Raw genomic sequence first — 72,089 nt, 5'->3', positions numbered from 1 at the left:
CCTCAGACCGAGCCTCTTCTTGCCCTGACCGAATATTTAAGTTGTCAAGTAGTAGAGATCTTACTTTTGCTAGTAGATGGTCTATCTTCAGCAGATGATAATGGAGCTTTGGCACCTTCCCCACTGACAAAACCTTTTTTGCCTTTTCCACCACGCCTCTTCCCCTTTCCACCAGCATCTGTCATTTTGCCACTCATGTTGATTGCGACAAGATTGTGGACTGAAAATGTGGTAGTAAAAATTGAGAGGTGGTGAAGATTGCAGTGGTGGTCTAGCTTTATTACCAGCAGAATAATAAAGAATAAATATCCCTGACAATGTAACTTAGTTATAATTCGTTGGAGTGTGCAACGCAGGCAGACGTGCTGCAAATGTCTTGGCACTAGTGGGACTATAGCAAAGTCCAATAGCCACGTATAGGATGCCACTAGGTTCACTGAGTGTGTGCTAGTATAATGGCTTAGTTATAATTAGTTGGAGTGTGCAACGCAGGTAGATGCGCTCTGCAAATGTCTTGGCACTAGTAGGACTATAGCAAAGTCCAATAGCCACGTATAGGATGCCACTAGGTACACTGAGTGTGTGCTAGTATAATGGCTTAGTTATAATTAGTTGGAGTGTGCAACGCAGGCAGACGTGCTGCAAATGTCTTGGCACTAGTGGGACTATAGCAAAGTCCAATAGCCACGTATAGGATTCCACTAGGTACACTGAGTGTGTGCTAGTATAATGGCTTAGTTATAATTAGTTGGAGTGTGCAACGCAGGCAGACGTGCTGCAAATGTCTTGGCACTAGTGGGACTATAGCAAAGTCCAATAGCCACGTATAGGATGCCACTAGGTACACTGAGTGTGTGCTAGTGTAATGGCTTAGTTATAATTAGTTGGAGTGTGCAACGCAGGCAGACGTGCTGCAAATGTCTTGGCACTAGTGGGACTATAGCAAAGTCCAATAGCCACGTATAGGATGCCACTAGGTACACTGAGTGTGTGCTAGTATAATGGCTTAGTTATAATTAGTTGGAGTGTGCAACGCAGGCAGACGTGCTGCAAATGTCTTGGCACTAGTGGGACTATAGCAAAGTCCAATAGCCACGTATAGGATGCCACTAGGTACACTGAGTGTGTGCTAGTATAATGGCTTAGTTATAATTAGTTGGAGTGTGCAACGCAGGCAGACGTGCTGCAAATGTCTTGGCACTAGTGGGACTATAGCAAAGTCCAATATCCACGTATAGGATGCCACTAGGTTCACTGAGTGTGTGCTAGTATAATGGCTTAGTTATAATTAGTTGGAGTGTGCAACGCAGGCAGATGCGCTCTGCAAATGTCTTGGCACTAGTAGGACTATAGCAAAGTCCAATAGCCACGTATAGGATGCCACTAAAAAACACTTAGTGTGTGCAAGTATAATGGCTTAGTTATAATTAGTTGGAGTGTGCAACGCAGGCAGATGCGCTCTGCAAATGTCTTGGCACTAGTGGGACTATAGCAAAGTCCAATAGCCACGTATAGGATGCCACTAGGTACACTGAGTGTGTGCTAGTATAATGGCTTAGTTATAATTAGTTGGAGTGTGCAACGCAGGCAGACGTGCTGCAAATGTCTTGGCACTAGTGGGACTATAGCAAAGTCCAATAGCCACGTATAGGATGCCACTAGGTACACTGAGTGTGTGCTAGTATAATGGCTTAGTTATAATTAGTTGGAGTGTGCAACGCAGGCAGACATGCTGCAAATGTCTTGGCACTAGTGGGACTATAGCAAAGTCCAATAGCCACGTATAGGATGCCACTAGGTACACTGAGTGTGTGCTAGTATAATGGCTTAGTTATAATTAGTTGGAGTGTGCAACGCAGGCAGACGTGCTGCAAATGTCTTGGCACTAGTGGGACTATAGCAAAGTCCAATAGCCACGTATAGGATGCCACTAGGTACACTGAGTGTGTGCTAGTATAATGGCTTAGTTATAATTAGTTGGAGTGTGCAACGCAGGCAGACGTGCTGCAAATGTCTTGGCACTAGTGGGACTATAGCAAAGTCCAATAGCCACGTATAGGATGCCACTAGGTACACTGAGTGTGTGCTAGTATAATGGCTTAGTTATAATTAGTTGGAGTGTGCAACGCAGGCAGATGCGCTCTGCAAATGTCTTGGCACTAGTAGGACTATAGCAAAGTCCAATAGCCACGTATAGGATGCCACTAAAAAACACTTAGTGTGTGCAAGTATAATGGCTTAGTTATAATTAGTTGGAGTGTGCAACGCAGGCAGATGCGCTCTGCAAATGTCTTGGCACTAGTGGGACTATAGCAAAGTCCAATAGCCACGTATAGGATGCCACTAGGTACACTGAGTGTGTGCTAGTATAATGGCTTAGTTATAATTAGTTGGAGTGTGCAACGCAGGCAGACGTGCTGCAAATGTCTTGGCACTAGTGGGACTATAGCAAAGTCCAATAGCCACGTATAGGATGCCACTAGGTACACTGAGTGTGTGCTAGTATAATGGCTTAGTTATAATTAGTTGGAGTGTGCAACGCAGGCAGACGTGCTGCAAATGTCTTGGCACTAGTGGGACTATAGCAAAGTCCAATAGCCACGTATAGGATGCCACTAGGTACACTGAGTGTGTGCTAGTATAATGGCTTAGTTATAATTAGTTGGAGTGTACAACGCAGGCAGACGTGCTGCAAATGTCTTGGCACTAGTGGGACTATAGCAAAGTCCAATAGCCACGTATAGGATGCCACTAGGTACACTGAGTGTGTGCTAGTATAATGGCTTAGTTATAATTAGTTGGAGTGTGCAACGCAGGCAGACGTGCTGCAAATGTCTTGGCACTAGTGGGACTATAGCAAAGTCCAATAGCCACGTATAGGATGCCACTAGGTACACTGAGTGTGTGCTAGTATAATGGCTTAGTTATAATTAGTTGGAGTGTGCAACGCAGGCAAACGTGCTGCAAATGTCTTGGCACTAGTGGGACTATAGCAAAGTCCAATAGCCACGTATAGGATGCCACTAGGTACACTGAGTGTGTGCTAGTATAATGGCTTAGTTATAATTAGTTGGAGTGTGCAACGCAGGCAGACGTGCTGCAAATGTCTTGGCACTAGTGGGACTATAGCAAAGTCCAATAGCCACGTATAAGATGCCACCAGGTTCACTGAGTGTGTGCTAGTATAATGGCTTAGTTATAATTAGTTGGAGTGTGCAACGCAGGCAGATGCGCTCTGCAAATGTCTTGGCACTAGTAGGACTATAGCAAAGTCCAATAGCCACGTATAGGATGCCACTAGGTACACTGAGTGTGTGCTAGTATAATGGCTTAGTTATAATTAGTTGGAGTGTGCAACGCAGGCAGACGTGCTGCAAATGTCTTGGCACTAGTGGGACTATAGCAAAGTCCAATAGCCACGTATAGGATGCCACTAGGTACACTGAGTGTGTGCTAGTATAATGGCTTAGTTATAATTAGTTGGAGTGTGCAACGCAGGCAGACGTGCTGCAAATGTCTTGGCACTAGTGGGACTATAGCAAAGTCCAATAGCCACGTATAGGATGCCACTAGGTACACTGAGTGTGTGCTAGTATAATGGCTTAGTTATAATTAGTTGGAGTGTGCAACGCAGGCAAACGTGCTGCAAATGTCTTGGCACTAGTGGGACTATAGCAAAGTCCAATAGCCACGTATAGGATGCCACTAAAAAACACTTAGTGTGTGCAAGTATAATGGCTTAGTTATAATTAGTTGGAGTGTGCAACGCAGGCAGATGCGCTCTGCAAATGTCTTGGCACTAGTGGGACTATAGCAAAGTCCAATAGCCACGTATAGGATGCCACTAGGTACACTGAGTGTTTGCTAGTAAAATTGCTTAGTTTAAAAAACTTGGAGTGTGCAATGCAGGCAGATGTGCTCTGCTAATGTCTTTGCACTAGTGGGACTATAGCAAAGTCCAATAGCCACGTATAGGATGCCACTAGGTACACTGAGTGTGTGCTAGTATAATGGCTTAGTTATAATTCGTTGGAGTGTGCAACGCAGGCAGATGCGCTCTGCAAATGTCTTGGCACTAGTGGGACTATAGCAAAGTCCAATAGCCACGTATAGGATGCCACAAGGTACACTGAGTGTTTGCTAGTAAAATTGCTTAGTTTAAAAAAGTTGTAGTGTGCAATGCAGGCAGACGTGCTCTGCAAATGTCTTTGCACTAGTGGGACTATAGCAAACTCCAATAGCCACGTATAGGATGCCACTAGGTACACTGAGTGTGTGCTAGTATAATGGCTTAGTTATAATTAGTTGGAGTGTGCAACGCAGGCAGACGTGCTGCAAATGTCTTGGCACTAGTGGGACTATAGCAAAGTCCAATAGCCACGTATAGGATGCCACTAGGTACACTGAGTGTGTGCTAGTATAATGGCTTAGTTATAATTAGTTGGAGTGTGCAACGCAGGCAGACGTGCTGCAAATGTCTTGGCACTAGTGGGACTATAGCAAAGTCCAATAGCCACGTATAGGATGCCACTAGGTACACTGAGTGTGTGCTAGTATAATGGCTTAGTTATAATTAGTTGGAGTGTGCAACGCAGGCAGACGTGCTGCAAATGTCTTGGCACTAGTGGGACTATAGCAAAGTCCAATAGCCACGTATAGGATGCCACTAGGTACACTGAGTGTGTGCTAGTATAATGGCTTAGTTATAATTAGTTGGAGTGTGCAACGCAGGCAAACGTGCTGCAAATGTCTTGGCACTAGTGGGACTATAGCAAAGTCCAATAGCCACGTATAGGATGCCACTAGGTACACTGAGTGTGTGCTAGTATAATGGCTTAGTTATAATTAGTTGGAGTGTGCAACGCAGGCAGACATGCTGCAAATGTCTTGGCACTAGTGGGACTATAGCAAAGTCCAATAGCCACGTATAAGATGCCACTAGGTTCACTGAGTGTGTGCTAGTATAATGGCTTAGTTATAATTAGTTGGAGTGTGCAACGCAGGCAGATGCGCTCTGCAAATGTCTTGGCACTAGTAGGACTATAGCAAAGTCCAATAGCCACGTATAGGATGCCACTAGGTACACTGAGTGTGTGCTAGTATAATGGCTTAGTTATAATTAGTTGGAGTGTGCAACGCAGGCAGACGTGCTGCAAATGTCTTGGCACTAGTGGGACTATAGCAAAGTCCAATAGCCACGTATAGGATGCCACTAGGTACACTGAGTGTGTGCTAGTATAATGGCTTAGTTATAATTAGTTGGAGTGTGCAACGCAGGCAGACGTGCTGCAAATGTCTTGGCACTAGTGGGACTATAGCAAAGTCCAATAGCCACGTATAGGATGCCACTAGGTACACTGAGTGTGTGCTAGTATAATGGCTTAGTTATAATTAGTTGGAGTGTGCAACGCAGGCAAACGTGCTGCAAATGTCTTGGCACTAGTGGGACTATAGCAAAGTCCAATAGCCACGTATAGGATGCCACTAAAAAACACTTAGTGTGTGCAAGTATAATGGCTTAGTTATAATTAGTTGGAGTGTGCAACGCAGGCAGATGCGCTCTGCAAATGTCTTGGCACTAGTGGGACTATAGCAAAGTCCAATAGCCACGTATAGGATGCCACTAGGTACACTGAGTGTTTGCTAGTAAAATTGCTTAGTTTAAAAAAGTTGTAGTGTGCAATGCAGGCAGACGTGCTCTGCAAATGTCTTTGCACTAGTGGGACTATAGCAAAGTCCAATAGCCACGTATAGGATGCCACTAGGTACACTGAGTGTTTGCTAGTAAAATTGCTTAGTTTAAAAAACTTGGAGTGTGCAATGCAGGCAGATGTGCTCTGCTAATGTCTTTGCACTAGTGGGACTATAGCAAAGTCCAATAGCCACGTATAGGATGCCACTAGGTACACTGAGTGTGTGCTAGTATAATGGCTTAGTTATAATTCGTTGGAGTGTGCAACGCAGGCAGATGCGCTCTGCAAATGTCTTGGCACTAGTGGGACTATAGCAAAGTCCAATAGCCACGTATAGGATGCCACTAGGTACACTGAGTGTTTGCTAGTAAAATTGCTTAGTTTAAAAAAGTTGTAGTGTGCAATGCAGGCAGACGTGCTCTGCAAATGTCTTTGCACTAGTGGGACTATAGCAAACTCCAATAGCCACGTATAGGATGCCACTAGGTACACTGAATGTTTGCTAGTATAATGGCTTACTTAGAATGAGTTGGAGTGTGCAGAGGACAAGAGGGTACAGTGGCAGGATTGTGGTGCTCTGGGTAGAGGAATGGAAGCCTGCCTTTCTATTCCCTCCTAATGGTGAAATGCAGGGAGGAAATCCCTGACCTGGGCTACACAGACGCTGTTGCTGTTTGCAGGACCTGTCACTTATGGCTCTCTGACCCTGCCGCTTTGAGCCCTTAAAAGGACTGCTAGAATGTGCTCTCCCTAAGCTGTCTAACGCTGTGTATGCAGCGCATACAGCTGTATCGGCTATAGGACTCAGGAGGACGGAGCTGCGACACTGATGTCTGACACCAAAGACGCAGAAGGCAGATAATGGCGTTCGTGAAGAAAATGTCCGGTTTTATAATGCAGGGACATGTGACATGCAGATCCTATCACACATGCCGTTGCTTCTCTGGCTCAAAGTCCACTTAGGTGTGTGTGTGTCTGTGATTGGCTGACATGCTGGCCCGCCCCACAAGACGCGCGCGCTTAGGGAAGGAAGACAAGAAAAAAAATGGCGATCGCCATTATAGAAACAGCAGTGATCTGAAGGCGCTGTTCACGCACACTATACACTGAAATGTGATAATAGTTTGATTCACAGAGTGACTTACACTATTACAGCAGAAACCAAGCTAGGATTTAGCTGTTTTTTGGCTGCTAGAACCGTTCTCGAACGTTTCTAGAACTATCGAGCTTTTGCAAAAGGCTCGAGTTCTAGTTCGATCTAGAACATGCCCCAAAATCACTCAAGCCGCGAACTGGAGAACCACGAACCACGAACCGCGCTCAACTCTAATCATGAGAAAAGAAGATTGTGGCAATACTGAAGCAACATCTCAAGACATCAACTTAAATCTTGGGCGGAAATGGCTCTTTCAAATGGACAATGACCCAAAGCATACTGCCAAACTGCTTACCAATTGGCTTATTAATAACAAAGTCAATGTTTTTTAGTGGCCATCACAAAGCCCTGATCTCACTCTTATCAAAATTTCTTGGCAAAGCTGAAAAGGCCGGTGTGAGCAAGACGACCTACAAACATGGCTCAGTTACACCAGTTCTGTCTGGAGGAATGGAACCAAATTCCTACCAACCATTGTAAGAAGCTTGAGGAAGGATAACCAAAACATTTGACCCAAGTTATACAGTTTAAGGGCAATGGTACCAAATACTAATGAAAAAAAATGTAAACTTTTGACATTGCAGAAAATATTCAAAATACCTTAAAACATTCTACCTTTCTCATTACTCTGGCCTTTGGCAAATATAAATAATGTTGATTCCTAATTGACCTAAATTTGTAAAGGTTTATTCTGATTTCATGTCAGATATTGAGAAAAATATGCATGTGTGTTTTTAGATAGTGTATGTAAACTTCTCATTTCAACTGTAGATGAGCGGACCCATGGAAGTTCACGTCTTTAAATATAAGTTCAGTTTGGGACCCGGACTTTACCCACACTTGACCTGAGACACCGCACCTCATATAAGACCCAAACATATGTGCTGTAAAATGGCTATAATATGGTTGTAGCAAAGTCTGCGGGGCTGCAAAAGTAATCAAAATGGGGAAGATGGCACTGCAAATAAATGTGGATAGGGAATAAATAATATAAAAAGACTTGCAGTCCCTCCTATTTTTGATGACCAGCAAGGGTAAAGCAGCAGCTGCAGGTTGCAATCCTCAGCTGTCAGCTTTACCTTGGCTAATTATCAAAAACAAAGGGGATCCCACACTGATTTTTTTTTTTTTAAACTATTTAAAAAAATAATTAAAAAATGACTTGGGCTCCACCCTATTTTTGATAACTGGCCATGGTAAAACCGACAGCTGGGGGCTGTTATTATCAGGCTGGGAGGACCCATGGTAATTTGGCCCCTCCTACCCTGAAACTAGCAGCCCACAGTGATCCCAAAAGTGGCACATCCATTAGATGTGCCAATTCTGGAGCTTTGACTGGCTCTTCCCAATTGTCTTGGTGCAGTGGCAGTGGGGTAATAATTTTGGGGTTGATGTCACATGTGAATTGACAGCTGGCATCAATGCCAGTGGTTTCTAATGGTACTGACCTAGCAAGTATAGAGTTAAAAAAAACACACCGAAAAAAAGTTTGTTTAAATAAAGATTCTCTCACATGCCTTGCTTAACCAATGTGTTAATAAAATAAGCCCTATGGAGCTGCATTCTGAGAACATTCTCAGAATTCAGCTGCATAGGTCACTGCCAGTAAATGGCAGTCCCGAACTTCTGGCGAGCGATGACATCAGTGACTCAGTAACGTCACCACTCATGAGAAATTCTAGGCTGCTGCATACCAGCAGTAACCTAAGGAGCTGTGTTCTGAGAAACATCCCAGAATGTAGCTCCATAGGAATCAATGGACATTGTGGGACATTACTCTTTGGATTACATTGGAACTTCCAGGATTTTTTACATAGTTACATAGGTTGAAAAAGACCTAGATCCATCTAGGTCAACCTTCCTCCACCAATTATACATTTTGTCATTAAGTCATTTAAAACCAACAATGTTATGTGTACTGTGGAAATCATCCAGCCTTTTTTTAAAAGCTGTTATAGTATCTGCCATTACTACCTCTTGTTTACGGTATTCCACAGTCTGACTGCTCTAACTGTAAAGAACCCTTTCCTATTTAGCTGCTGGAATCACTTTTCTTCCTCTCGCAGTGAGTGCTCCCTGGTCCTTATTCCAAAGACAATACTAAGTCATGTGCCAGTCCTTTATATTGACCGCACATGTATTTATACATATAAATGAGATCTCCTCTGAGACGTCTTATTTCTAAGCTAAACATATCTAACTTTTTCAACCTCTCATCATATGGGAGGCCTTCCATTCCTTGTAGTAGTCTATTTAACCAGGTTGAACTGACTCTAACTTCTGAGTGTCCTTTTTAAAATGTGGAACCCAAAACTGAATCCCATATTCCAGATGTGGCCTTACAAGTGATTTATAGAGGGGTAACAATACGTTGGGATCATGGGATCTAATCTCTCTTTTTATAAACTCTATAATCTTGATTGCTTTAGCAGCTGCTGCTTGACATTCAGTGCTGCTGCTCAGCTTATTTGTAATGAGAATACTCAAGTCCTTCTCCTGTTCTGTAGTCCCGAGCTTACTTCCATTTAATGTAAATGCAGCTATAGGATTACTCCGTCCTAGGTGCATTACTTTACATTTATTAACATTAAATCTCATTTGCCAAGTATCTGCCCATTCTGACATCTTATCCAGATATTTTTGTAATATTGTACTATCAAGGTCAGTTTTTAATATCCTACATAGTTTGGTGTCATCAGCAAAGACTGACACTTTACTATCTATCCCATCCACAAGGTCATTAATTAAAAGATTAAAAATAATCGGTCCTAGCACAGATCACTGTGGCACCCCACTACTGACTGTAGCCCATTTAGAGAATGTTCCATTTATGACTACTCTTTCTTTCCTATCTTTTAGCCAATTACTTACCCAGTTACATATAGTTTCCTCTACTCATTTTTTCTGGTGCTTTAGTATAAGGCTATTATGTGGTACAGTATCAGTTTAGGGCTTTGTACCTGAATGCCTGTTTCCATGCTGACCCATTAGAAATACCAAAAGTGCCTATAATGCGCAAGTGAGAATTAGGACCAGAACATAGAGTAATCATAGCAGGATGACGTGTCTGACAAATTACATTTTCTTTTCATCAAATGGTTAATTGGATGCATATGATAAATTCAGAGGGTATTATATGAGAAAGCAAGAGGATGGAAGTAGAGTAATGCTCTGGACAACAGTGTTCCTAATGACTGAGGCTTTTGAAACAGAATAGTGCACCCCAAGACACCGTAAAATTGTTCACAAACATAGCACAAAAGTGTAGACCCGGCCTTTGAATTACCTATTTGAGCTGGAAGAAATGCTTGAAAACCATGGACGCAACTTAAAAGACTAAAGCCTGGTTTACACGCTTCAATAGATCTTTCAATCCGTCGTCGGGGTCAAGTTGTAAGTGACGCACATCCGGCATCGTTCGTGACTTATTTGCGTGTGAAACCTACGTGCAATCAAGATTGAACGAAAATACGGTGATCGCATACACGTCGTTTATTCCTCATACATTGGACGTTTTGTTGTATGAACCTAGTCAATTGTAACGTGTGACATCCCTCATACGATTTTGGTGTCTGATGCTATGTGCGCAGGTGTGCGCTCTGCACCGCAGCTTAAAAAAGGTCTGCTTCAGAGCGCAGCTGAAAAGCTGCGTTCTGAAGCGCCTCACAATGTCTGTCATTCACTAATCTCTGTCAGTCCGTCACTATCTCTGTCCCTCACTCTCTGTCCATGTCAGTCTATCCCCCTCATATACTCACCGTTCCCCGATCCCCGGCGCTGCACGGCATTCACACTGGTCCGTCGGCTTTTACTGTTTTGAAAAAGCCGGCCGCCCATTAAACAATCTCGTATTCCCTGTTTTCCCCGCCCACCGGCGCCTATGATTGGTTACAGTGAGACACGCCCCCACGCTGAGTGACAGGTGTCACACTGCACCCAATCACAGCAGCCGGTGGGCGTGTCTATACTGTGCAGTGAAATAAATAATTAAATAATTTAAAAAAACGGCTTGCGGTCCCCCCCAATTTTAATACCAGCCAGATAAAGCCATACGGCTGAAGGCTGGTATTCTCAGGATGGGGAGCTCCACGTTATGGGGAGCCCCCCAGCCTAACAATATCAGCCAACAGCCGCCCAGAATTGCCGCATACATTAGATGCGACAGTTCTGGGACTGTACCCGGCTCTTCCCGATTTGCCCTGGTGCGTTGGCAAATCGGGGTAATAAGGAGTTATTGGCAGCCCATAGCTGCCAATAAGTCCTAGATTAATCATGTCAGGCGTCTATGAGACACCCTCCATGATTAATCTGTAAGTTACAGTAAATAAACACACACAATCAGCTCAGCTGATCGCGCTACTCACCTCAGTTGCTGCGTGGAGGTGAGAGGAGCAGCGGTGAGTAGCGCGATCAGCTGAGCTGTCACTGAGGTTACCCGCGGCCACCGCTGCATCCACCGCTGGATCCAGTGACAGCGGGTAACCTCACTGACAGCTCAGCTGATCGCACGGCTGTCTTCATTTGCTGTATGGAGGTGACCGGAGCGGCTGTGTCTGCTGCAGCTCCGGTCACCTCCATGCAGCAGCGCTGGATGCGACGCTGGACCATCCTGGAGTACGCCGGACATGGAGGGCTTTTTGGGGCTGATTAAAGTGGTGAACCAGGGAATGTGTTTGTGTTTTTTATTTCTAATAAATGATTTTTCGGGTGTGTGTGTTTATTTACTGTAACTTACAGATTAATCATGGAGGGTGTCTCATAGACGCCTGACATGATTAATCTAGGACTTATTGGCAGCTATGGGCTGCCAATAACTCCTTATTACCCCGATTTGCCAACGCACCAGGGCAAATCGGGAAGAGCCGGGTACAGTCCCAGAACTGTCGCATCTAATGTATGCGGCAATTCTGGGCGGCTGTTGGCTGATATTATTAGGCTGGGGGGCTCCCCATAACGTGGAGCTCCCCATCCTGAGAATACCAGCCTTCAGCCGTATGGCTTTATCTGGCTGGTTTTAAAATTGGGGGGGTCCGCACGCCGTTTTTTTTAATTATTTAATTATTTATTTCACTACACAGTATAGACACGCCCACCGGCTGCTGTGATTGGGTGCAGTGTGACACCTGTCACTCAGCGTGGGGGCGTGTCTCACTGTAACCAATCATAGGCGCCGGTGGGCGGGGAAAGCAGGGAATATGAGATTGTTTAATGGGCGGCCGGCTTTTTCAAAAGTAAAAGCCGCCGGAGCAGTTTGAATGCCGTGCAGTGCCGGGGATCGGGGATCGGTGAGTATATGAGAGAGGGCTGCTCAATTCAGTTACTCAGGAGATTAGCGGTCACCGGTGAGTCCTTCACAGGTGACCGCTAATCAGGGCGCGACACAGACAGAGCCGCAGCATGACAATGTAGTCGGGTGAGGTTCACCCGAGTTCATTCCGACAGTGCGGCTCTGTCTGTGTCTGCTGTCAACTACCATTCACCGCTGCTACATGGCTGTCTGTGTCTGCTGTCAGCGGCAATGTAGCAGAGCTGAATGGCAGATGACATAGTAAAAACGCATCTCTACATTACACACGCTTGGCAAGTCAGTAAAAAAAAAAAAAAGGTGCCCAATGCATACGTCACAGAACACATGATCTAAAGGATCGCACACAAAATTGATCAATTTAACATAGACTACTAACGCTCGTGTGACAGCAAATGAATGACCTACGTGCAATCTCATAAGATCGCATATGCGACCTGGGCGTGTCACATCGCATACGAGATCGCATACCTAATTGTAAGGTGTAAAGCTGGCTTTAATGCACCACTCCAGCTGTTTTTTTTTCAGTGCTGGTGTGGTGCTTTAAATATAAGTCCACTGCCCCTGTCTTATACTCAACCTAAAATACAAAATTATCCCCGGCACTCCAAGAGAAAGAGAAACAATGTCTGGGTATTTTTGATATTTTTTATTGTGAATAGTCTTATCTCGACGTTTCGGTCACACCTTGACCTTTATCAAGAGAATCAATCAGACTATAGAAAGAGAACATAAAAAACAGAAATTAATACATAAAGCAGGCGATAAATACCAGGAGACACAGCTCCGGTTATCTGTATACATTGTGTACAAAAGGACAAGTAGTATACATTACAATGACAGGGTACAAAGTCACAGACATACAGGGTAATAATACATATATACACCCAAGAAGAAGGAACAACATCCGAAGTAATTGTTTACACAATAGAAGCTTATCAAGTATATATCAGAAGAGACTGACAAACAAACGTACCTATGAAGCAGAGGGATCAATATGTGCAAAATACTCGAGAGGAAGCAGTAAGAGTCACCACTCATATGGAGAGGAGATATCAGGTGCGTATGAGCACTAGGTGAAAGAAAGGGGAAATCATTATATATGCAGTGATTCTTGACATGTGATCCACTAACGAGTGATATGTGAATACCTGTGACTGAATAATAGACAGTCGGGATCAGCCAGTCAAAGTCTATGGGGTAATCATGTAGTGGTATTCCACCGGGGTAGGAAGTCACATGTCGTGGCTGGGTATAGGTAAAAGAGAGTGAACGAAAGTAAAACATGAACAGGGAGGAAAAAAGAAGTAAGGAGGGAGAGGGAAAAAAGGCGGGGGGGAGAGAGGGGGGGGGAAAGGAGGAAGGATAGTGAAGTAAGGCTGAAGGTAAAGATAAGTGTATATGAAGAAAATAAGAAGAAGAAGAAGAAAATTTAAGGTAAGACAAGGTACCTGTCCAAAAATTGGCTACTGTATAAATGCCATGCCAGTCTTTTTAGAGAGTAGAGGACCTAATGGAGGAATTCTAGAATAAACAAATCAGTGAATAGAGAGACGTGTCTCTAAAATTGGTTCTACTCTGTTCACTACCTGTCAAGCAGCATGAAATGGTGTACAGGAGGTAATATGTCTCTGGAAACTTGTGACACCAATATATCAGCATTAAGGCATATAGCCCATACTACCGCAGGTTAATGTTCTATAAAAATAGAAAGATCTCATGAGATAAATGCACAAACTGTGTAACATCCAATGAGGTGAGTAACCTCCATAAAAATGACTAGTAATACTCACAATCTATGAGCGGCCGTGAAAACGGTTATATGGGAGACCTTCTTAAAGGGGTAGTGGAAAAAGAGGATTTATCCTGACTGTGTTGGTATTACACATATGCTGCGGACTAGTGACATAAACAGACAGACGTTAATGCAAAAGTGTACTGATAAATAACTTGACCGTGGACCAAACTGAATAAGTAACATAACAGTACCTCAAAAAGGAACAGCCTACGTGGAAGTAATGTCCTATGTGAAGGCTATTCACAAAGTGATGTCTAGGAAAATGGTCAAAGACCTATGGAGAGCCTAATGAAAAGACATAGATTAACGGTCACCAAATGTAACGAAAGCTCATAATGATACCTGGTGTATAAGATGATACAGACCTATGTCCGGTGGGAATGGTAGCTGGCTACTGCGTTGGTCTGTGCAAAGAAAGCCGTCTTAAATGCAGGTTGTGATGAGGAGATCAGCTACAGGTGGAGCCGACTTCCTGAATGCGGTGTGGAAGGCAAATGGCGTCCAAATGGACCGCATACCGGCGCATGCGCAGATCGGGTGAACTCCGCACATGCGCACTGACACTGTCATGCTGCGCATAGGGACGGTAGTGGTGAAGGTTGGTACTGCAGCACTGAGCTTGTATAGAGGACTATTGGATGTTGTGAATCATGCATAATACAGTGTGAAGTGGCATACAGACCTCCGTGATGTGAGGGAGTGAGTGCCTCACATGTGACCGCTAAAGCAGAAGAGTGAACCGGTGATATGTGGAAATCACGTAGTGAAGAGAGCCTAAGAAAGGGGGGAGAAAAATAAATTAGTAGGCATATGATAAGAAAGAATTAAAACCTGGAAAACACAAGAATGTAAGGGATTCACAAAACAACAGGTACCTTTTAATTACCATGGATCTGAGTCTAAAATCACTCTCGTATGGTGATATCATGTATTGTGTAGCTTAGAGCATGTGGAAAGGTTAGATACACAACCAATCAGAGACCTAAAAAAATCACAGTCATAAAATGCAAAGAGAGGTTTATACGAAAAGGAGTCTACGGAGACCACAATTAGGACCTGAGTGTGTCACAGATGGACCTCATATTCACGGTTCAGTCCTCGGGGTTCCAGAGTACCCAACGTGAAGATCCAATATGCTTCTCTTTCTTTTAGTCTACGGACCCTATCACCACCCCTGCGTAATTGTGGAACATGCTCAATGACCTGAAATCTCAGTTGAGCTACTGTGTGATGGAAAGTGTCAAAATGATGGGGGATGGGTAATAAAAGTTGCTTACATCTGATCGTCGATTTGTGTTTACTGATTCGGTCTCGGATATGTTGGGTAGTTTCCCCAACATACCCGAGACCGCAAGGACACTTGATCAGGTATACACATAGGAAGACTCACAGGTGTGATATCCTCTGATGGCAACATTTCTACCAGTGTGGGGATGTGTGAACTTGTTACCTTTGGTCAGATTATTGCATTGGAGACAATGTAAACATGGGAAGTTACCTGTTTTGGGTGGTCCCAAGAAAGTCTGTCGTGGTGAAATTGATGACCCTATGTCGGCTCGGATCAGACTATCCCTCAGGTTCCTCGCTCGTTTGTGACAAAAAATAGGGAACATCCCGAACTCTTTTATGGAAGGGTAAGCCTTCTGTAGTAATGGCCAATGTCTTGTGATGACCTCCTTGAAAAGTGGCGAAAAAGGGTGGTATGTCTGGACACAATGAATTCGTGGCCTAATGACATCATCATCGCGGGCACGGGTAGAACGATTAAAAGCCACGGAGGAAGGGTAGCCTCGTGAGAGGAATTTCTCACCCATCTCACGAAACCTTGTTGCTTGTGTTTGAGGATCAGAAACGATCCTTTCCACTCTCTTATGCTGTGAAATGGGCAATGATTTTTTAATGTGTGGAGGGTGGCAGCTGGAGTACAGCAACAGGCTATTCTTGTCGGTGGGTTTGACGTACAAATCAGTTGTGATAGTCCCTTCAGGGGATAAAATGACAAGAGTGTCCAGAAAGTTAATCTGGAAGGGATCACTGTGTACCGTGAAAGTGAGTCCCGGACGGGCGGAGGAGATATATTGGTGAAAAGTATCTAGGGATAATGAATCACCGTGCCATATGACAAAAATGTCATCAATATATCTCCTCCATCCGATGGCATGTTGTTTCCACAGCGAGTGACTGTACACAAATATGTCCTCAAAATGCGCCATGTAGATATTCGCGTACGGGGGCGCTACGTTAGAACCCATCGCTGTGCCCCGTTGCTGCATATAAAACTGATCCTCGAAGAGGAAAAAATTATTGCCCAATACCAATTGTAGGAGATCAAGACAGAAAGAGTGTTGTAAAGGGGACAGTGACCCATAAAGTTCCAAGAACCAGTTAACGGCTTGGATGCCATCACTATGTGCTATACTTGTGTAGAGACTGTCTACATCAAAGGTCACAAGAAGGCAATCGGGAGGAAGAGAGGTGAAAGATCTGATGTGAGACAAAAAGTCAGACGTGTCCTTTAGGTATGACGGAATCACAGGAATTAGTGGTGTGAGAATCTTATCCAGGGAGATGGCCAGTGGTGAAAGGATAGACTCAGTGGAGGCTACGATAGGTCGTCCGGGAGGTTGTTGAAGATTTTTATGGATCTTGGGTAGAACATAAAAGACGGGTGTTACGGGGTTAGATTTAATGAGATACTCAGCCAATTTCTTATCGATCGTGCCCTGTGATAAGTGGTAGTCCACAATATCCCTGATCCGTTCGCGTATTTGAGGAGTGGGGTCTCGAGGGACGGGCAAATAAGTAGAGTTATCACGTAGTTCTCTGTAAATCTCAGAGAGGTAATATGTTTTGTCCAAGATGACAATGGATCCCCCTTTATCGGCTGGCTTAATGACTATACTTTTGTTATTTTGAAGTTCCCTGATGGCTTTGTCTTCTTCAGGGGTATTGTTGTGTCTGATCTTGTATAGGCCCCTATCTATATCCTGCAAAATTTTATTCATATCATTGGAAACCAGAGAGATGTAAGTCTCAACGGGATGATATGACCTGGGGGGATGAAAGGTACTCGTGAGACTGAGTTTAAGATCCCGGAGACTAAAAGTGCCAGAACCCGAACTTACGTCCTCAGTGGTCGTGTCTAGAGATGAGCGAACCGGTCGCGGTTCGGCTCGAGGTTGGTTCGCCGAACGGACCTCCCGTTCGAGTTCGGTTCGTCGAACGTTCGACGAACCGAACTCGAACTGCATAGGAAACAATGGCAGGCAATCACAAACACAGAAAAACACCTAGAAAACACCCTCAAAGGTGTCCTAAAGGTGACAAACAACTCAAACACATTGGAAAGTGACAAGGACATATACTCATGCGAAAACAAAACAGCTGGACAAGGAAAAAGAGGAGGACACACAGATATAGGCATGGCACGCCCTTCTAAAATCATGTAAAACACCGCAAGGTGACTCCAAGCGGAGTCTCCCTTTTTTCCAAAAATTGGGCCACACACACACCCACCCCTTCAGTGGTAGCACTTGTGCCCCAGTTGCACACTTCACAGCTAGATTTGCATCAAGCACATTCAAAAATACGCCATAATTAACCGTCCCCAGGATGACACCAGGGTAGGTAGCTAAGTCTTTCCTGATCCCAGCTCTGTGCAGCTTGGATCATTTATAAAAAACACAGCAATCAAGGGTTACTCCAAGCGGAGACTCCCTTTTTTCCAAAAATTGGGCCCCACACACACCCACCCCTTCAGTGGCAGCAGTTGTGCCCTAGTTGTACACTTCACAGCTACATTTGCATCAAGCACATTCAAAAATACGCCATTCTTATCCGTCCCCAGGATGACACCGGGGTAGGTAGCAAAGTCTTTCCTGATCCCAGCTCTGTTCATCTTGGCTTCTTTTAAAAACAATGTAAGCAAGGGTTACTCCAAGCGGAGTCTCCCTTTTTTCCAAAAATTGGGCCCCACACACACCCACCCCTTCAGTGGCAGCAGTTGTGCCCTAGTTGTACACTTCACAGCTAGATTTGCATCAAGCACATTCAAAAATACGTCATTCTTATCCGTCCCCAGGATGACACCGGGGTAGGTAGCAAAGTCTTTCCTGATCCCAGCTCTGTTCATCTTGGCTTCTTTTAAAAACACATCAAGCAAGGGTTACTCCAAGCGGAGTCTCCCTTTTTTCCAAAAATTGGGCCCCTCACACACCCACCCCTTCAGTGGCAGCAGTTGTGCCCTAGTTGTACACTTCACAGCTACATTTGCATCAAGCACATTCAAAAATACGCCATTCTTATCCATCCCCAGGATGACACCGGGGTAGGTAGCAAAGTCTTTGCTGACCCATGACTTGTTCATCTTGGCTTCTTTTAAAAACAATGTAAGCAAGGGTTACTCCAAGCGGAGTCTCCCTTTTTTCCAAAAATTGGGCCCCACACACACCCACCCCTTCAGTGGCAGCAGTTGTGCCCTAGTTGTACACTTCACAGCTACATTTGCATCAAGCACATTCAAAAATACGCCATTCTTATCCGTCCCCAGGATGACACCGGGGTAGGTAGCAAAGTCTTTCCTGATCCCAGCTCTGTTCATCTTGGCTTCTTTTAAAAACACATCAAGCAAGGGTTACTCCAAGCGGAGTCTCCCTTTTTTTCCAAAAATTGGGCCCCACACACCCACCCATTCAGTGGCAGCAGTTGTGCCCCAGTTGTACACTTCACAGCTAGATTTGCATCAAGCACATTCAAAAATACGTCATTCTTATCCGTCCCCAGGATGACACCGGGGTAGGTAGCAAAGTCTTTCCTGATCCCAGCTCTGTTCATCTTGGCTTCTTTTAAAAACACATCAAGCAAGGGTTACTCCAAGCGGAGTCTCCCTTTTTTCCAAAAATTGGGCCCCACACACACCCACCCCTTCAGTGGCAGCAGTTGTGCCCTAGTTGTACACTTCACAGCTACATTTGCATCAAGCACATTCAAAAATACGCCATTCTTATCCATCCCCAGGATGACACCGGGGTAGGTAGCAAAGTCTTTGCTGACCCATGACTTGTTCATCTTGGCTTCTTTTAAAAACAATGTAAGCAAGGGTTACTCCAAGCGGAGTCTCCCTTTTTTCCAAAAATTGGGCCCCACACACACCCACCCCTTCAGTGGCAGCAGTTGTGCCCTAGTTGTACACTTCACAGCTACATTTGCATCAAGCACATTCAAAAATACGCCATTCTTATCCGTCCCCAGGATGACACCGGGGTAGGTAGCAAAGTCTTTCCTGATCCCAGCTCTGTTCATCTTGGCTTCTTTTAAAAACAATGTAAGCAAGGGTTACTCCAAGCGGAGTCTCCCTTTTTTCCAAAAATTGGGCCCCACACACACCCACCCCTTCAGTGGCAGCAGTTGTGCCCTAGTTGTACACTTCACAGCTAGATTTGCATCAAGCACATTCAAAAATACGTCATTCTTATCCGTCCCCAGGATGACACCGGGGTAGGTAGCAAAGTCTTTCCTGATCCCAGCTCTGTTCATCTTGGCTTCTTTTAAAAACACATCAAGCAAGGGTTACTCCAAGCGGAGTCTCCCTTTTTTCCAAAAATTGGGCCCCACACACACCCACCCCTTCAGTGGCAGCAGTTGTGCCCTAGTTGTACACTTCACAGCTACATTTGCATCAAGCACATTCAAAAATACGCCATTCTTATCCGTCCCCAGGATTACACCGGGGTAGGTAGCAAAGTCTTTCCTGATCCCAGCTCTGTTCATCTTGGCTTCTTTAAAAACACAGCAAGCAAGGGTTACTCCAAGCGGAGTCTCCCTTTTTTTCCAAAAATTGGGCCCCACACACCCACCCATTCAGTGGCAGCAGTTGTGCCCCAGTTGTACACTTCACAGCTAGATTTGCATCAAGCACATTCAAAAATACGTCATTCTTATCCGTCCCCAGGATGACACCGGGGTAGGTAGCAAAGTCTTTCCTGATCCCAGCTCTGTTCATCTTGGCTTCTTTTAAAAACACATCAAGCAAGGGTTACTCCAAGCGGAGTCTCCCTTTTTTCCAAAAATTGGGCCCCACACACACCCACCCCTTCAGTGGCAGCAGTTGTGCCCTAGTTGTACACTTCACAGCTACATTTGCATCAAGCACATTCAAAAATACGCCATTCTTATCCATCCCCAGGATGACACCGGGGTAGGTAGCAAAGTCTTTGCTGACCCATGACTTGTTCATCTTGGCTTCTTTTAAAAACAATGTAAGCAAGGGTTACTCCAAGCGGAGTCTCCCTTTTTTCCAAAAATTGGGCCCCACACACACCCACCCCTTCAGTGGCAGCAGTTGTGCCCTAGTTGTACACTTCACAGCTACATTTGCATCAAGCACATTCAAAAATACGCCATTCTTATCCGTCCCCAGGATGACACCGGGGTAGGTAGCAAAGTCTTTCCTGATCCCAGCTCTGTTCATCTTGGCTTCTTTTAAAAACACATCAAGCAAGGGTTACTCCAAGCGGAGTCTCCCTTTTTTCCAAAAATTGGGCCCCACACACACCCACCCCTTCAGTGGCAGCAGTTGTGCCCTAGTTGTACACTTCACAGCTACATTTGCATCAAGCACATTCAAAAATACGCCATTCTTATCCATCCCCAGGATGACACCGGGGTAGGTAGCAAAGTCTTTGCTGACCCATGACTTGTTCATCTTGGCTTCTTTTAAAAACAATGTAAGCAAGGGTTACTCCAAGCGGAGTCTCCCTTTTTTCCAAAAATTGGGCCCCACACACACCCACCCCTTCAGTGGCAGCAGTTGTGCCCTAGTTGTACACTTCACAGCTACATTTGCATCAAGCACATTCAAAAATACGCCATTCTTATCCGTCCCCAGGATGACACCGGGGTAGGTAGCAAAGTCTTTCCTGATCCCAGCTCTGTTCATCTTGGCTTCTTTTAAAAACAATGTAAGCAAGGGTTACTCCAAGCGGAGTCTCCCTTTTTTCCAAAAATTGGGCCCCACACACACCCACCCCTTCAGTGGCAGCAGTTGTGCCCTAGTTGTACACTTCACAGCTAGATTTGCATCAAGCACATTCAAAAATACGTCATTCTTATCCGTCCCCAGGATGACACCGGGGTAGGTAGCAAAGTCTTTCCTGATCCCAGCTCTGTTCATCTTGGCTTCTTTTAAAAACACAGCAAGCAAGGGTTACTCCAAGCGGAGTCTCCCTTTTTTTCCAAAAATTGGGCCCCACACACCCACCCATTCAGTGGCAGCAGTTGTGCCCCAGTTGTACACTTCACAGCTAGATTTGCATCAAGCACATTCAAAAATACGCCATAATTAACCGTCCCCAGGATGACACCAGGGTCGGTAGCAAAGTCTTTCCTGATCCCAGCTCTGTTCATCTTGGCTTCTTTTAAAAACAATGTAAGCAAGGGTTACTCCAAGCGGAGTCTCCCTTTTTTTCCAAAAATTGGGCCCCACACACCCACCCATTCAGTGGCAGCACTTGTGAACTAGTTGCAAACAGGATGTTTTGATTTGCATCAAGCACATTCCAAATCAACAAGCATTTACTCTCCCCAGGATGACACAGGGGTAGTAAATTCCTTCTGGATCCATGACTTGTTCATTTTGATGAACGTCAGTCTGTCCACATTGTCACTGGACAGACGCGTGCGCTTATCTGTCAGCACACACCCAGCAGCACTGAATACACGTTCAGAGACAACGCTGGCAGCTGGACACGACAAAATCTCCAAGGCGTAAGTTGCGAGCTCTGGCCATTTTTCTAGGTTTGAAGCCCAAAAGGAGCAAGGCTCCAGTTGCACAGTCATGGCATCGATGTTCATTTGGAGATACTCCTATATCATCCTCTCCAGCCGTTGACTATGTGTCAGACTTGTTGTCTCTGGTGGCCTTGCAAAAGAGGGTCTAAAAAAATTATGAAAAGATTCCATAAAATTGCTGTTACCGGCACCAGATACGGTCCTACTGGTACGGGTAGACTGTTGAAGATGACGAGACCGTCCCATGTTTGTCAAGTTACAACTGGGAGATTCACTCCCTGCACCTGCACGGTTGTTTGGTGGAAAAGCCGAGCTAAGATCTAGTAACAGCTTCTGCTGATACTCCTGCATACGTGCGTCCCTTTCTATGGCTGGAATTATGTCACAAAATTTGGACTTGTACCGGGGATCTAATAGTGTGGCAATCCAGTAGTCATCATCACTTCTAATTTTGACAATACGACTGTCATGTTGGAGGTAGTGCAACAAAAAGGCACTCATGTGTCTTGCGCAGCCATGCGGACCAAGTCCACGCTGTGTTTGTGGCATAGAGGTGCTACCCGTTCTTTCTTCCTCTGACATCTGACCCCAACCTCTTTCAACTGAAATTTGACCAAGGTCTCCCTCATCCGCTGAGTCTTCCATGTCCATGGACAGTTCGTCCTCCATTTCTTCATGTTCTCCTGCACCTTGCTCAACATTTCGCCTGCTACTATGCGCCCTTGTCGATCCCTGTCCCCCTTTGTCCCATGCCTGCTGCGTTGGTGATGATGAACGTCTGGACCTTGGTGATGTTGTTGTCCCTTGCGCATATGAATCCTCCTGTAGTTCCTCCCCTTCATGTTGTCCCACCCCCTGACTCCGAATAGTGTTTAGCGTGTGCTCCAGCATGTAAATGACTGGAATCGTCATGCTGATAATGGCATTGTCAGCGCTAAACATATTCGTCGCCATGTCGAAACTGTGCAGAAGGGTGCATAGGTCCTTGATCTGAGACCACTCCATCAGGGTGATCTGCCCCACCTCTGCATCTCGTTGGCTCAGGCTATACGTCATGACGTATTGCACCAGGGCTCCGCGGTGCTGCCACAGTCGCTGTAACATGTGGAGAGTTGAATTCCAGCGTGTCGCCACATCGCATTTCAGGCGATGAACCGGCAGGCCGAAAGACTTCTGGAGCGATGCAAGTCGCTCAGCTGCGGCGCTTGAACGGCGGAAGTGAGCAGACAGTTTTCGTGCCCTGTTCAGAAGGCCATCTAGGCCGGGATAGTGTGTTAAAAATTGCTGCACGACAAGGTTCAACACGTGAGCCATACAAGGTACGTGTGTCACCTTGCCCAGGCGAAGGGCCGCACCCAGGTTTGCAGCATTGTCGCACACGGCCTTACCAGGCTGCAGGTTGAGTGGAGACAACCATTTATTAAACTCGGACCGCAGAGCTGACCACAACTCCTCAGCTGTGTGACTTTTATTACCAAGACATGTCAAGCTAAAGACCGCCTGATGCCGTTGCGCTCTGCTGCCAGCATAGTAATGAGGGGTGCGTGATTCCTTCTGCGCAGTGAGAACGCTGGTGGCCTGACCAGGCAGGCTTGGGGCGGAGGTGGAGGACCCAGATGAGGTGGAGGATGCAGAAGCAGTGTCGGAACTTGGACAGACAGAGGATTGACACACAAGTCGTGGGGACGGCAAGACTTGTGCAGCAGACCCTTCACCATCTATCACCATAGTTACCCAGTGCCCAGTCAGCGACATGTAACGTCCCTGTCCATGCTTACTGGTCCAAGTATCGGTGGTGAAATGCACCCGTTCACACACAGAGTTTCTCAAGGAAGCGGTGATGTTGTGTGCGACATGCTGGTGTAGCGCGGGCACACCTTTCTTAGAGAAGTAGTGGCGACTAGGCATCTGGTACTGGGGCACAGCGACAAACATAAGGTCTCTAAAATCCTGTGTGTCCACTAGGCGGAAAGGCAGCATTTCGGTAGCCAACAGCTTACAGAGGGATAGAGTCAACCTCTTAGCTTTGTCATGGGTCGGAGGAAGTGGCCTTTTATTTGACCACATCTGAGGGACAGAGATCTGGCTGCTGTGTGTAGACGGTGTTGAGTAGGGTGTCCCTGGAAAAATGCAGGTTTGTGAGGAAAGTGCAGGCGGAGACATGATGTTGCCTTCATCCAACGTTGGTGCTATCGATGTCTGAGAGAGCTGTACACACTCACTTGTTTCCCCTTCCAAACCAACTGACGACCTTACAAGCAAACTGCCTGTTGCGGTTACAGTGGTGGAAGTTTTGCGTGGAAAAACAGGTGTGACAGCTGTCCCCACAGTCCTAGAAGATGAAGAGCGCGCGGATGCACTGGAAGGGGCCGGCGGTGGATGGTTCGCTCCGCTAGGCCGCATTGCAGCACAGTGAGCTTCCCACCGGGACTTATGATATTTAGTCATGTGACGATTCATGGAAGAAGTTGTCAAACTGCTGAGGTTTTGACCTCTACTAACAGAATCATGACAAATGTTACATATCACATGAGTTGGGCGATCTTTTTCGATGTGAAAAAAGGACCAGGCTAGGCAAGGCTTAGAGGCCATGCGACCTGTTGATCCACCCCGAATAATGCTCATAGGCAGAGTGGTGGCTGAGGATGCAGTTGTAGACGTGCTACCAGTGCTCCGACTCTGTCCAGGAAGGCGCAAGGTAACTTCGTCGTCGGTTGCATCCTCCTCCACCGCCTCTGTTGACCTCCTCGAGTGCCTGACTGGGGGTTGACAGTAGGTGGGATCTAGAACGTCATCATCAATTGTTGTGTTCGCACTCCCCTCCCCCTCAGACCGAGCCTCTTCTTGCCCTGACCGAATATTTAAGTTGTCATCCCAATCGGGTATCTGCGTCTCATCTTCATCAGTATGTTCCTCATTGTCTATAACCACAGGTGTTACAGTTTGTGACAAAGGGTCAACATTATGCTCAGAAACTTGGTCCTCACGGCCTGAATCAGAGTCACAAAGGTTCTGGGCATCACTGCAGACCATTTCCTGTTCTGTACTCACTGTATCTTGGGAGCAGACCTCTGATTCCCAGGCTATAGTGTGACTGAACAGCTCTGCAGACTCAGCCATCTCAGTTCCACCATACTGTGCAGGGCTGATGGAGACTTCAGAGCTGGGAGAAATCAAGTGTGATTGGGATGACAACTCAGAGGACTGGTGTTTTTTGGATGCGGTACTTGAAGTGGCTGAGAGGGCACTTGTTGGACCACTTGAGATCCATTCAAGCATTTTCCTTTTTTGCCCATCATCTACCTTTGTTCCTCTTGTTCGTGTCCGTAAAAAAGGGAGCACATCGGATTGTCCACAATAAGTAGTAGACATCTTACTTTTGCTAGTAGATGGTCTATCTGCAGCAGATGATAATGGAGCTTTGCCACCTTCCCCACTGACAAAACCTTTTTTGCCTTTTCCACCACGCCTCTTCCCCTTTCCACCAGCATCTGTCATTTTGCCACTCATGTTGATTGCGACAAGATTGTGGACTGAAAATGTGGTAGTAAAAATTGAGAGGTGGTGAAGATTGCAGTGGTGGTCTAGCTTTATTAACAGCAGAATAATAAAGAATAAATATCCCTGACAATGTAACTTAGTTATAATTAGTTGGAGTGTGCAACGCAGGCAGACGTGCTGCAAATGTCTTGGCACTAGTGGGACTAAAGCAAAGTCCAATAGCCACGTATAGGATGCCACTAGGTACACTGAGTGTTTGCTAGTATAATGGCTTAGTTATAATTAGTTGGAGTGTGCAACGCAGGCAGATGCGCTCTGCAAATGTCTTGGCACTAGTGGGACTATAGCAAAGTCCAATAGCCACGTATAGGATGCCACTAGGTACACTAAGTGTTTGCTAGTATAATGGCTTAGTTATAATTAGTTGGAGTGTGCAACGCAGGCAGATGCGCTCTGCAAATGTCTTGGCACTAGTGGGACTATAGCAAAGTCCAATAGCCACGTATAGGATGCCACTAGGTACACTGAGTGTGTGCTAGTATAATGGCTTAGTTATAATTAGTTGGAGTGTGCAACGCAGGCAGATGCGCTCTGCAAATGTCTTGGCACTAGTGGGACTATAGCAAAGTCCAATAGCCACGTATAGGATGCCACTAGGTACACTGAGTGTGTGCTAGTATAATGGCTTAGTTATAATTAGTTGGAGTGTGCAACGCAGGCAGATGCGCTCTGCAAATGTCTTGGCACTAGTGGGACTATAGCAAAGTCCAATAGCCACGTATAGGATGCCACTAGGTACACTGAGTGTGTGCTAGTATAATGGCTTAGTTATAATTAGTTGGAGTGTGCAACGCAGGCAGATGCGCTCTGCAAATGTCTTGGCACTAGTGGGACTATAGCAAAGTCCAATAGCCACGTATAGGATGCCACTAGGTACACTGAGTGTTTGCTAGTATAATGGCTTAGTTATAATTAGTTGGAGTGTGCAACGCAGGCAGATGCGCTCTGCAAATGTCTTGGCACTAGTGGGACTATAGCAAAGTCCAATAGCCACGTATAGGATGCCACTAGGTACACTAAGTGTTTGCTAGTATAATGGCTTAGTTATAATTAGTTGGAGTGTGCAACGCAGGCAGATGCGCTCTGCAAATGTCTTGGCACTAGTGGGACTATAGCAAAGTCCAATAGCCACGTATAGGATGCCACTAGGTACACTGAGTGTGTGCTAGTATAATGGCTTAGTTATAATTAGTTGGAGTGTGCAACGCAGGCAGATGCGCTCTGCAAATGTCTTGGCACTAGTGGGACTATAGCAAAGTCCAATAGCCACGTATAGGATGCCACTAGGTACACTAAGTGTTTGCTAGTATAATGGCTTAGTTATAATTAGTTGGAGTGTGCAACGCAGGCAGATGCGCTCTGCAAATGTCTTGGCACTAGTGGGACTATAGCAAAGTCCAATAGCCACGTATAGGATGCCACTAGGTACACTGAGTGTGTGCTAGTATAATGGCTTAGTTATAATTAGTTGGAGTGTGCAACGCAGGCAGATGCGCTCTGCAAATGTCTTGGCACTAGTGGGACTATAGCAAAGTCCAATAGCCACGTATAGGATGCCACTAGGTACACTGAGTGTGTGCTAGTATAATGGCTTAGTTATAATTAGTTGGAGTGTGCAACGCAGGCAGATGCGCTCTGCAAATGTCTTGGCACTAGTGGGACTATAGCAAAGTCCAATAGCCACGTATAGGATGCCACTAGGTACACTGAGTGTGTGCTAGTATAATGGCTTAGTTATAATTAGTTGGAGTGTGCAACGCAGGCAGATGCGCTCTGCAAATGTCTTGGCACTAGTGGGACTATAGCAAAGTCCAATAGCCACGTATAGGATGCCACTAGGTACACTAAGTGTTTGCTAGTATAATGGCTTAGTTATAATTAGTTGGAGTGTGCAACGCAGGCAGATGCGCTCTGCAAATGTCTTGGCACTAGTGGGACTATAGCAAAGTCCAATAGCCACGTATAGGATGCCACTAGGTACACTGAGTGTGTGCTAGTATAATGGCTTAGTTATAATTAGTTGGAGTGTGCAACGCAGGCAGATGCGCTCTGCAAATGTCTTGGCACTAGTGGGACTATAGCAAAGTCCAATAGCCACGTATAGGATGCCACTAGGTACACTGAGTGTGTGCTAGTATAATGGCTTAGTTATAATTAGTTGGAGTGTGCAACGCAGGCAGATGCGCTCTGCAAATGTCTTGGCACTAGTGGGACTATAGCAAAGTCCAATAGCCACGTATAGGATGCCACTAGGTACACTGAGTGTGTGCTAGTATAATGGCTTAGTTATAATTAGTTGGAGTGTGCAACGCAGGCAGATGCGCTCTGCAAATGTCTTGGCACTAGTGGGACTATAGCAAAGTCCAATAGCCACGTATAGGATGCCACTAGGTACACTAAGTGTTTGCTAGTATAATGGCTTAGTTATAATTAGTTGGAGTGTGCAACGCAGGCAGATGCGCTCTGCAAATGTCTTGGCACTAGTGGGACTATAGCAAAGTCCAATAGCCACGTATAGGATGCCACTAGGTACACTGAGTGTGTGCTAGTATAATGGCTTAGTTATAATTAGTTGGAGTGTGCAACGCAGGCAGATGCGCTCTGCAAATGTCTTGGCACTAGTGGGACTATAGCAAAGTCCAATAGCCACGTATAGGATGCCACTAGGTACACTAAGTGTTTGCTAGTATAATGGCTTAGTTATAATTAGTTGGAGTGTGCAACGCAGGCAGATGCGCTCTGCAAATGTCTTGGCACTAGTGGGACTATAGCAAAGTCCAATAGCCACGTATAGGATGCCACTAGGTACACTGAGTGTGTGCTAGTATAATGGCTTAGTTATAATTAGTTGGAGTGTGCAATGCAGGCAGATGCGCTCTGCAAATGTCTTGGCACTAGTGGGACTATAGCAAAGTCCAATAGCCACGTATAGGATGCCACTAGGTACACTGAGTGTGTGCTAGTATAATGGCTTAGTTATAATTAGTTGGAGTGTGCAACGCAGGCAGATGCGCTCTGCAAATGTCTTGGCACTAGTGGGACTATAGCAAAGTCCAATAGCCACGTATAGGATGCCACTAGGTACACTGAGTGTGTGCTAGTATAATGGCTTAGTTATAATTAGTTGGAGTGTGCAACGCAGGCAGATGCGTTCTGCAAATGTCTTGGCACTAGTGGGACTAATGCAAAGTCCAATAGCCACGTATAGGATGCCACTAGGTACACTAAGTGTTTGCTAGTATAATGGCTTAGTTATAATTAGTTGGAGTGTGCAACGCAGGCAGATGCGCTCTGCAAATGTCTTGGCACTAGTGGGACTATAGCAAAGTCCAATAGCCACGTATAGGATGCCACTAGGTACACTGAGTGTTTGCTAGTATAATGGCTTAGTTATAATTAGTTGGAGTGTGCAACGCAGGCAGATGCGCTCTGCAAATGTCTTGGCACTAGTGGGACTATAGCAAAGTCCAATATCCACGTATAGGATGCCACTAGGTACACTGAGTGTTTGCTAGTATAATGGCTTAGTTATAATTAGTTGGAGTGTGCAACGCAGGCAGATGCGCTCTGCAAATGTCTTGGCACTAGTGGGACTATAGCAAAGTCCAATAGCCACGTATAGGATGCCACTAGGTACACTGAGTGTTTGCTAGTATAATGGCTTAGTTATAATTAGTTGGAGTGTGCAACGCAGGCAGATGCGCTCTGCAAATGTCTTTGCACTAGTGGGACTATAGCAAAGTCCAATAGCCACGTATAGGATGCCACTAGGTACACTGAGTGTTTGCTAGTATAATGGCTTAGTTATAATTAGTTGTAGTGTGCAATGCAGGCAGACGTGCTCTGCAAATGTCTTTGCACTAGTGGGACTATAGCAAAGTCCAATAGCCACAGATAGGATGCCACTAGGTACACTGAGTGTTTTCTAGTATAATGGCTTAGTTATGAGTTGGAGTGTGCAGAGGACAAGAGGGTACAGTGGCAGGATTGTGGTGCTCTGGGTAGAGGAATGGAAGCCTGCCTTTCTATTCCCTCCTAATGGTGAAATGCAGGGAGGAAATCCCTGACCTTGGCTGCACAGACGCTGGCGCTGTTTTCAGGACCTGTCACCTTAACTCTGACCCTGCCGGTTTGAGCCCTTAAAAGGACTGCTATAAAGTGCTTCCCCTATGCTGTCTAACGCTGTGTATGCAGCGCATACAGCTGTATCAGCGATAGGACTCAAGACGGAGCTGCGACAGTGATGTCTGACACCAAAGACGCAGAAGGCAGATAATGGCGTCCGTGAAGAAAATGTCCGGTTTTATAATGCAGGGACATGTGACATGCAGATCCTATCACACATGCCGTTGCTTCTCTGGCTCAAAGTCCACTTAGCTGTGTGTGTGTCTGTGATTGGCTGACATGCTGGCCCGCCCCACAAGACGCGCGCGCTTAGGGAAGGAAGACAAGAAAAAAAAAAAAAAAAATGGCGATCGCCATTATAGAAACAGCAGTGATCTGAAGGCGCTGTTCACGCACACTATACACTGAAATGTGATAATAGTTTGATTCACAGAGTGACTTACACTATTACAGCAGAAACCAAGCTATGATTTAGCTGTTTTTTGGCTGCTAGAACCGTTCTCGAACGTTTCTAGAACTATCGAGCTTTTGCAAAAAGCTCGAGTTCTAGTTCGATCTAGAACATGCCCCAAAATCACTCGAGCCTAGAACTGGAGAACCACGAACCACGAACCGCGCTCAACTCTAGTCGTGTCCCCCTCTGAGGAGGCAAAATGGGCTTTAAGACGGAGATTCCTAAAAAAGCGTCTCATCTCCTGGTCCACCCTGAAGGGATTGAACTTAGGAGTGGGACAAAACGAGAGACCCCTTTGCAAAACCTGTGACTCAATGGGTGAAAGGTTATATGACGAAATGTTAAACACCAAGTTATCAACGATATTGTCATTTACAGTGGTCATACCTGTGATCTGGTCTGCATGCGAGGAGGATGACCTGGTCTTCCTCTGGCTCCTCCTCGTTTTTCTCCTGGGGTGTATCCGGCCCCTAAAAAACGGTTGGATGACGTGGGGTAAGAATCACTATCAGAACCAGAGGAGGCCGAGAATCTGTGAAAGCTAGGGCGATAGGGAGGATTAGTGTCCTGTGAGCGCCACCTATAGACACGATTTTTAAGATAATCCTCTTGATCCCTGATGAACTTCGTCCTTTTACGTTCCTGTAGGTTTTTCTGGAAGGTGTCGATATATTCTTTGGTTTTCTGTCTGAGTCTGTCCCACTCGGCACTTGGTAAGGTGTTAGAGAATTGGTCTTCGATGGATTTGATTTTGGGTTCCAATTCGCTAATCTCTTTCTGGAGAAACTCAATGGTCAAAATAATCACGTCTATCGAACACTTGTTTAAAATACTTTCGTACTTGGTACAGTATTCGGGGTTATCCGAAAATAAGGTAGGACGAAGGGGTACTCTGAGGCCTCGCGGGATTCGTTGAACTTTATGGTACTCAGCTAATGTAGCGCAATGTAAGTCCAAAGCTGTGTATCTCTTGAGCTCCTTTTCATAGTCGCGGGTACGAATCTCTTCAGTGGGAACTGATAAAAAAGTGCGTGGTGTGGTGACCCTTGACAGGATATTTGTCACCTCTTCATTAGCATATGAAAAAGTGTTGAAAGACATTGAGGTCAAGAAAAGTCACGGATAATAGGAGCCCAGGAAAAAATAGAGTCCAATAAATCGTATAGACCTGGCTCACTATATATTCGGGTGCTCTGGGGAAACAGTCAATCGTCCAAAATACAAAATTATCCCCGGCACTCCAAGAGAAAGAGAAACAATGTCTGGGTATTTTTGATATTTTTTATTGTGAATAGTCTTATCTCGACGTTTCGGTCACACCTTGACCTTTATCAAGAGAATCAATCAGACTATAGAAAGAGAACATAAAAAACAGAAATTAATACATAAAGCAGGCGATAAATACCAGGAGACACAGCTCCGGTTATCTGTATACATTGTGTACAAAAGGACAAGTAGTATACATTACAATGACAGGGTACAAAGTCACAGACATACAGGGTAATAATACATATATACACCCAAGAAGAAGGAACAACATCCGAAGTAATTGTTTACACAATAGAAGCTTATCAAGTATATATCAGAAGAGACTGACAAACAAACGTACCTATGAAGCAGAGGGATCAATATGTGCAAAATACTCGAGAGGAAGCAGTAAGAGTCACCACTCATATGGAGAGGAGATATCAGGTGCGTATGAGCACTAGGTGAAAGAAAGGGGAAATCATTATATATGCAGTGATTCTTGACATGTGATCCACTAACGAGTGATATGTGAATACCTGTGACTGAATAATAGACAGTCGGGATCAGCCAGTCAAAGTCTATGGGGTAATCATGTAGTGGTATTCCACCGGGGTAGGAAGTCACATGTCGTGGCTGGGTATAGGTAAAAGAGAGTGAACGAAAGTAAAACATGAACAGGGACTCACTTTCACGGTACACAGTGATCCCTTCCAGATTAACTTTCTGGACACTCTTGTCATTTTATCCCCTGAAGGGACTATCACAACTGATTTGTACGTCAAACCCACCGACAAGAATAGCCTGTTGCTGTACTCCAGCTGCCACCCTCCACACATTAAAAAATCATTGCCCATTTCACAGCATAAGAGAGTGGAAAGGATCGTTTCTGATCCTCAAACACAAGCAACAAGGTTTCGTGAGATGGGTGAGAAATTCCTCTCACGAGGCTACCCTTCCTCCGTGGCTTTTAATCGTTCTACCCGTGCCCGCGATGATGATGTCATTAGGCCACGAATTCATTGTGTCCAGACATACCACCCTTTTTCGCCACTTTTCAAGGAGGTCATCACAAGACATTGGCCATTACTACAGAAGGCTTACCCTTCCATAAAAGAGTTCGGGATGTTCCCTATTTTTTGTCACAAACGAGCGAGGAACCTGAGGGATAGTCTGATCCGAGCCGACATAGGGTCATCAATTTCACCACGACAGACTTTCTTGGGACCACCCAAAACAGGTAACTTCCCATGTTTACATTGTCTCCAATGCAATAATCTGACCAAAGGTAACAAGTTCACACATCCCCACACTGGTAGAAATTTTGCCATCAGAGGATATCACACCTGTGAGTCTTCCTATGTGATATACCTGATCAAGTGTCCTTGCGGTCTCGGGTATGTTGGGGAAACTACCCAACATATCCGAGACCGAATCAGTAAACACAAATCGACGATCAGATGTAAGCAACTTTTATTACCCATCCCCCATCATTTTGACACTTTCCATCACACAGTAGCTCAACTGAGATTTCAGGTCATTGAGCATGTTCCACAATTACGCTGTCAGGTTTCCAGGTTTTCCAGTTCTCTTTTGAATGAGCTTGCCCTCAGTTAACATGGAGTTTAAGGTTATGTTGCCCTACTTCCTGTCCAGCTGCTTAAAAGGCCGCCTCTCAGCCCAGTCCAGTGCCTGAGTATACTGCTTGCTGTGTGCTCCTGCTTTGCTGTTTCTACTTCCTGATTGCCTTGGATTCTCCTGAAACTCTACCGACCGACTCTGGACCATACCCGGTTTTCTTCAAGCTGTGCCCGGACTCCGTCTGCCGTCTTTGATCAGCACTCTGCCCGGTTCGTAACCACTCTGGACAATCATCCCGTACGGACACTCCTGGACTATACCACTTGCCCCTTGTGTACCGGCTGCCGCACATTTAGGCCTTCCGGGGTTGATTGCCGGACAGTCCCTGTACAGGGGTTCGCTCTGGTGGTCTCCCTGGGGGAGTCCGGTGCGTGGCCCTGGGAATCCCCTTCGCTCCGTTTTGTGTGTTGTTTTACTGTGTTTATTCCCGTTGTGTATCTACCGTGGTGACATATTATATAACATCTTGTACCAAGAACTCGTCTCTGTTGTCATTGCCCTAACGCAATCGAAATCCTCAGAACATACAGTAGTATTACATACGCAGGGGTGGTGATAGGGTCCGTAGACTAAAAGAAAGAGAAGCATATTGGATCTTCACGTTGGGTACTCTGGAACCCCGAGGACTGAACCGTGAATATGAGGTCCATCTGTGACACACTCAGGTCCTAATTGTGGTCTCCGTAGACTCCTTTTCGTATAAACCTCTCTTTGCATTTTATGACTGTGATTTTTTTAGGTCTCTGATTGGTTGTGTATCTAACCTTTCCACATGCTCTAAGCTACACAATACATGATATCACCATACGAGAGTGATTTTAGACTCAGATCCATGGTAATTAAAAGGTACCTGTTGTTTTGTGAATCCCTTACATTCTTGTGTTTTCCAGGTTTTAATTCTTTCTTATCATATGCCTACTAATTTATTTTTCTCCCCCCTTTCTTAGGCTCTCTTCACTACGTGATTTCCACATATCACCGGTTCACTCTTCTGCTTTAGCGGTCACATGTGAGGCACTCACTCCCTCACATCACGGAGGTCTGTATGCCACTTCACACTGTATTATGCATGATTCACAACATCCAATAGTCCTCTATACAAGCTCAGTGCTGCAGTACCAACCTTCACCACTACCGTCCCTATGCGCAGCATGACAGTGTCAGTGCGCATGCGCGGAGTTCACCCGATCTGCGCATGCGCCGGTATGCGGTCCATTTGGACGCCATTTGCGTTCCACACCGCATTCAGGAAGTCGGCTCCACCTGTAGCTGATCTCCTCATCACAACCTGCATTTAAGACGGCTTTCTTTGCACAGACCAACGCAGTAGCCAGCTACCATTCCCACCGGACATAGGTCTGTATCATCTTATACACCAGGTATCATTATGAGCTTTCGTTACATTTGGTGACCGTTAATCTATGTCTTTTCATTAGGCTCTCCATAGGTCTTTGACCATTTTCCTAGACATCACTTTGTGAATAGCCTTCACATAGGACATTACTTCCACGTAGGCTGTTCCTTTTTGAGGTACTGTTATGTTACTTATTCAGTTTGGTCCACGGTCAAGTTATTTATCAGTACACTTTTGCATTAACGTCTGTCTGTTTATGTCACTAGTCCGCAGCATATGTGTAATACCAACACAGTCAGGATAAATCCTCTTATTCCACTACCCCTTTAAGAAGGTCTCCCATATAACCGTTTTCACGGCCGCTCATAGATTGTGAGTATTACTAGTCATTTTTATGGAGGTTACTCACCTCATTGGATGTTACACAGTTTGTGCATTTATCTCATGAGATCTTTCTATTTTTATAGAACATTAACCTGCGGTAGTATGGGCTATATGCCTTAATGCTGATATATTGGTGTCACAAGTTTCCAGAGACATATTACCTCCTGTACACCATTTCATGCTGCTTGACAGGTAGTGAACAGAGTAGAACCAATTTTAGAGACACGTCTCTCTATTCACTGATTTGTTTATTCTAGAATTCCTCCATTAGGTCCTCTACTCTCTAAAAAGACTGGCATGGCATTTATACAGTAGCCAATTTTTGGACAGGTACCTTGTCTTACCTTAAATTTTCTTCTTCTTTTTCTTATTTTCTTCATATACACTTATCTTTACCTTCAGCCTTACTTCACTATCCTTCCTCCTTTCCCCCCCCCCTTTTTTCCCTCTCCCTCCTTACTTCTTTTTTCCTCCCTGTTCATGTTTTACTTTCGTTCACTCTCTTTTACCTATACCCAGCCACGACATGTGACTTCCTACCCCGGTGGAATACCACTACATGATTACCCCATAGACTTTGACTGGCTGATCCCGACTGTCTATTATTCAGTCACAGGTATTCACATATCACTCGTTAGTGGATCACATGTCAAGAATCACTGCATATATAATGATTTCCCCTTTCTTTCACCTAGTGCTCATACGCACCTGATATCTCCTCTCCATATGAGTGGTGACTCTTACTGCTTCCTCTCGAGTATTTTGCACATATTGATCCCTCTGCTTCATAGGTACGTTTGTTTGTCAGTCTCTTCTGATATATACTTGATAAGCTTCTATTGTGTAAACAATTACTTCGGATGTTGTTCCTTCTTCTTGGGTGTATATATGTATTATTACCCTGTATGTCTGTGACTTTGTACCCTGTCATTGTAATGTATACTACTTGTCCTTTTGTACACAATGTATACAGATAACCGGAGCTGTGTCTCCTGGTATTTATCGCCTGCTTTATGTATTCATTTCTGTTTTTTATGTTCTCTTTCTATAGTCTGATTGATTCTCTTGATAAAGGTCAAGGTGTGACCGAAACGTCGAGATAAGACTATTCACAATAAAAAATATCAAAAATACCCAGACATTGTTTCTCTTTCTCTTGGAGTGCCGGGGATAATTTTGTATTTTGGACGATTGACTGTTTCCCCAGAGCACCCGAATATATAGTGAGCCAGGTCTATACGATTTATTATACTCAACCTAAGGCATTTTCATCTTTTTCTTGCATTGCTCTGGTCCCACGGAGCCATCTTGTCTCCATAACTCCAGACTTCCGTGAGTCAGAATTTACGTCACAAGCACTCAATTCAGGTCTATGAGAACCACATCAAGTCTCTTATAGACAAGTATTGAATTGTGACATCTTGCTCACTGCATAAAACACTGTAGCAGCCAGCAAGTCACAAAGTGTTCGAGAACGATCGGAGCAACCCTGAAAACAAATGAAGATGGGTGGGTATAAGACAGGACAGGAGACTTAGATTTAAAGCACCACTCCAGTGATGGAAAAAAAAAGATTGCTTGTGTGGTGCTTTAAGGGTACGTGACAAAGACCAGTGTTAGCAGCATTTTGGATGCAGTGTATTTTTGCTGCATCCAAGACGCTGAGCAGTACAGTACAAGCACAGTGGATGAGATGTATAGAACTCCCATATCCACTGTGATTCTTTTAGATGCAGCGTAATCTGACATTTGGAGTGGCTTTCAGAGCCACAGAATGTCAATTTATGCTTGCAGAGACGCACTTGTCAGACACTCATAATTCATTGAGAAATGTGTGCCTCCTAATCAATTAGGAGTGTATGACTCCAAGGCCACATGCACACATTCACTATTTACTGAGGTTTTACCTCAATATATGTAAGCCAAAATCAGAAGTGGGAAAAAAAATTCAGAAGTTCTGCACATGCTTCTATTACTTTTTTCCTCTACATTTGTTCCACTCCTGGTTTTGGCTTACAAATAGAGGTAAAAAACTCACTAAATACTTAATATATGCATGTGGCCTAACACATCCCCTAATCAGGCATGGCATGAAAATCGGTGGTCTTGATGAATCGGGGAGTTTTATACACCTTGCATTTATTTTTTTAGGAAGCTGCTAGTGTTAGCTTTAGGCCGGAGTCATACTTGCGAGTCTCGCATCTCATCACCCGGCACGGCCTGATGTTCTCCAGACAGGAGCATTTCAGCTGCATAGAAATACATGCAGCCAACCCACTCCTGTCAGGAGAGTGTGCGGCTGTGTCGGGGTAATGTGATGTGGGACTCGCAAGTGCGACTACGGCCTAATTGTGGCAAACTGATGCAAAATTGCAGGAAGGCAGAAAAATGTAAAAGTGAAGGCAAACATGTGAATATTCATTTTTTAATTGTATTTTGATTAATATTTTATGTGATTTCTGTAAAATGCAGATTTTAGTGTTATAGTAGCTCTTAAAGTGGTCCAGTATATGTTTTTCTTAATTTTTCTTATATCCTATTTAGGATCACCCATTTAATATTACAATTCACCTCTAGCGACAGGTCCAAGGAAATCTATGATGGAGAGCAAGGATTTCATGAGCAGGCACGCAATCATCACGAGAAAAGCCTTTTAAGTTCCTTTGAGGTTACTTTCAAATGACTTTGAAAAATATATTGCACATCTATTTGGAAGCTAAAATCAGGAGTCTGCTTATAACATGCAAGTGGTGTAAATCGTTCCATTACATTTAATCTGTTTAGGCTTTATTTCTGGTTGATACTTACAAACACTGATACAAAACACTAACCAAATACTGATCTGTGAAAATGACCTTAATTGCCATTTTAAATACACTTACAATCTATTCTTTTCTATTCATCATTTTTTTTTTTTAAATTACAAAACAGTTGAAAATCTATTCGCTCTTCAATGCCAGTGAATACAATACGTGAATATACCATACCAGCAGCTTTATCTCATAATAGCTGCTTATGAAGAAGAAGGACACGGTTTCCTGGTGGCTTTGTGTTTCATAAGTACTGGTACACTTACTAAGGACAGCTGGTATTCATGGGCAGACTATTATATCACTTTTTTGTTGTAATCAGTCATTGAACATGCCATTGTAAGGTTTATATATTTAAACAATTGCTTAACTTTCATCATAAAAATCAAATATCAATGCACTTATATTGACTTTATCCTCACAACTATTATTAGATTTTATGTACTGCCTCTCCTATAACCCAGTACAAATAAGGACATAATGTAAACACAGTTATGCAACAAATCCTATTGTTTGTTCAATAGATATAAAACTTTAAAACTCTAGCGAATTAACCATCTACGCATCTTTCAATAGGATTAGAGATGAGCGATGATCGAATCGAACGGTTCGCCAATTTCAAATTCGAGTGATTTTGGGCAGTGTTTGAGTACTGGAACGATTTGCTTCAAGTTCGGCCGTACGAGTTACAGTTCGATAACGGTTCGATCACCAAAAGCGTAGCTAGTTACAAGCTGGCTTTTCACTGTAATACTGTCAGTCACTGTTAATAATGATATTATCAAAATTCAGCGTATACTGTGCGGGGGGGACGGGGTTTAGATCAGTGCTGCTGAGTGCTGAAAGAATGGCGATCGCCATTTTTTTTTTCTAACCGCGCATACAGTGGGGCGGGCCAGGCTGTCAGCCAATCACAGACACACACACAGCAAAGTGGATTTTTGCCAGACAAGCAAGGGCATGTGCCATGGGCTGTGCATGTCACATGTCCTTGCCCTATAAGACCCGGCCATTTTCCCCATCGCCGCCATTATCTCTCTGCTGCGGGTGTGTGACAGTCACCGCTCCCACTTCTGCTGCTGCTGTGTGCGCTATAGACTTATACAGTGCAATCTACATATCGGTTTCGGGATTAGGACTACTTGTAATTTCAGCCCTTTTCAGGGCTACATTACAGCAGTTCATAGCCATTTTTGCTAGGCAGGTCTGTGCCAGTGCTGTGCAAGGGTTTATCACAGCGTCTGTCTAAATCAGCTCAGGCAATTCCTTGGGGCATAGTTTCATTGTCTGGGATAGTAAGTGAGGGTTCCTCTGCTGACAAGAAAGCTACACCACCTCTGCATTGTACACCACCTCTCCATTTTTGCTACGCCATTTTAAGTGCAAAAAGTGCAGGCAGTTCCTTGAGGCATACTTTCATTGTCAGGGATAGTAAGTGAGGGTTCCTCTGCTGACAAGAAAGCTACACCACCTCTGCATTGTACGCCACCTCTCCATTTTTGCTACGCCATTTTAAGTGCAAAAAGGGCAGGCAGTTCCTTGGGGCATAGTTTCATTGCCTTGGATAGTAAGTGAGGGTTCCTCTGCTGACAAGAAAGCTACACCACCTCTGCATTGTACACCACCTCTCCATTTTTGCTACGCCATTTTAAGTGCAAAACGTGCAGGCAGTTCCTTGGGGCATAGTTTCATTGTCTGGGATACTAAGTGAGGGTTCCTCTGCTGACAAGAAAGCTACACCACCTCTGCATTGTACACCACATCTCCATTTTTGCTACGCCATTTTAAGTGCAAAAAGTGCAGGCAGTTTTAGGGGCATAGTTTCATTGTCTGAGATAGTAAGTGAGGGTTCCTCTGCTGACAAGAAAGCTACACCACCTCTGCATTGTACACCGCCTCTCCATTTTTGCTACGCCATTTTAAGTGCAAAACGTGCAGGCAGTTCCTTGGGGCATAGTTTCATTGTCTGGGATACTAAGTGAGGGTTCCTCTGCTGACAAGAAAGCTACACCACCTCTGCATTGTACACCACATCTCCATTTTTGCTACGCCATTTTAAGTGCAAAAAGTGCAGGCAGTTTTAGGGGCAAAGTTTCATTGTCTGAGATAGTAAGTGAGGGTTCCTCTGCTGACAAGAAAGCTACACCACCTCTGCATTGTACACCGCCTCTCCATTTTTGCTACGCCATTTTAAGTGCAAAACGTGCAGGCAGTTCCTTGGGGCATAGTTTCATTGTCAGGGATAGTAAGTGAGGGTTCCTCTGCTGACAAGAAAGCTACACCACCTCTGCATTGTACACCGCCTCTCCATTTTTGCTACGCCATTTTAAGTGCAAAACGTGCAGGCAGTTCCTTGGGGCATAGTTTCATTGTCAGGGATAGTAAGTGAGGGTTCCTCTGGTGACAAAAATGCTACAGCTTTCCCGCAGCCAGTGTTCTCTCGGAACGTGTCTTCAGTGCTGCTAGATGTGTGCTGACAGATAAGTGCACGTATCTGTCCAGTGACAATGTGGACAGACTAACGTTCATCAAGATGAACAAGTCATGGATCCGCAAGGACTTTTCTACCCCTGTGTCATCCTGGGGAGAGTAAAGGCTTGTGGATTTTGATTGTGCTTCATGAAAATCAACATGTCAAGTTTGAAACTGGGGGACAACTGATGCCACTTAAGTGGTGTCTGTGGCCCAATTTTTGGAAAAAAGGAAAACTCTGGTTGGAGTCCCCTTTTTTTTTTTTAAAATGTTCCAAGATGAAGAAGTCATGGATCCGCAAGGACTTTTCTACCCCTGTGTCATCCTGGGGAAAGTAAAGGCTTGTGGATTTCAATTGTGTTTCATGCAAATCAACATGTTAATTTGCAACTGGGGGACAACTGATGCCACTTAAGTGGTGTCTGTGGCCCAATATTTGGAAAAAAGGGAGACTCTGGTTGGAGTCCCCTTTTTGTTTTGTTTTTTTAAAATTTTCCAAGATGAAGAAATCATGGATCCGCATGGACTTTTCAACCCCTGTGTCATCCTGGGGAGAGTAAATGCTTGTGGATTTTGATTGTGCTTCATGCAAATCAACATGTCAAGTTTGCAACTGGGGGACAACTGATGCCACTTAAGTGGTGTCTGTGGCCCAATGTTTGGAAAAAAGGGAGACTCTGGTTGGAGTCCCCTTTTTTGTTTTTTTTTAAATGTTCCAAGATGAAGAAGTCATGGATCCGCAAGGACTTTTCTACCCCTGTGTCATCCTGGGGAGAGTAAAGGCTTGTGGATTTTGATTGTGCTTCATGCAAATCAACATGTCAAGTTTGAAACTGGGTGACAACTGATGCCACTTAAGTGGCGTCTGTGGCCCAATTTTTGGAAAAAAGGGAGACTCTGGTTGGAGTCCACTTGCTGTGTTTTACATGATTTTAGAAGGGCATGACATGCCTCTATTTGTGTCTCCTCCTCCTTTTACTCGTCCAGCTCTTTTGTTTTCGCATGGGTATATGTCCTTGTCACTTTTCCATGTGTTTGTGGTGTCTTGTGAGTTGTTTGTCACCTTTTGGACACCTTAGAAGGTGTTTTTTATGTTTGTATGTGTTTGTGTTTGCCTGCCATTGTTTTCAATGGGGTTCGAAGGTGTTCGTCAAACGTTCGTCGAACGTTCGCCGAACACACCTGCCGTTTGCCGAACACACCCGCCGTTCGACGAACCGAACTCGAACACTAGGGGGGTGGCTCAACTCTAAATAGGATATTATATTTTGTCTTTTATATAGAATATTATATTACTATTAATGATGAGCGAGTTTCACAATACTCTGAGTCGCGATACTCGTAACAAGTACTGTTAACAACCTCATGTCCTATTCAGTACTGGAATAGCACTCCAACAGCCTAATCAAACACAACCTTTGGACATCAATGAATGACCAAAACAAGGGGAGTGACAATATTACTATTAAAAAAACAATTTTTCTTGGTATTCATTACAACAAATAAAATCAGCATAAAGGTACCGATTAAACAGAGAGACACAGACAAACAATTCAAATAGATCCCAATGTTTATTAAAATTACAAATGGGACATATACACCAGCCTCCCAGGAAAATTGGTTAATAATAGGAGCCCTATGCCTATATAGACCGTCTAGACGATAGAGGACAGAGGTCTGTGCAGTTTGTTAGTCCTATATATGTTAGTAACAAAGCACGTAAATGGAACCAATTAGTTTAATTTTACCACTCATGGGTATCTCATGAATAATAAATTCCCACGCAATAAATATACATTAATAAATAGAAAGGTATATATTGAGATACTCCAAAAAGTGTAGAAGTGCATAGATGCATGTGTAAAGTGCATAGATGCGCGCATAAGGACATAAATAGGACAAAAACTGCACATCCCAATTAAGTCAAAGTAAGGCATACAGGGAATTAAACATAACATCCAAAGTTGGTTATATCACCTGAGAAGCGGTACCCGATACCGTTGCCCTCACACTCCGACACGTGTTTCGCTATCGCTTTTTCGATATCGCTCCTCGAAAAAGCAATAGCGAAACACGTGTCGGAGTGTGAGGGCCACGGCATTGGGCACCGCTTCTCAGGTGCTTTAACTAACTGTTGATGTTATATTTAATTCCCTGTATGTTTTACTTTGACTTAATTGGGATGTGCAGTTTTTGTCTTATTTATGTCCTCATGCACTTTATGCACGGTGCACTTTACTTTACACATGCACCTATGCACTTTTTGGAGTATCTCAATATATACCCTTTTATTTATTAATGTATATTTATTGTGTGGGAATTTATTATTGATGAGATACCCATGAGTGGTAAAATTAAACTAATTGGTTCCATTTAAGTGCTTTGTTGCTAACATACAGTTAGGTCCAGAAATATTTGGACAGTGACTCAATTTTCGCGAGTTGGGCTCTGCATGCCACCACATTGGATTTGAAATGAAACCTCTACAATAGAATTCAAGTGCAGATTGTAACATTTAATTTGAAGGTTTGAACAAAAATATCTGATAGAAATTGTAGGAATTGTACACATTTCTTTACAAACACTCCACATTTTAGGAGGTCAAAAGTAATTGGACAAATAAACCACAGCCAAACAAAATATTTTTATTTTCAATATTTTGTTGCGAATCCTTTGGAGGCAATCACTGCCTTAAGTCTGGAACCCATGGACATCACCAAACGCTGGGTTTCCTCCTTCTTAATGCTTTGCCAGGCCTTTACAGCCGCAGCCTTCAGGTCTTGCTTGTTTGTGGGTCTTTCCGTCTTAAGTCTGGATTTGAGCAAGTGAAATGCATGCTCAATTGGGTTAAGATCTGGTGATTGACTTGGCCATTGCAGAATGTTCCACTTTTTTGCACTCATGAACTCCTGGGTAGCTTTGGCTGTATGCTTGGGGTCATTGTCCATCTGTACTATGAAACGCCGTCCGATCAACTTTGCGGCATTTGGCTAAATCTGGGCTGAAAGTATATCCCGGTACACTTCAGAATTCATCCGGCTACTCTTGTCTGCTATTATGTCATCAATAAACACAAGTGACCCAGTGCCATTGAAAGCCATGCATGCCCATGCCATCACGTTGCCTCCACCATGTTTTACAGAGGATGTGGTGTGCCTTGGATCATGTGCCATTCCCTTTCTTCTCCAAACTTTTTTCTTCCCATCATTCTGGTACAGGTTGATCTTTGTCTCATCTGTCCATAGAATACTTTTCCAGAACTGAGCTGGCTTCATGAGGTGTTTTTCAGCAAATTTAACTCTGGCCTGTCTATTTTTGGAATTGATGAATGGTTTGCATCTAGATGTGAACCCTTTGTATTTACTTTCATGGAGTCTTCTCTTTACTGTTGACTTAGAGACAGAAACACCTACTTCACTGAGAGTGTTCTGGACTTCAGTTGATGTTGTGAACGGGTTCTTCTTCACCAAAGAAAGTATGCGGCGATCATCCACCACTGTTGTCATCCGTGGACGCCCAGGCCTTTTTGAGCTCCCAAGCTCACCAGTCAATTCCTTTTTTCTTAGAATGTACCCGACTGTTGATTTTGCTACTCCAAGCATGTCTGCTATCTCTCTGATGGATTTTTTCTTTTTTTTCAGCCTCAGGATGTTCTGCATCACCTCAATTGAGAGTTCCTTAGACTGCATGTTGTCTGGTCACAGCAACAGCTTCCAAATGCAAAACCACACACCTGTAATCAACCCCAGACCTTTTAACTACTTCATTGATTACAGGTTAACGAGGGAGACGCCTTCAGAGTTAATTGCAGCCCTTAGAGTCCCTTGTCCAATTACTTTTGGTCCCTTGAAAAAGAGGAGGCTATGCATTACAGAGCTATGATTCCTAAACCCTTTCTCCGATTTGGATGTTAAAACTCTCATATTGAAGCTGGGAGTGTGCACTTTCACCCCATATTATATATATAATTGTATTTCTGAACATGTTTTTGTAAACAGCTAAAATAACAAAACTTGTGTCACTGTCCAAATATTTCTGGCCCTGAGTGTATATAGGACTAGCAAACTGCACAGACCTCTGTCCTCTATCATCTAGACGGTCTATATAGGCATAGGGCTCCTATTATTAACTAATTTCCCTGGGAGGCTGGTGTTTATGACCTATTTGTAATTTTGATAAATATTGGGATCTATTTGAATTGTTTGTCCGTTTCTCTCTGTTTAATCGGTACCTTTATGCTGATTTTATTTGTTTTAATGAATACCAAGAAAAATTGTTTTTTTAATAGTAATATTGTCACTCCCCTTGTTTTGGTCATTCATTGATGTCCAAAGATTGTGTCATAGCAAGTACTGTCTAATACTCGCATATGCATTCTGAATATCATGTGCAATGCAAGTCAATGGGGAATACTCGCAATGTAATGAGTAACCCGAATGGGGCAATATTCCCTATTGACTTGTATTGTACACACTATTCAGAATGCATATGCGAGTATTAGACAATACTCATTATGAGTATTGCGACTCCGAGTATTTTGAAAACTAACTCATCATTAATTGCTATTATTGTTATTATTATACTGTACATTTTTAGTGTCAGCTTTCAAGGTAATTTTTAGTGTATTTTTGGCCAGTTGACAAAACAGGGCAAGGGCAATGGTAATTGAGATTAGACACTTAGGGCGGCTTTGCATGTTGCAACATCGCACGTGCGATGTCGGTGGGGTCAAATCGAAAGTGACGCACATCCGGCGTTACTTTCGACATCGTAGTGTGTAAATCCTAGATGATACGATTAACGAGCGCAAAAGCGTCGTTATCGTATCATCGGTGCAGGTTCCGACTTTTCCATAATTACGCTGCCGCAACAGGTACGATGTAGATCCTCGTTCCTGTGGCAGCACACATCGCTTTGTGTTACGCCGCAGGAGCGAGGATCATCACCTTACCTGCCGCCGACGGCTCTATGGAAGGAAGGAGGTGGGCGGGATGTTTACATCCTTTTCATCTCCGCCCCTCCGCCGCTATTGGCCGCCTGCCGTGTGACGTCGCTATGACGCCGCACGACCCGCCCCCTTAGGAAGGAGGCAGGTCGCCGGCCAGAGCGACGGTCACAGGACGGGTGAGTGCATGTGAAGCTGGCTTAGCGATAATTTTCGCTATGCCAGCTATCACAAGATATCGCACATACGACGGGGCGGGGACTATCGCGTGCGACATCGCAGCATCGGCTTGCGATGTCGCAACGTGCAAAGCCCGCCTAACTCTCCAATTTGATCCAAACTCTCATGAACATCTATGTGTGTCATTTTTTAGGTATATATCTCAATGTAGGCTCACAGGTATGCCAAGCTAAGTAGATAAAGTGCTCACACTGTAAAATATTAAAAATGTATAATATTTATTGTAATAGGAAAACATTAAAACATATGACTTCTAAAATGGTGCCTTTTATGTAGAGGGACATGTCTATAGAGCTGCAATCAATATGGGGCAATTTCACATACACATATCCAAATATGCTTCCATACAAGTGTAGACGTCAAGCTCAGAGACACCACGAAAACTGTGCTGCGTTGCACATGATATACTAACATGATATTCTCATAGATGATTACCTTGGGCATATAGATATAGTAAACAGGGATAAATATGTAGTAGGTCCCGCTTACCTCCACCATAGGAGGCACCGTTTTAGAATTCATGTTTTTTATGTGTTTTATTATTGCAATAAAGACTATTAATTTTAATAGTTTATCTACTTAGTGAGGCATGCCTGTGAGTCTAAGGAATATTGAGATGTTGTGAACCTACTATGCAACTGAGGACAAAGCTGGACCTGTGCATGAACAAATTCAAATCATAGGATATATGCGTAGGGTACTTTCACACCTCCGGTTTTTCTTCTGCGGCACAATCCGGCACTTTGCAGGAAAATCGCAACCGTTTTTTTTTCCTGCCGGTTGCTATTTTCCTGCATAGACTTTAATTAGTGCCGCATTGTGCCGCATGGCCTTGCGTTCCATCCGGTTTTTGCCGCATGCGGCAGATTTAGCCGATGCGGCGGCCGGATGGAACGTTGCCTGGCATGTTTTTTCGTGCGGCAAAAAAAACCGCATCGCGCCGCATTCGGCCGATGCGGCGCATCTGTCAATGCATGCCTATGGCGGCCGGATGCGGCGCGATGCGGCAAATACCGCATCCGGCCGCCGCATGCGGTTTTTGCCACTGCGCATGCTCAGTAGCATGCCGCAAGCGGCAAAAACCGGGCGGGCCGCATGGGAAAAACGTATGCAAAGGATGCGGTGTTTTCACCGCATCCGTTGCATAGCTTGCACAGCCGGATTGAGCCGCAGAGCTCAAGCCGGATGTGTGAAAGTAGCCTTATAGAGCTGAGCTTGCTAAATACACAATGGGTGCTGGTTGTGTTACACAGCTGATTACTTCTAACTGCAGTGACTGCAGTGTCTGGTGCCCTTACCCCCACTCTTGCATCATTGTTGGTCTACTCACCTGGTGAGGTATATTCTCTAAGACGTAAGGCTGAGCAAACAGTACAGAATGGAGGCCAAAGTGCAAAAGAATGCGTCTTGATGAGTGATGCTTGGATCAGCAAGGATCCAGACAGCATGGTATGTAAGACAGGAGACAATTTAGAGAAGCAGGTGGTAAAAATTAAGATAAGCCAGGTGTGTGGATACACAGGAACAGTAGTAGTGTAGGAAACCGGTATCTTCTGAGGGAAAATCAGTTAATTACAAGACTGCAATTTGCTATGCTCCAATATGGAAATAGCTAAGAATTAAATGCATTTTGGTAAGGCAATGGTTAATATCAGCAATGTAAAGAGAAATTATTGCAGTCTGGCATCCTTCAGCAGGACAATGGTTAATAATAGCAATGTACTGTAACAGAGAATTAAATGAGGTCTGGCATCTTCCTGCAGGTCAATGGTTAATTGCAGCAATAGTAAGAGAGAATTAAAAGAAGTCTGGTATATTCCAGCAGGACAGTGTTTAATGATAGTGATGAAAGAGCAAAATTAAATCTGTTATCTTCCAGCAAAACAATAGATTAATCACAGGAATGCAATCATGTATAGGCAAATTGGTGGCTACCTTGAATAGAGGTGTTATTTTGAATGCAACAGCCAGGTTTGAACATTTGCAAGGATTTGGTAACTTTGGCTCTTTCCCTCAGTACCCAGGTTTTCCATGATCTGAAATCCCTCCTTCTTTCAGCACCCAGCTTTCCTATGTTCTTATATCCATCTTATCCTCAGCACCCAGCTTCCTATACATCTTTCTCTCAGCAATGACCTTTGCATGGGAAAGCTGGGTGCTGAGAGTGATGATGTATAGCAGAGCATGGGAAAGCTGGGTGCTGAGAGTGATGATGTATAGCAGAGCATGAGGAAGCTGGGTGCTGAGGGAAAGAGCCTTTTTCCCTCAGCACAAAACTTTCCCATCCCCTCTTGTATCTTTGTCCCCCCTCGTATATAGTTCTCCAAATACAATAAATACAATAATATTCCCCATATAGCCTTCCATATAGTATATAGGGTCCCACATAACCCTTCATATATTAGAATGCCTCCCCATAGTCCTCCAAGTATTATAATGCATTACCCATAGTCCTTCATGTATAAAGTAGCCCTCATAGCCCTCCAATTATTATCCTGTAACTCCCATAGTCCTCCATGTATTATAATTCACCCCCCAGTTCTCAATATATTATAATGCATCTTATAGTACTCCATATATTATACTGCACCACATAGTCCTCCATGTTTTATAATGCACCCCCAAAGTCCACGTATAAGGTAGCCCCCATAGTTCTCCATATTTTATAATGCATGCCCCATAGTCCTATATGTATTATAATGTAGCCCCATAGACCTTCATATTGTATTATGCAGCCCCATAGTCCTCCATACATAATGCACCCCTATAGTCAATGTATAAGGTGTCCTTCATATTGTATTATGCAGCTCCATACTTCACCATGTATAATACACCCCTATAGTCCATGTTTAAAGTGTCCATATTGTATTAATCAGCCCCATACTCCACCATGTATAATACACCTCTATAGTCCATGTATAAGGTGTCCTTCATATTGTGTTATGCAGCCCATAGTCCTCCATGTATAATGCACCCCTATAGTCCATGTATAAGGTGTCCTTCATATTGTATTATGCAGCCCCATAGTCCATGTAAGGTGCCCTTCCTATTGGATTATGTAGCCCCATAGACCTCCATGTATAATGCTCCCCTATAGTCCATGTATAATGCACCCCTATAGTCATGTATAAGGTAGCCCCCACAGTCCTCCATATATTATAATGAAGCCTCCATAGTTCTATATGTATTATAATGTAGCCGCATAGACCTTAATATTGTATAATGCAGCCCCATAGTCCTCCATGTATAATGCACCCCTATAGTCCATGTATAAGGTGTCCTTCATATTGTATTATGCAGCCCCATACTCCACCATGAATAATACACCCCCATAGTCTATATATAAGGTGTCCATATTGTGTTATGCAGCCCCATAGTCCACCATGTATAATGCACCCCTATAGTCTATGGATAAGGTGTCTTTCGTATTGTATTATGCAGGCCCATAGTCCTCCATGCATAATGTACCCCTATGTCCATTTATAAGGTGTCCTTCATATTGCATTATGCAGCCCCATAGACCTACATTGATAATGCAGCCCCATATACCTCCATGTATAATGCAGCCCCAAAAACCTCCATGTATAATGCAGCCCCGTAGACCTCCATGTATAATAAAGCCCCCTAGACCTCCATGTATAATGCACCCCTATAGGCTTCTGGCCACCGTATACTCATTGATTAAAAAATGGATAACATCAGTCCCTTAGAAGATGATAATAAGATAATCAGGGAGGACAAAAAAACAGACATTTTTCATCTATATTCAACAATGAACAAGACTGTTCTAGGGATCATTCAACAAGACAAAAATCCAAGTTCACCACCTGATATAACTAATTTAACATAAGAAGAACTATGGCTATATCTGAACAAATTTAATATTGATAACTCCCTCAGGCCAGGTAGCATTAATCCATGGATACTGAGGGAATTGAGCTCATTAATTGACAAACCCCTGTATATCATGTTCTTAGACTCTTTGGTTACAGGTTTGGTGCCACAATATTGGAGGATGACTGACTTTGTACTCATATTTAGGAACAAAAAGAAGGTAGATCCAGGTACCTACTGTCCGGTAAGTCTGACATTAATGGTGTGCAAGTGTTTTTAGATCATTATTAAGAATGACTTGCAAAAATACATTGCAGAGAATAAAATAAAAAATTTGAACAAATTTTTGATGCAAACATAACACTATCTGTTTAAAGCTGAAGTTGAAAGAGAATTACTTCTACAAAGGGTTAACGATCTTAAACACATCTCAATATCTACAATAGACTACCTCCAAAGGTGCAAGCTGAAGGTTTTACAATGGACACCACAGTCCCCTGATCTAAACATCATTGAAAATCTGTGGCTAGAGCTTAAAAGAACAGTGCATGCAAGATGACCCAAGAATTTCACAGACCTGGAAGACTTTTCTTAAGGAAGGATAGATGATAATCCCTCAAATATGAATTGAAAGACTCTTGGTCAGCTACATAAAGCTTTTACAGGCTATGATAGTTGCCAAAGGGGGTGACACTAGGCACTAACCATGCAGGGACCCGAAACATTTGCATCAGACCATTTTGCTTTTTGTTAATTCAAAAATGTAAAAGATGACAATATATATATTTTTTTTTTGCTAAACCCCTTTACAACCAAGGATGTAACTGTACATCCATGGTCGTCTATCTCCCTTTACCGCAGGGTCCGGCGGTGAGTCCGCGGTAATTCGTGGAAGTCTGCTGATTTGAACAGCAGACATGTGGGGCTAACAGGCACAGGTGGATCTACGATCTACCCGGGCTTGCTTGCCACTTAGATCGTGCTGTCAAAATTTGACAGCGCAATTTAAATGGCCGCAGGAGGGATCAAGCCATTTCCTGCTGCCATCGGAGACTTTCCGATGCGGTCACGGGGAGATGATGGTTGCTATGGTAGTAAAAGGTCATGTGATGACCCCTATCGCTATCATGAAATATTTCCTGTGAGAGCTGACAGAGCGCTGGCTCACAGCAGTGCAGCTCTGATCAGCAGAAATAAACAAGCGATTAGAGTGTGGATCCATAAAGTTTCTTAGGGGGACTAGTAAAATAAATAAAAAATATAAAAAAGTTTTAAAAAATACGAAAAAATAAAAAACCTAAAAGTTCAAATCACCACTCATTCGCCCTTTTGAAAATAAAACAGTTACAAAAATAAAAAATATACACATATTTGGTATCGCCACTTTCAGAATTGCCCTATCTATCAAAATATAAAATCAATTAATCTCATCGGTACATAACGTGGCAAGAAAAAAATTTCAAATGCCAAAATTACAAGTGAAGCGGGACCCTGCATCTTCAATTACTTTCTTTAGGTGATGTACTCTTATTGAATGGGGTTTAAATATATGGTATGACCTTTATTGAATTTTGCACATATTTTTTTAATATATATTGTATTTAGAGGATATGCCTCTTGTTTGATCTCCTCCTTCCTTAGTATTAGGTGTGCTATGTATTACTCCCTTTAGACACAGAATTTTTACATATTTATTATCTATATATAGGTTTTCTACATATTTACTTTAATACATACCATTTATGTATTAACCCTTATTAATTCATATGATATATATATATACTGCTCAAAAAAATAAAGGGAACACTTAAACAAGGATTTTGTATTTTGGTGTTCCCTTTATTTTTTTAAGCAGTATATATTTTTCACCTATTTATTACATGTCAGGTGTCCGCCTGTTCTTCTTTTCTGTTTTTATGTATTATTTTTTGGGGTCTCCTCCCTAGTGTTTGTACAATTTTAATGAAATTGAATAAAAAGTAATATTTTTACTGTTTGGGCTTGTTATTCTTTTTTTGGTTATTTAGATTTATCATTAAATTTAGCCCCTACATACTAAGTGTGGTCAATGGGGTATTGATAAGATATATTACAACGTTGCTTAATTTCATATGTGTTATTGATTTCTTAAATAAAATTTAAATGATGGTTACGCTTTAAATAAAATGTATGCTACTTTAAATATACATTAGGGATAAAAGTATATGTATTAACTAATACAGTACAAGTGATCCATATGTACCTACAAGAAATGTTTTCCCCTCCACCAAAATCCTCCCACTTATAAATATTATTCATTCAGTATCAAAATGAAATAGACTTAAAAACTCTGGTTCCAGTAAACGAAGCTCTTAACACTATACTCAGCTATTAGTCTTTTACAGCCCTGGTTTACTGTATTTTTCAGAAAGAACGCAGTAAAGCTGTCACAGGGATAGGTCAGAGGTTTTGAGGATAGGTGAAAGATCACTTTATTTATTGGAGCTTTCAGCTAACATTGTTATTGAATTTGACCCCCTGTGCCAGGAATGGGACTAGGCTGAATGTGGTCTAATAGGTAGAGTGTACTATTTCTCTTAGGGCTAAAACAATATAATTGATCTGTACCTCTGCGTATTAGCTCTAACTTATTTGTAACTAATGCTGATGCATATTACATTGTTACACAGTGTGCTACTATCCAAAATAGCTAATTGCAAAATATAAAACTGCTGCTTTTAATAATTATTTTAAGCAGGACTCATAGTAATATTGTTACATTGTAAGCTTTTTTAATCTACGCTCAGTTGTATATCAATATATTTTACAGCATTTCAAACTGTGTTATGTGATTTCTAGTGTGACGACAAGTACTGAGTATCCTGTCCTGTGTGTAGAGTTTGCCATTACAGGATTATATTATTATCTATGAAATCCCTACTTGAACTCGTTCTCAGACACATCCTTTTCACCCAAACTCCAGCTTATTTGTTGTTCTGTATGTCTGTATTTATTGTTCTGTATTAGAGATGAGTGGACCCGTGGAAGTTCAGTTTGACATGTTCAGCCGGACATTAGATGAAATTCGTTATGGGACCCGTACTTGACCTGAACTCCAATGGAAGTCACCATTTGGGCAGTTCGGGTGTCCACCCACATATAGCCAGCCATAAACAGATCACTTTTGGGTAAGGGTAAGCAGGGTTTTTCCATTTTTTTTGGTGCACAGTACATCCAACAACGTTGTTGTTACCCCCAATCGCTTGCACTGGGCTGTGCACTGAGCGTACCCGAGCACAGCGATGCTTGCTTGAGTGGTCAGCATACATAAAGATATGAACCTGAACTCTGTTTTTTTTGGCACAGTCTTTGTTCTGCACAAATACCTAACATGAAATTTGGTTTTGTTCATCTCTTCTCTTCATGGAAGATTGGGTTTGCCGGGTTAGGACAGACTTTAGTTAAAAGTTCAGTTTGGGCCCCAAACTTGACTCAAACTTGACTCCATATCCCGAATCCCATAAAAGTCAATGGAGAACTGAACTTCTATGCTGTATTATGACTGTAAAACAGTGGTAGTAAGGGTTAAGGGGCTACAAAAGGTAGCAAAATGGGGGAAATTGCCTTGTAAACACATGTGGATACGGATATATAAATTTAAAATAAATAACATGAGGTCTCCCCTATTTTTGACAACCAGCCAAGGTAAAAAAGACAGCTACATGTTGCAACTATCAGCTTTACCTTGGCTGGTTATCAACAATAGAAGAGATCATATGCCGTGTTTTTAAAATATTTAAATAATAATTTTAAACACCGGTGTAGGTTCCTCCCTATTTTCGAAAAACAGCTAAGGTAAATCAAACAATTGAGGGCTGATATTATCAGGGTGTGAAGGGCCATGATCATTTGGCCCATCCCAACCTAAAAATAGTAGCCCAAAGCACCCAAGAAGTGGTACATTCATTGGATGCTCTAATTCTAGCACTTTACCCAGCTCTTCCCGATTGCCCTGGAGGGGTGGAAATTGGGGTAATATTTTTGGGGTTGATGATAGCTGTGAATTAACAGCTGACATGAAGTCCAGGGGTACTGGATAGGCGTCTAACTGACCATTACTAACCCGGCAACTACAAAGTTAAAAAAGACACAGATACCAATTTATTACTTCAAAATAAATCCTGGAAGTTCCAGTGTAATCCAAACTGTATTGTCCCACGACGTTAATCGATTCCTATGGAGCATCGCTCTAAGATTTGTCTCTAAATGATGTTCCATAAGTCACTGCTTGTCAGTGGTAGCCCCCAGTCTTCCTAGTAACGAATATGCACTCAGACCTCCCCATCCCTCTCTTGTGATGTATATGCTCACCCTCCCCAGTGACGTTTATGTCTACAGCTCTCCCTAGTGTTGTATGCCTCAAGCCTCCCCAGTGATATATATGCTCTCAGCTTCTCCAGTGATGAATATGCCCCAGCCCTCCCTATAAATTTATATGCCCCCAGCCTTTCCAATGATGTATATGCTCCGGGCCCTCCTTAGTGAAATATGTGTACTAGCCCTCACCAGTGATATATATATGCTCTCAGTCTCCAGTCCGCAGTGGTATATATCCACCAGCCCTCCCTGGGGATGTATATGCTCCTAGCCTCCCTAGTGATGTAAATGCCCCCAGTGTCTCCTGTTATGTATATTTCTCAGCCACCTCCTGTGATGTATTTGCCCCCAGCATCTCCTGTACTGTTTATGCACCCATTGACTTCTGTGATGTATATGCCTCAGTGTCTCTTGTGATGTATATGCTGCAGTCACCATGTTTCCTGTGATGTATATACTCCAGACACAGCATCTCCTGTGATGTTTATACAGCAGTCCCAGCATCTTTTATTTGATGTATATGATTTATAAAACTTGATAGCACAAAGAGTTGACTGTGCTGCAGACCAATGCAATCCTGGAAAATTAGTTGTGAGAAGTAAGATGATCAATACCCCCTAACATCACAGCTGCACCAAAAAGAAGCAGCTCTTGCCACCACAGTAGGACTGAGTTAATTAATTGTTTGATCCAATATTGCAGGGTCATTTTCAAGTTGATAATATTGTATGGCACTCGAATGATGATAGAAATATCCAAATTGTTTTTGGCAGAAAAAAGGTTTTCCACCCCTGCAGTAGACACATCTCAAAACAACGGTAGACTCTGAGCACATAAAGATATGCAACGTGAATTAGGGCAGTTTTATAACTCAGCAGATATTGTAGACACTGTATCAATGCACTCCTTTAGATGAGGCATGCACTTAATTATGAATAGGTATGAGCAAACCCGAACTGTAAAGTTTGGGGTTCATATCAGACACCGGGTACCTGTGGAAGCTGGGGTTCGCCGGGTTCAGCCGGACTTTGGATAAAGTTCAGTTCGAGACCTTGGCTTGACCTAATCTTCATCCTGGAGCCCGAAACCTCTTGGATTTCAATGATTGGGCAATTTGTTTCTACGACTACATACAGCCAGCCATAAACAGAGCATTTCTGGGGGAAGGAGGGGGGGTTGTTTTTTTTATTACTGCACACTACATTTGAAAATGTTGTTTTACCACCAATGGGAGTGATTCAGAGACTGAAAATTGCTCGCACTAGTCCGAGCACAGAGCATAGCCGCGCATAACAATGCTCAATCAAGTGGTTAGCATAGTAGAAGCAAGCACTGTGGAAAAAGAAGCGCAATAGGGTCTTACCCAAGTAATATTAGGATGATAAGGGTAAAATACACTCACCAAATAGAGTTGTGAAAGTCACAACTACTATGCATGCATAGAATCCAGGCCAACGGCAGCAGCACCCAAGATGGCTGATAACGGAGAGTGATGAAGTAGGGCTTCTAAAGCCGCACCAGTGACCACTATGACCGCTAGTAAGATCAATGTAACATTTTATTTCATATTCAGGTCAACGCGTTTCTGGAGTCTCTGCTCCCTTCCTCAGGACATACAGAAAAAAGTACATCAGATCTCAGAGATCTGATGTACTTTTTCTGTATGTCCTGAGGAAGGGAGCAGAGACTCCAGAAACGCGTTGACCTGAATATGAAATAAAATGTTACATTGATCTTACTAGCGGTCATAGTGGTCACTGGCGCGGCTTTAGAAGCCCTACTTCATCACTCTCCGTTATAAGTGGTTAGCATATGGAGAGCACCTGAACTCCAAACTCGGACACTGATTTTTTGTAATGTCCATGTTAGGTATGAATGCCAAACTTTAATGTTTGGGTTTGCTCATCTCTATTCGTATGTTAATAAAGTTTGTTAAAAGATGTATTGCATGCAGAAGATGACTGTACACTGCTGTGAACAATAAGGCCCTGTGCGCACTAGAAAATGGAATTTTCTTAAGAAAATTCCGCTTCCTCTGAAAGATTACCGCACCTGCGGTAAAAAACGCAGAAAACCGCACCAGAAAACAGCAAAAGGTTTTACCGCAGTTTGTTGCGGTTTTAGTGCAGTTTTGCCGCAAATTTACGCGGGTTGTTCCCTGCGTTTTTTTACCATTATCTATGGCAAAGACCACAGGGATCTGCGGAAAAGAAGTGACATGCACATTCTTTTTGCTGCAGAAATTCTGCAGCAAAACCTGTAGGGGTATAAACCACACTGTGCGCACACCTTTTTTTTTTTACCATAGGTTTTGCTGGGGAAGGACTGCAGAAAGGTTATGAACATTTTCTGCAGCAATTCATGCAGCAAAACCATAGCAAAACTGTGGCTAAAACTGCAGCATGCACACAAGGCCTAAAGGTTAAAAAGAACAAAATGACATGGGCTCCCGCCTTTTATTCATAACCAGCACAGGTAAAGCATACAGAAATTAAGACGCGATTACTACAGTAGGAATGTCGGTGGATCACCATCTTAAGAACAATTGTACCTTTTGGACTTAATGAACAATGGGGCTTTGGTAGCTTTTTGTGAATTGTTACTTTTCTATCGTGCGACGACATGCAGCTTTAAACGATGGGTTAATGCTTATATAGTGATAGCCACATTTTCTCTGGGGGGTATACATTAAATGTGGGTTTTTCAGTGGGTCAAGGGACTTAAAGCCTGCTTTACACGGGACGACCGATCGTGCGATTTCCCGATCGATCATACCCGCCCCCGTCGTTTGTGCATCATGGGCAATTGATTGCCAGTGGTGCACAAACTCGTTAACCCCCCGTCACACGCACTTACCTCCCAGGCGATGTCGCTGAAGGCGGCAAACATCCACTTCCTGATGTGGGAGGGATGTTTGGCGTCACAGCGACGTCACGCGGCGGCCACCCAATAGAAGCGGAGGGGCGGAGATGAGCGGGATGTAAACATCCCGCCCACCTCCTTCCTTCCTCATAGCCGGCGGGAGCCGCGGGACGCAGGTAAGCGATGTTCATCGTTTCCGTAGTGTCACGCGGAGCGATGTGTGCTGTCACGGAAGCGATGAACACCTGGTGCCATGTTTCATAAACAATTTTATGAAACCTAGCGACGAGTACACGACTCATGATTTGTGAGCGATACTGCGTTGCTAGGAGGTGTCACACAGCCCGACATCGCAAGCAACGCCGGATGTGCGTCACAAAAACCATGACCCCCGAAGATCTATCGCACGATAGATCGTCTCGTGTAAAGCACCGTTTACTTTAGGAGGTTTTTGGGGGTTAACAATTGAATGGGCAAATCATGTTTGTAATATATAGAGACCTAATCTGTATGGTGGCTGTATTTTTTAAAACATTTTTGGTCTATATGAATGTGTTTGTGGTTTTTAATATCAATTGATATTTATTAAAGATAAGTGTATTTATATGTGTTTGGTGAAATAAATATTGATGTAATACATAAATTTAATATTTTTTAATATATATGTTTATATATGTATATATTTTAATTATTATTTTTTAGTGTACACTTTTCTAACTGTATTTTTCATTTTCTGTTCACTCTCAATCGTATTCACTAATTTTTTATTCTATTATGGATATATTTTTTTATATCCTCTTATTGGTTCACGTCTTTGCAATAATTATGCTATACACTTTATTAAATGGTGGTCATTCACCTACACTTTGGTTAATTCTTGCACTTTTTTATATACCGTATTTTTCGGACTTTAAGACGCACCAGACTATAAGACGCACTCTGGTTTTAGAGGAGGAAAATAGGAAAATAAAACTTTAAGCAAAAAAATGTGGTCAAGACACACTGTTATGGGGCGAGGATCTGCTGCTGACACTGTTATGGGGGTAATGTCCCCAAATTCTCTACTAAGGTACCCCATCCTGGTAATGATCCTCCTGCCTTGTATATGATCCTGCTATAAACCCCCATCCTGCTCATATACCCCTATCCTGCTCATATTCCCCCATCCTGCTCATATACTCCCATCCTATTGATATTTCCCCATCCATCCTGCTCATATACTCCCATCCTGCTCATATACCCCTATCCTGCTCATATTCCCTCATCCTGTTCATATACCCCCATCCTATTGATATTTCCCCCACCCATCCTGCTCATATACTCCCATCCTGCTCATATACTCCCATCCTGTTCATATACCCCCATCCTTTTCATATACCCCCATCCTGTTCATATACTCCCATCCTGTTCATATACCCCATCCTGTTCATATACCCCCATCCTGCTCATATACTCCCATCTTGTTCATATACCCCCATCATGTTCATATAACCCCCATCCTGTTCATATACCCCATCCTGTTCATATACCCCATCCTGTTCATATACCCCGATCCTGCTCATATACTCCCATCCTGTTCATATACCCCCATCCTGTTCATATACCCCCATCCTGTTAATATACCCCCATCCTGTTCATATACCCCATCCTGTTCATATACCCCATCCTGTTCATATACCCCCCATCCTGTTCATATACCCCCCATCCTGTTCATATACCCCCCATCCTGTTCATATACCCCCATCCTGTTCATATACCCCCATCCTGTTCATATACCCCCCATCCATCCTGCTCATATACTCCCATCCTGCTATATGCCCCCATCATGCTCATATACCATCCTGGTATATGGCCTGTATCCTATAGCATAGAGAAAAAAAATAAACGTTTATACTCACCTTTTCCTCACTCCCTCCAGCACCGATCATCTTCCTCTCAGCGGCAATGACCTGTATGTGTGGAGCCGTCCCCTGCAGCACGCAATGTCTTCTTGTCTGTGCCGATCAGCTGATCAGCACAGATCAGCTGACCGGCACAGACAGGAAGACATCGCGTGCTGCAGGGGGACGGCTCCACACACGGGGACGGGTGAGTACACTGATTCACTGCACCCCGCGCTGATGATAACGCGCGGGGAGCAGTGAATACAGCCGCACATGATCACTCCAGGCTGTAATTGCCAGGGGTGATCATGCGGACCGGCTCTTTACTATGCGCGCGTCCCAGCTCATCCTCCCGCCCACCTGTCAGTGCCTGCTTTAGCGCTGAGAGATGGGCGGAAGGATGGGCGTGCATATGTAATGAGCGGGCCTACATGGTCACGGCAGGCGCTGCTGCTGCCTGCCCGTGCCCCCGATGACCCGCTCCACCGCAGCACCCTCATTCCCGGCCGCAGCCCTATAGTCAGACCATAAGACGCACCCCCAACTTTCCCCCAACATTTGGGGGAAAAAAAGTGCGTCTTATGGTCCGAAAAATACGGTATTTTATTTTTTATCACAGTTTTTCACTAATACTATTCTGCAATTTATTGCCGTTTTTACATTCAATTATAACATATATTTTAACTTGCACGTGCACTTTTGTTCTTATAAATTAATTTTATATATATATCATTATATATTTTATGAATGTTTCTAATTATTATGTGCATGTGGTATGTTATGACTAGTGTGAATGGGTTCCTGTGATGTAATTCTGTGTGAGTAACATGTATTTTTGCCTTGTTAATGCTGCCCTTATAGATTATGTGCCTCCTATGTGCGTCCTAGAAGTTGCTAGGGGACGCGTCTCCCCCGCTCGCGTCACCATATGCGGGTGTGTATTGGTGGCGTGGGTGGGGGCGTTGTGCCTCTGATCTTCCGGTCTGGGCGGACCCACAGTGTGTTCATGTGACCTGAGCAAAACATGTGACTTTCCCCTACTGTGCGCCGTCTGTCTGCGTCCTGGCAGTTGCTAGGGGACGTGTCTCCGTCGCTCGCGTCGTTGCATGCCTTGTGCGCATGCGTGGTGACGTGACCGACGGTGATGCACCTCTGGACTTCCGGTCGGGGCGTTTTCAAAGCGGCGCCACATAATATGGTATGGGGGTTTTTAATTAAACAACACATGTGCCAGGTATATATATATATATATACTATATATAGGCCCATTATTTGCTTCCACATCACTCCCTGAGGAAGCGATGTGAAATATGTGTTGGAGTGGCTGGCGGGGGAGTGGTGTTACACCATGAGTATGGCAGCAGGTCTGGTATTGAGCATTTGATTACACCTTAGTGAGGCATCTATATATATGATTAGTGTTGGTATTTTACCTTTATGAAGCTAAATATATAATGTATCTTTGTTTTAATGCCTCTATGTAATTGGACTATATAATGGTGTGCTCTGTGACTTGTAGCGCCAGAACTTAGTAATTTAATTGCAAATGAATTTTTATGGCATATACTCTGATATCCTTGGTGTATGACCTGCTCCCCCTGCCTTCTAACTTTGTTATTGTAATTTTAATCTTGTCTGTGTTTATGTTTTTTAATCATCATTAATAAAAACAAATTTTATGAGTCTATAGTTTATTGGGATAATTTGTAATACCTACAAAGCATACAGCATATGGGCTGCAACCCAGGCTGATAGTCAAAAATAGAGAGGATTTTTAAATTATTTTAGAAAATAATTTTTAAAAAACGGCCTGGGCTCTGCCCTATTTTTAATAACCAGCCAGGGTAAAGCAGACAACTGAGAGTTGCAGGTAACCATAGAAACCTAGGCTACTGTAATGCCCTGCACATGAGGAAAGTAATATAGCTAGTCAAGGGAAGTATACTACATTTCTAATTGGAGGAGTTTCATATTATTATTACTACATCTACTTCATATTGGGATAGGATCTGGAAGAGAGGCATACTCCTTTAAGTCACAATCTATTAGGCTGGATAATGCACTACATTACAAAAGTAGGGTAGTGTATATTATCTATTCAATCAGAGGAATATGTTCAAGTCTCCTTGTGGGAATTAACAATAGTTTTTAAAAAATATATATATTAGATAATGTTTTTAAGTGTTTAAATGTAAACAAATCCTACTGCTCTGAATTATTAGACGTTCAAGCTAATAGTTTTTTGCCACTAAAAAACAATGAATCATCCAGGCCTTTCTTAAGAGCTGTTATAATGGCTGCCATATCTCTTGCAGTAGAGCATTCCACAGTCTGACTGCTCTATCTGTTAAGAACCTTTTCCTATTATACTGCCGGAATCTCTTTTCTTCCACCTATAATGAATGCCCCCTGAACTTTAGTATCATCTTTAAAAGGAATGTCATGTGTTAATCCTTTGTATTGACTACAAATGTATTAGTAAATATAAATGAGATCTCCTCTGAGATGTCTTTTTCTTAGCTAAGCAAGCCCAACTTTTCCAACCTCGAATTATAAGAAAGACCTCCTATCCCTTGCAATAATCTAGACACCCGCCTTTAAACTCATTCTAACTTCTGAATATCTTTTTTTAAAATATGGAGCCCAAACTCGCTACCACTTTCTAGATGTGGCCTTACCAGTGGTTTATAGAGCGGTAACAATACGTTTGGATAACAGGATATTATCTTATTTTTTTATACAGTCTAAAATTGTGTTTGCCTTTGCAGATGCTAGATGACATTGGGTACTGCTGCTTAGCCTACTTGTAACGAGAATACCCAAATCCTTCTGTTCTGTAGTCCCGAGTATACTTCTATTTAATGCATTAGGATTTCTCCACGTTAGGTGCATTAACCCCTTCACGACCTTTGACGGATCTAGCCGCCATGGTGCCCTGGTACTTAAAGACCCATGACGGATACATCCGTCATGGCGGAATCGCGGCACCAGAGCACCGGGCACCGCCATCGGTTTTAAAAAACTGTAGATTCGGGAAGGAGAGGACTTGTACCTGACCTCAGGAGGGGTGGTGTCTCCTTCCTGGACCTACGGAGGCTGTGATTGGCTGACGAACGCCGCTCAGCCAATCACAGCCAGTGTTATGTTTCAGCCATTGAAAATGACTGAAGCATTGAAATCCAGCCATGTCAGTGCAGCTGCAGCACTGGCCATTGGCTGGAGCTCAGTGTGCTTTACTGCACCCGCCCCCAGCTCTGATTGGAGAGATCGGCCTTGTGACCCATCTCTCCAAGCAGTACCGTGCATCTGGGACCAGGTGAGGTCGCTGTAGGAGATCGCTCTCCTTAGCTTCTCCCTCCGTGGAATCTGAGGAGAGCGATCCCTGCGGGCGCTCATCTGTGAGTCACAGCCCCTGATCCACCGCTGCCCTGCTCCATGTGCTTCGCCCCTGCTCTCCCGCTGCGCCCCTGCATCTGACGCCGCTACTCTCCCCCTGCATGTGACGCCGCTACTTTCCGGCTGCGCCCCTGCATGTTACGCCGCTACTCAGCAGTAAGAAAGCAGTGGCGTCAGATGCAGGGGGGGCGCAGCGGCGTCAGATGCATGGAGGCATCTGACGCCACTGCTCTCACGCTGCGCCCCCCCTGCATCTGACGCCACTGCTTTCTTTCTGCTGCCTGCTTGTATCTGCCGCTCCACCGCCCCTGCATCTGCCGCTCCACCGCCCCTGCATCTGCCGCTGCACTCTCCCCATCAGCCACTGCACTCTCCCCATCAGCCACTCCACCCCCCTGCATCTGCCGCTGCACTGTCCCCATTAGCCACTGCACTCTCCCCATCAGGTCGCTCCACCGCCCCTGCATCTGCCACTGCACTGTCCCCATTAGCCACTGCACTCTCCCCATCAGTCGCTCCACCGCCCCTGCATCTGCCGCTGCACTCTCCCCATTAGCCACTGCACTCTCCCCATCAGCCACTCCACCGCCCCTGCATCTGCCGCTGCACTGTCCCCATTAGCCACTGCACTCTCCCCATCAGTCGCTCCACCGCCCCTGCATCTGCCGCTGCACTCTCCCCATTAGCCACTGCACTCTCCCCATCAGCCGCTCCACCACCGCTGCATCTGCCGCTGCACTGTCCCCATTAGCCACTGCACTCTCCCCATCAGTCGCTCCACCGCCCCTGCATCTGCCGCTGCACTCTCCCCATTAGCCACTGCACTCTCCCCATCAGCCGCTCCACCGCCCCTGCATCTGCCGCTGCACTGTCCCTATTAGCCACTGCACTCTCCCCATCAGTCGCTCCACCGCCCCTGCATCTGCCGCTGCACTCTCCCCATTAGCCACTGCACTCTCCCCATCAGTCGCTCCACCGCCCCTGCATCTGCCGCTGCACTGTCCCCATTAGCCACTGCACTCTCCCCATCAGTCGCTCCACCGCCCCTGCATCTGCCGCTGCACTCTCCCCATTAGCCACTGCACTCTCCCCATCAGCCGCTCCACCGCCCCTGCATCTGCCGCTGCACTGTCCCCATTAGCCACTGCACTCTCCCCATCAGTCGCTCCACCGCCCCTGCATCTGCCGCTGCACTCTCCCCATTAGCCACTGCACTCTCCCCATCAGCCGCTCCACCGCCCCTGCATCTGCCGCTGCACTGTCCCCATTAGCCACTGCACTCTCCCCATCAGTCGCTCCACCTCCCCTGCATCTGCCGCTGCACTCTCCCCATTAGCCACTGCACTCTCCCCATCAGCCACTGCACTCTTCCCATCAGCCACTGCACTTTCCCCATCAGCCGCTCCACCACCCCTGCATCTGCCGCTGTACTCTCCCCATTAGCCACTGCACTCTCCCCATCAGCCGCTCCACCGCCCCTGCATCTGCCGCTGCACTCTCCCCATCAGCCATTGCACTCTCTCCATCAGCCACTCCACCGCCCCTGCATCAGCCGCCGCACTCTCCCCATCAGCCGCCGCACTCTCCCCATCAGCCGCCGCACTCTCCCCATCAGCCGCCGCACTCTCCCCATCAGCCGCCGCACTCTCCCCATCAGCCGCGCCGCCGCTCTCTCCCCATCAGCCGCCGCTCTCTCCCCATCAGCCGCCGCACTCTCCCCATCAGCCGCTCCAGCGCCCCTGCATCTGCCGATGCACTCTCCCCATCAGCCACTGCACTCTCCCCATCAGCCGCTCCACCGCCCCTGCATCTGCCGCTGCACTCTCCCCATCAGCCACTGCACTCTCCCCATCAGCCGCTCCACCGCCCCTGCATCAGCCGCCGCACTCTCGCCATCAGCTGCCGCACTCTCCCCATCAGCCACTGCACTCTCCCTATCAGCCGCTCCACCGCCCCTGCATCAGCCGCCGCACTCTCCCCATCTGCCGCTGCGCCCCTGCATCTGCCGCTTCGCCCCTGCATCTGCCACCTCACTCCCCCATCAGCCTCGTCGCCCCTGCATCTGCCACCTCACTCCTTCATCAGCCTCTGCCCCCTCCCTGATCTGCTGCCTGCTCTCTCCCATCCCCTTAATCCTCTGCCCCCTCTCCCCCCTCCCGGATCTGCTGCAATCCTGCTGCCTAGATCCATTCTGTAAGGTAGCTATCCCCAATATCACCTCCCACTCCCATTCCACCCTTCTCCTTGCCCCCCCTTCCTCCGCCGCTCCTCCATTCGCCGCGCCCTCTCCCATCCTCCGCCGCACCCCCTCTCCCATCTTCCGCCGCCCCCTCTCCCATCCTCCGCCGCCCCCTCTCCCATCCTCCGCCGCGCCCTCTCCCATCCTCCGCCGCGCCCCCTATCCCATCCTCCGCTGATCCTGCATCCGTTGCGCCCTCTTCTATCCTCCATCCATCTTTTTTCCATCCCACCTAGTCCCCCCCCTTTTTGCAGCACATCCGTGCATTCGTCCTAATTTTTTTTATGTAAACTAAGAAAGAAATACAAATAAACTTAGTTTAGGGCCAGTAAAATTGTACTGTAGTAATCGTCAACTACAGTATTTTTTACTGAATATTGTAAGGGTCAGCCCAGTGCCACACATGAGAGCGATGCACAAGCCTCACTCCGCATCATCCGGCACCGTCGTTCTCTTCCAGACAGGAGTGTGCGGCTGTGTCGGGTGATGTGATGCGAGATTTGTGCATTGCTCTCACTATTGGCACTTGCTTTAGTGTCAGTTGCAGGCGCTCATTATATATATATATTTTTTTTTTTTTTACTGACGTCTGTATTTTTTATTTTGCCAAACTAATATTTCTTTGTATGGGGGGGTCTAGTTTCCAACATGGGGTCACATGTGGGGGAGCTCCACTGTTTGGGCACATCAGGGGGATCTCCAAACGCAACATGGTGCGGCTAACAATTCCAGCTAATTTTCCATTTAAAAAGTCAAATGACGCTCCTTCCCTCTGGAGCTCTGCCGTGCGCCCAAACAGTGGTTTTCTGCCACATATGAGGTATCAGCGTACTCAGAACAAATTGCCCAACAAATTTTGTGGTCCATTTTATCCTGATACCCCTGTAAAAATTAAAACATTGAGCCTAAAATAACATTTTTGTGGAAAAAAAAAAGTACTTTTTTGTTTTTATGCCTCAATGTATGAAGCACGTGAGGGTTCAAAGTGCTCATTACCCATGTAGATTTATGCCATGGGGGTCTAGTTTCCAAAATGAGGTCACTTGTGGGGGAGCTCCATTGTTTAGGCACCTCAGCGGGTCTCCATACGCAACATGGCGTACGCTAATAATTCCAACCAATTTTGATGTGAAATGGCGCTCCTTCTCTTCTGAGCCCCGCCGTGTGCCCAGACAATTACTTTCCACCACATATGAGGTATCTGTGTACTCAGGAGAAATTGCACAATACATTTTATGGTGCATTTTTTCCTGATACCCTTGTGGAAAAAAAAGCTACCTGGTTGAAATAACAATTTCATGGTAAAAAAAAAATATATATATTTTCACGGCTGAACATTCTAAACTTTTGTGAAGCCTCCAGGGGTTCAAAGTGTTCAGTAAACATCTAGATAAATTCAATGAGGGGTCTAGTTTCCAAAATGGGGTCACTTGTGGGGGAGCTTTAATGTTTAGGCACCTCAGGGGGTCTCCAAACACAACATGGCATCCACTAACGATTCCAGACAATTTTGCGTTTGAAAAGTCAAATGTCGCTCCTTGCCTTCCGAGCCCTGCTGTGCGCCCAAACATTTGATTTCCACCACATATGAGGTATCTTTGTACTCAGGAGAAAATGCACAATACATTTTATGTTGCAATTTTTCCTGATACACTTGTGGAAAAAAAAGCTACCTGATTGAAGTAACAATTTCGTGGTAATTTTTTTTTTTTTTATTTTCACGGCTCAAAGTTATTAACTTTTGTGAAGCCCCCAGAGGTTCAAAGTGCTCAATAAACATCTAGATAAATTCCATGAGGGGTCTAGTTTCCAAAATGGGGTCACTTGTAGGGGAGCTCCATTGTTTAGGCACCTCAGGGGTCTCCAAACGCAACATCGCATCTGCTAATTATTCCAGACAATTTTGCTTTCAAAAATTCAAATGATGCTCCTTCTCTTCCGAGCCTTGCTGTGCGCCCAAACAATTGATTTCCCCCACATATGAGATATCGGTGTACTCAGGAGAAATTGCCCAATTAATTTTATGGTGCATTTTTTCTGATACCCTTGTGAAAATGCTAAATTCTATGGCTAAAGAAACATTTTTGTGTAAAAAAGTAAAATTTTCATTTTTTTCCTTCCACATTGCTTTGGTTGCTGTAAAGCTCCTAAAGGGTTAATAAACTTTTTGGATGTAGTTTTGAGCAGAGTGAGGGGTGCAGATTTTAGAATGGGGTCACTTTTGGGTATTTTCTGTCACCGAGGTCTCTCAAAGTCACTCCAAATGTGATGTGGTACCTAAAAAATTTTTTTTGTAAATTTTGTTGGAAAAATGAAAAATTGCTGATGAACTTTGAACCCCTCTAACTTCCTAACGGAAAAAAAAAATTGTTTCGAAAATTGCGCTGGTGTAAAGTAGACAAGTGGGAAATGTTATATAGTAACTATTTTGTGTGACATATCTCACAAATTTATGGGCATAAAATTTCAAATTTTGAAAATTGCGAAATTTTCAAAATTTTCACCAAATTTCCAAAATTTTCACAAATAAACGCAAAAAATATCGGCCTAAATTTACCATTGACATGAAGTACAATATGTCACGAAAAAACAATCTCAGAATCGCCAGGATCCGTTGAAGCGTTCCAGAGTTATAACCTGTCAAAGTGACACTGGTCAGAAATGTAAAAAATGGCCAGGTCTTTAAGGTGAAAACAGGCTGGGGGCTGAAGGGGTTAATCTGCATTTATCACAGTTAAATCTCAGTTGCCAAGTATATGCCCATTCAGACATGTTATACAAATCATTTTGTAATATTGTACTGTCAAGGTAAGTTTTTAACCCCTTCACCCCTGAGCTTGGTTTTCCCCTTCATGACCAGGCTATTTGTTTCAATTCTGAACAGTATCATTTTATAAGGTTATAACTCTGTAACGCTTCAAAGAATCCCCGTGATTCTGACAATGTTTTTCTGCAACATATTGTACTTCATGATAGTGCTAAATTTAAGACAATATTTTTTGTGTTTATTGAAAATATTGGAAATTTAGCAAAAATGTAGAAAATGTCACAATTTTCAAACTTTGAATTTTTATGCCCTTAAACCAGAGAGATATGCCACACAAAATAGTTAAGATTTCTCAAGTCTACTTCACATCAGCACCGTTTTTAAAAAAAAATTGCCTGAACCTTGCCCTGATTGCTTCCCTAATCTTGGCTGAAGATTATGATTTCATCAAGGTAGGCTGCTACATATTTCTTGCAGGAGGCTAGGTCCATGCCTCTCTGAAAGGTGGATGGAGCTCTTTGCAGCCCAAATGGCATTCGGACATACTGGAAACACATATGTGGCATTGGAAAATTTGTCTTTTCTTTGGCCTTTTTGGAAAGAGAAATCTGCCAATACCCCTTTGTGAGGTTCAGGGTGGTGATTTAATGGCCTTAGCCTCTCAATGACCTCACTGACATGAGGCATTGGATAAGTATCGAACTTGGAAGCCTCGTTCAGCTTCCTGTAGTCATTGCAGAACCACCATTCTCCAACTGGTTTTGGTATTGAGACAATGGGACTGGAGAAGCCACTCTTGGATTCCTCAATCACTCCAAAGTACAACATCCACTTCACCTGCTTTCATATTAATTCTTAGTAGGCCTCATGAATCCAGTATGACTTCAATCTCACTCAGACATGAGATTCTGTGATGATTTCATGTTCTATGACCTGAGTACAGCCTGGCAGTTCTGAGAATGTGTCTGTTCTGATGAAGCAATTCTCAGCATTGCTGATTTTAGGCAGGTAAGAAATGTTCCCCGAATCTATCCCTCTGAGGGTTGTATATGGAGATCCTCAGTTGTGTGATCTATCAGCTGCTTGATTAGCTCCTCCATGCTGTCTGCTTTTACTTCTGCAGCCACTTTAACCCACAATATGTGTTTCCCTGCAGCAGTCAAATGTGTCCCTCTGGATTAATGCCTGCACTTCTGCACCAACTGTACAGATATGGCTCACTTAGTTGTGGATTGAGGTAGGCACAGGGAGCAGTTTCAGTAAAACTTTAAACTTCATAAACCATTAAGGATAACAAAACAAAACTAAAAAAAGTTTGCAGCTAGCTTCCAGAGTTACATTGCAGAGTATAACCACCTCTGTGATACATATCTCCCCCCATGACATGCCCAACAGGCATCTTACAACCCTTAAAGAGTGAAATACTGCAAATTGTAGGTTTTTTTCAGCATCCAAGTGCTACCAGTAACTTTACTAAGCTGTTGCCAAGCAGTAAACACGGTAATTATATCACCAGTCGGTAACAGCTTATGAATGTTTTCAGCAGTGTTGGGTTACTGGAAATAACAAGACCTTACATTTTCAATGTGGGAGTGGTCAAGGAGGGTTGTTGCATCTTGCTTTAGATGCCAGGATCCCACAACCCAGAAGCTTGGGCTTGACATTGGGCTACTTTTGAGGGGTTTGGTTTTACTGCAAGCAATTAGCAGCCTCTGATTTACTATAGCAATTCAATTTTGCTCAAGCAAGAAGAATCAGGAGTTTGTTTATTCCACCTCAAATGAAATGTGACATCTGCAGCTACTCAGATACTGCTGGCTGCATAAGTCACCTGACATTGCCCGCCAACGGAGGAAGTCAAGAGACTGGTAAGGGGCACAATGTAGAATTCTGAGTACAGTCATCTGGACCAATTAAAAGTCTCTTCCATTGTGTTATTGTGAATATCTTATCCTTACTTATTCACTGTACAAAAGGAAGATGCCACCTGTGAATAACTCCACCTACTGCCATATAACATGTCATTATTGATGTATTTATAAATTATTATTTGCTTATTTTTAGTGGTTTTTATGTTCCCTACTAAATGAATAATGGTGTCTCTGTACATATTTTTTTTTCCCTTTTACTACAAATATACTTGAAGAAATACTTTCATGCAAAAAGTAACTATGCACAATATTCTACATGCATTGGAATTACTTTGTTTATCTCATGGTATACTAATTTTACTATTTTTTCACTTACTATTTCATCATAGAAAATGAATAGAAAAGCTGTTTTAGAGGAGTAGTCGTACAGATAAGAAATTTGATACAAGTGAAATCTGTTTGTTTTTTGTAAAACATAAATAAAATAAGTAATAAAATATTTCCGGTTCTTCTTTTGGTCATCACAATAGGTTATAAACTGAAAATAAAGAGGTTTTCCCAACACTAAAATGTGTCATCACTTACTGATTGTCGCATAGTCTAGCTAAGCATTGTGACCCAATGCCCATACAGCTTAGGTAGTTGTCACATGCTTAGTGTGGGTGAGTATACCTATGATTTCTGAAGGGGTTAGCCACTTCTTTGCAAGTGATATTCAGCAGGGCTCCACTCTCCTTCCTCAATCTGGTTTCATTCATGTGTTCTACTCCGGCTGGGGGGTGCGACACTTACTTGCGTCTTCAGTGGTTCGTTCGTCCCCGCCCGTTGCTAATCACTATCATAGACGTAGTTGGGCAACATATCACAGAAACAATTTCTTTTTAACTCAAACTCCAACTTCTTTATTTAGCATATAATCTTCCTGAGAGATACCTTCATAACAAACTTTCCAGGACAGGCATGCCACGTTCCTTCTTCGTTACCATTCTGCTACCGCTGATCTATGGAGTAACCTTCTGTTTTGCCCTCGCTCCGATTTATTAGCTCTCCAGCAGCCGAGTCTGACATCTGCGTTCTCTAGCCTTTAAGGCTTGCCGAGCCTGTGGGACATGATGGAGAATATCTCTTAAGGACTGGGCGTACCCTGAAACAGAGCTCGTTAGGCTCAGGGACCCCTATACAGAACTGAACTTTTTTCCTAACTAACTCCCTGATCCTACCACTGTGCTCTGTCTCTCAGGCTACCACTGTATCCATCTCTGGTTTGCTACAGCCGACGGGCTGCTCAGATACGGATCCGCAGTGGCTCAAGGGGTCTCCGGACCCGAGGCGGCCGCTCAAAATGAAAGAGGGGGGGAGGAAGGTACTTACAAAAGGGGGTGGATTGGAAAATGTTCATGACGCCACCCATGGGTCATGGTAAAAGTAGGGTATCACCACTGCTGCATTTGGGAGGGAGAGCCTGGGAGAGATGGGATGGCAGTTTGAGATGTTAACCCCTCCGTAGGCAAGGGGAAGATGTCCCGGGGCTTGATGATGGTAGAGTGGGGACCCGATGGAAACAAAGGGGTACAACGTACTCACACAGTCCAGAGATACTAACACTGACACCGGGTAAACCAAAGTCTTGAACGCCCTGCAGCTTTAGTTCGAACACGCTGGGTCCGTGCCCCTTTGGCGTTGCTGGTTGGTCTGAAGCCTTGTCCCTTGGCACTGTGTTTACACTTAGTGGATCCCTTTCACCTAAAACTATTTGGGTCCCGCTCACCTGCGTGGCTAGGAAGGTGAGCCTGCTCACAGGGTTCACGCTTGGGATTTTCTGGACGGTTTTGGGAAGTCCTATCCCTCTTGTTGCACTAGTACCCCAATTTTGGAGCGGGTGGAGAGCAGTTCATAAAGATTCCGTCCTCGTCGGGTGAATTACTGGGCTGCATAAAGCTACTTTCCAGCCTAGGGTTCGCGTACCCCGTCGTGCCCTGGCCCCCGCCTGGTTGTAGCACAAGGCCACCGAACTGCCCTCCGTGGCAGTACCGTGTCCCTTGCCACTACCCCCTGCGACCGGGGTTCCAGCTCCTTCCAGGACAGGCCAACGTCCGGCACCTGGGACGGGTACAGGAGCCCAGCTCAACAGTGTGACCTCTTCCTGTCACTGCTCACTGACACTCTCTAACTGCAACTGACACTTCTGGCCCTCCTTCTACGATCCCTCTATGTGGGTGGTTCTATTTCCCTCAGGCTGCCCAATGGGTGTCTGGTGGGTGTGGTGCAGAGTTTTCCTCAGTATTTGTGTATACCTGTTGTTAGCACCACCAAAGGGACAGGACCCGTAACCAAGGAGGAGTGGGTACCATGCAGAAGGGCAGATTGCACGGCACCCTTATACGGCACCTTGATAAGCCAGAGCATCACATTCCCCCTTGGTTAAACGTAGCTCGTCCACGAGCTACAGGACACCAAGCATTTATTAAACTATAAAGAGAAAAGGTTAACATAATTAACATTTATAAACAAATTCATCCCTAATGAGGGAGGCACTTTTACTTTAACGTTGCAACATTTTTTTGAGTTCATCTGTCTACAGGGGGACGCCACCGGTTGTGATGGCAGCGGGGACCCAACCTACCCCGTTGCGGTCCCTTCCTGCGACAGTCCAGTCCCAACGTCCCGGATCCCGATAACCCCCACCCAAACAACCAGTTTCCCCTGGAAACCTAATGTGGGTCCTTGACCAGGTTACGGTCCCGGGAAGTGTCAGACGACTCTTGTGGCACAGGAGGGGCAATTATGTACAATAATATAATAATAATAATATTTATTCACTTATATAGCGCTATTAATTCCACAGTGCTTTACATACATTGGCAACACTGTCCCCATTGGGGCTCACAATCTAAATTCCCTATCAGTATGTTTTTTGGAGTGTGGGATGAAACCGGAGTACCCGGAGGAAACCCAAGCAAACACGGGGAGAACATACAAACGCCTTGCAGATGTTGTATTTGGTGGGACTAGAACCCAGGACCCCAGTGCTGCAAGACTGCAGTGCTAACCACTGAGCCACCATGCTGCCCACACAAGTTTGTGTTGGTCACGCCATTCCTGTGACCGTGGTCCATATTTACTTAGCTATTTAAAACAACAAAGTCCTTGAAAAATTGTCAAAGTCCATGTACCAGTGTACACTTGTAGAAAATCTAGAGGAAAATCAGGTTACTTTCCCATTTAATTTAAAACTCGTTTCATTAAAGCATTCATTTTCTAGCAATTGCTATATGAAAAATAACAAACTGTGAAAAACAACAAACGAAAGTACCGATACCTAACAATTCTATGGCATCGTTAACTTTTTCCGTATTAACATTTTTAATAGTAGACGGCCGGGTCGCGTAGCCACGCCTCTTTGCAGCTGCGGCCTACCTCTGCCGACACATACCCTTCCTCAAAGATCACATGCTTTGTCACCTCCAGGGCATACCAGCCCCGTTCCCCCACAGTGTCGGGTATAAGTGACCATTTGTTCGGGCTCCAAATTACTTGCTGGGTGCTTCCAAGGAAGGTGCGGGGATACATCCCGCCGGGACACAAATACCCCCGCTGTGAGGCCTGCTTCACGGATGAAATCCCTTCCTTGCTCGGGGTCAAAACTATCCACAAGACCACGGCACCGTGGCTCTCTGACTCGTGAAGCAGCGCTCCTCACCTGCTCCTTCTCTGCTCTGTTGCGGGTGGCATGCTCCCATCGTCGACGTTCTCTGGTGATGATCTTCTGCTGTAATTCTTTGCTGTGTCACTCCCAGTAGGGGACATCGGCATCCAACCTCAGCTCCCTAGCTGGCTTTGGCTTGACCCGGCCTCGTGCGGCCCCCAACAACTGTCGGGATGCCGTGTGGTAGTGGAACTGGTGGACTGG

The sequence above is a fragment of the Anomaloglossus baeobatrachus genome, chromosome 1 (assembly GCF_048569485.1).
Source record: "Anomaloglossus baeobatrachus isolate aAnoBae1 chromosome 1, aAnoBae1.hap1, whole genome shotgun sequence".
Lineage (NCBI taxonomy): Eukaryota > Metazoa > Chordata > Amphibia > Anura > Aromobatidae > Anomaloglossus > Anomaloglossus baeobatrachus.
Note: the sequence above shows the minus strand (reverse complement) of the source record.